General features: G+C 39.5%; 1 protein-coding gene and 1 non-coding gene across 3 annotated transcripts; one reads left to right on the top strand and one right to left on the bottom strand.

The window, feature by feature from the left end:
* The first annotated feature begins 4,435 nt into the window (after positions 1-4,435).
* Positions 4,436-4,509, top strand: TRNAN-GUU (transfer RNA asparagine (anticodon GUU)). The gene has a single exon. It is a non-coding gene; the product is annotated as a tRNA-Asn (tRNA).
* Positions 4,510-9,975: 5,466 nt separating this feature from the next.
* Positions 9,976-48,038, bottom strand: COL1A2 (collagen type I alpha 2 chain). 2 transcript variants are annotated; one of them, XM_057370650.1, is made up of 52 exons: positions 47,821-48,038; positions 45,691-45,701; positions 45,050-45,067; positions 44,331-44,366; positions 42,589-42,672; positions 41,232-41,288; positions 39,299-39,343; positions 39,151-39,204; positions 38,800-38,853; positions 38,385-38,438; positions 37,797-37,850; positions 37,484-37,537; positions 36,202-36,246; positions 35,962-36,015; positions 35,812-35,856; positions 33,739-33,792; positions 32,226-32,324; positions 32,097-32,141; positions 31,892-31,990; positions 31,254-31,307; positions 31,048-31,155; positions 30,116-30,169; positions 29,915-30,013; positions 29,012-29,065; positions 28,536-28,634; positions 27,751-27,804; positions 27,058-27,111; positions 26,882-26,935; positions 26,729-26,782; positions 25,901-25,945; positions 23,673-23,771; positions 22,918-23,025; positions 22,051-22,104; positions 21,446-21,499; positions 20,855-20,908; positions 20,703-20,756; positions 20,482-20,589; positions 19,474-19,527; positions 19,327-19,380; positions 18,296-18,457; positions 17,474-17,581; positions 16,940-17,047; positions 15,965-16,018; positions 15,750-15,857; positions 15,567-15,620; positions 15,127-15,234; positions 14,441-14,494; positions 14,204-14,311; positions 13,540-13,786; positions 12,924-13,117; positions 11,008-11,250; positions 9,976-10,411 (listed from the first exon to the last, which is right to left on the bottom strand). In XM_057370650.1, exons 1-52 carry the CDS (start codon positions 47,888-47,890, stop codon positions 10,265-10,267), a joined length of 4,095 nt encoding a protein of 1,364 aa, XP_057226633.1. In that variant the 5' UTR covers positions 47,891-48,038; the 3' UTR covers positions 9,976-10,264. The 2 variants fall into 2 exon arrangements, with proteins under 2 accessions (XP_057226633.1, XP_057226632.1); XM_057370649.1 differs by lacking the exons at positions 45,691-45,701; positions 47,821-48,038 and having other exon boundaries at positions 45,050-45,172.
* Between the last annotated feature and the right edge of the window lie 22,489 nt (positions 48,039-70,527).

Genomic DNA, 70,527 nt, shown 5'->3' with positions numbered 1-70,527 from the left:
GTTTTATTTTGAAGTATTATCTGTAAAATAGATGAACTTAAGGCATCATGCAAACATAATGTGATATACATATTAAATTTGAGTTCTAAGTATTTTTCTGATGTGCGCTGTTACTACATATTCAATGTATGTCCCATTTCCATCCAACCAATRTCTTTACTAGCTGCCAGCATAAAATCTATACTTCTTTTCTATTCAAGTCTGTCTGCTGATTCATTCACTTTCTCCATATTCTTTTTAAATAATAAAACCACTATTTTGAAGTGCTCAGGTTTRTTCTCTCAAGGAGAGAGATAGAAAAGGTGCCAAGTATACAGATGGGTAGTTATTATGTTTTTCCAGAAAAACCCCAACAAAAACAAACTAAAACAATGACAACAACAAAAATCCAAACAAACTAACCCCTCCAATTCTAGTTGTAGTAGGTATTCTTTTTTYACTCTATAAATCAAAAATTCCCATTGATGTGTTATTTTTTGCTCATRCCTCATTCAAAAAGTCAAGAACTTTCAAAGCCTTCTTACTGTGAACAAACCTTATTGTTTGTAAAGTGTTCCTGTTAGGGCTTCAGTTTCTTTGTCTTCATTTCATATGTATTTTGCACTTCAAGAAGCAACTTAAACACTTTTTAATGTCTTCTCTAACTGAAAGCATTCACTAGAATATTTCTGTAGCTTTTTACATTGTTGCTCATTAATAATTTTTAACAGTCTTATGATATATGTCTTTCCTGCAGTCATTGAGGACCACAGATGCTCTTCATCTGTTTTTATAACATTTGTTCATGAACAAGTGAGATCTTTCATCCAAGCAAAACGCATTTGCTTCAGCCTGTCTCATTCTGCATTATAYGTTAAGTTTGAGGGCTATGTGGCAAGTCTGCGAGGTGCATTTATGATATAAGTGTGGCTTCTCAAAACTTACCCAAATTGCTGCTGGTACTAGAAGCAGTGTAGATGCAGAAAACACRGAGTTCTGTCAGAGCTCCTGGGGTGTTGACTCAGCTTCTCAGTCAGGGCAGCTGCAGTGCTTAATCAGGAAAATTTAACTTTATTCTCAGGATCCAAAAATGAATTCAACTTTCCACAGAAAGGTAGTCTCTCTGGAGAATTTCAGAGATCTTAAAAAAAATCAGCCTGTTTGAAAGAGCAGCRGGAACTAAACTGCTATCAAAACAACTACTGCTTATAGATATTCAGAAAATTACAACCCTTAGGAACAGTAATTCTATGCTGCAGCCTTTGGAGGGCTCTCTTGGATCTGCTGCCTGCTGCTGGAAGTCCCTGGACATTCCTTGCTTTCTGTAAAGAACTAACACTGACTTTCAGTAACACCTGAAAACCCCATGTGTGGATTTCAGCTGTGTTGTTTTAGGACTGTACAAATACATACTGATACTGTTGCAGGTCGAGTATCTTAATTAAGGTAATTGCCCTGTGAATATTAAATATTTATATACATGTGAGCAAGACATCTGCTTTTGCTTCCTTTCTTTGGGGAAGTTTCTTGGGTGTTCCAGTGTTCGATAATCAAGATATTCTTCATTCAGTCAGAAGCTTTTGGCTGAAGCGCCATGAGTTAGGAAGTGGTTTGCATGTGTGCGGTCTCGCTTCTCACAGGTTCCTCCTTGTTTTTCACAAGCTAATTGAATTTGGCATCATGACATATACCTAAGAAATTCACACCAAAACCACTCTATATAAAAGGCCTGATACAAAAGGCTAATTAGGGATAAAAGGCTAATTAATTAGGGATTGCTAAGTATCCTATAAAAACAACTCCAGACATGAACTATTAATAGCTAGAAGCAGCTTTGTAAATTGCGTACCTACTTTATTTTCCTGTCTGCTGATCAACTTAGTCTGCTGGAAGTAAACCAGAAGTCTGCTAGCTCTTCTGATCACTCAAACCTCAGCTTTTGGTTTGCAAATTCTACAGCTTCCTGTTGGCTTTCTGCTTGTTCTGCTGGAAGCATCAAGGATCATTAGTGGGCAGGGAGCAGCTAGAGCAGCCACAGAGAGAACTAGAGAAAAGTATTTCCTTTGAGAGGCAGAGGTGTGACATTGCTGTATGCGTGGGATAAGTCCATAAATATTAAGAGTAAAATGCCTSTGGAAGAATTTCACATTTCTTTTTTCTACAGGTGTAGCCTTGTCTTAACTGAATTAATTATTTTCATAAGAGACTGTGGTGTTTTATATGGTCATTAATAACTGATACTGTCATTGCTGTGGTTTTTGGCTGCTTTATTTCCTCTGTGAGTCTAATAACAGTCAGGAATGAAGGGGTTCATCCCACATAATTCCACTCACTCCAACAAATTTTAACCAATAAATTTTAACCAATAAATTTTAACCAATAAATTTTAAACTGATCATCACCTCCCGTCTATAGGAGTGGAGCAAGTAAGGTGGTAATTTACTTGTAAGTTAGAATAAGGTGAATGCCTTACCATGAAGAATAGTGACTTCCTTTTTGGTTTAGAAAATAAATTTAAATTGGACAGATGCCATTTATATAGGTACAATTTAGATGGGGTCATTCTTTTAATGCTTCCAGACTTTGCCTGTCAGGCTCAGCATGAATGGAAGGAGACCTTTGTGCCACGGGCCAAACCTGGCATGCACAAACAAGTTTGCTGATAAACTGATTTCACAGGAGCTGTCCTTTCTCTTGTTTTCAGCATTACAACCATGTRTAGCTTCTGGAGTTGGAGCTACTGTCCTCAGGCAAAGGCACAATGTAATCACAAGGACTGGGTGCATGTAAGAAGATAAASTGACTACTGTAGTATAAAGTCAGCTATAACAGAGAGCTGATATTCAAATATTCTCAGTCAGAGGAATAGTAGGGCATTCTCATGTGATATTTTCTCTTTTGAGTTTTTGTATGTTTGTAAGAGTGTAATGAATTTTTCACATGTAGCAAGGATTATAAGCACCAGAGCTGGAAGAAAAGCTATCACTTACCTCTAATCTCTAAATTTCATAAGAAAAATGATCATATGTTCATAAGGAACATACTKTTACTTGTATACTGAGTGGAACATTCCCTACATTAATTAGTATTAAATTAATTAGTAGGATCTGCCATACCACAAAACATATTATTTCTTAATTTAAAGGGTGCAGCATTGCTGGATTGCTSCAGTCATATTGTAATTCCAGAAATAAAGCTGTGTTTCCAACAGATTCCTGGGCAGTGTAGTATTTTCAGTAGCACAGCTTTTGCCTGGGCAGCTTTTGTGTTCCTGCCAAATGATGSCATCGGACATTTTAATTGCTGGCTCTTCAGCCTCATAATGGCAATCAGTTTTTCCCAAAGGATCAAGTTTCCATGTGGCATGTGTGTGCATGGTAGGMACCTATTGTAAATATTTGATTGCATTAATGAAGAGGGAGTACTAAGTATAAGACATTTTTTTCTCAGTGGACTTGTTCAATCAAGCTTTGTAGCCTGAATACTGTCACAGCCAAATGGTGAAACAAACATGCCCCCAAACCTGAAAGATATTGGAAATTGTATCACAAATTACTGCTTTTACAAATTTCTAATTGGTAACAGTTATAAAAATGATTTTGCAATAGTCTGTACTAAAATCAGATTGATATTAAATGAAGTAATTATGAAATCACATGTTCAAARGCCATATTTAGCTTTATCACTAAGAGATAAATACATCTGCTGTTCTATAACATGAGTCTTAATAGTGTTTTCATTTCAGCCTTCTGTGGGCCTGAAACAGAGATGAAGAGAGGGAAGGGAAATGAGCAGATAGCAAATATTTAAGTAATCTGTCCGCTTTCATTAAAGACAGTCAAGGGATCCCACCTTTCTGCATTGTGGGGTGTGTCATTGCTGTGCTGAGAAAGGGGCTGGGACCCAGCTCAGCTCACTMATACAAATTATTTTTCTTTCAGCTGCTTACATTCTTATCCTCCAAGTTTTGAATCAAAGTCGTGGGTTAAGAATGTTTGATTTAGATGAGATTTTTGTATGCAGGTTTTTTCTATTCCTCCCCCCCCACACTCTTTTCTTGACTCCTGGTTGAGGGAAMATGGAAGTCACTGTTAGTTGTTTGTCATATTGAGTTATTCTTTTTTTTTTCATAAACACTTTGTTTCCTATTGGTCCTCTTCCTGGTTTTCCTTTGTTCTCCCTGTCATACCTTCTTAAAATTCAGAATTTCAGAATTCTTTATATTGACAGGGCAACCTTTAGAAGCCTACACAGCCACAGTCCAAGCTTTGCTGTGTTGTGCAGCATTATAAGCCTTTCTTTCTKCTGCCAGCAATACTGATGCCATATGATGTCCATGTTCTCTTTTAGCATTTTTGCATTAAATTCCGCTACTTGAAATCAATGCTTTTAGGTACATAACTGTATTTTTGGTAGGAAAATTATTTTTTCTTATGAAGATCCCATTGCCAAGGGAGTCTCTGTGGCGCAATCGGTAAGCGCGTTCGGCTGTTAACCGAAAGGTTGGTGGTTCGAGCCCACCCAGGGACGTGTTTTCCCCTTTCCTCTGCCATGGGGGTTTGGAACCCAATGACCTTAAGGTGCTTTCCAAACCTAGCCATTCTATGAGATTTTAGAAATTTGGAATTCTCTGTTTAGCCTTAGGGTCACTGTAAGCCTAGTTTGCTRAAGTATCAGCAATGGATTAACAGACTAAAATATTTCCATGAATCATTATTTAAAAATTAAATTGCATAGACATAGTTTCATTTTGGCAGAATATTGCAGTGCTCCCTATACTGTCCTACTTTTTACCTGTTTTGTTGCTTGTGAGTTCTAAAGGATGTGTTATTTTATGATGTTGAAATGTAAACATTTATATACAAAGTATCAACATGGGCCATTGTGCACCTCAGGCTTCTCAAAAATTTGTGGTTTAGGAATTAATAGGTAACTGAGTAGTTGTCACACGTGGAATGGATACCCAAATCTTATTACAACATAGAGATCAATAAGACACTGATGTACAGACAACAGTAAAAGCTATGGAGATGGTAATATATCATTGTATACCTGGTGAGAGAAACACTGCCTTAAACATGAGCAAGGTTTTAGAAACAGTATTGTTTACACTTGGATGTGCTTGGCAAAATACATGTTAACCTGGGGGAGGTTACCTTAACTAAATTTAGTCTTTTTAAAGACTAAATTTAGTTAAGGTAAATTTAGTCTTTTTAAATTCTCTAAATTTAAGTCTCTACCCTTACCTGGTGGGTAAGGGATAGGAGTAAAGTTTCTGAGCCTCCAGGAGAGTCAAAGTGCTCATACTCCCAGGACAGCTGAGGGCATCCCAGCACAGGAGAAGGGAGATGAAATACTGGTTCCTCTTACCTGGAGCCAGACAAGGACATTGTCATCTGTAGGCTCAAACCACCAGCTTGTCTTGCCCAGGGAAGGAATTCTTAACCTAAACTCTTAATCTTTCCAGAAAATTGGAGACTACTAACTAAAACAGTAGTTTCAGAAGTTCCAGAACTATATGAAATAAAGTATTTGAAACTGTACTTCAGAACAACATATGGAATTGAAAAAGTTCAACGGACCTCTTGTACCTGTTTGTATCTATTGTACCTATCYTGTATTTCTTGTATCTATATGCAAATTAAAGTAGATGAGAGAAAGGAAGTAACACTGTAATTCTACTCTTTGTGTACTGTGAGGCAAATGTTCTGTATGGGTGTGGTTTGCCCTCTTTGCTYTTCCTGAGAAGAATAAGCAGATGTCCTTTGGATCTCATTGTAGAATCTTGGGAACCGATAATTTTGGCCCTGTGCAGCTTCTGTAGAAATTGAAATTTTAGATGACTGTGGCAAAGCAAATGTGATATAGACGCAGGTACCGATAGCCATAATAGCTATGAATGTTCTTTCAATCTGAGGAATTAGTCTTATTCCCTGTAAAATGCTGAAAGGTAAAAATAAATGAGAAGGTAACGCATTAATAACTAGAAATAGTAGTGAAAAGCATTTTTCCCAAATTAAGTCAGGCTCTGGGTGACTCCTCTTGTCACACATCATAGGTACTGTTGTAGAGAATAAACTGGGAACTGGGAGCAGAGATTTATACCCTGAGATGTTAAGTACCTTAACCAAAAAGTAGTGGTAAACCCATTTGGATAAAATTGCCCAGAAAAGCTTAYAGTCGTTATGGAGGAAGGATTTCATGAAGACAAAATCGCTGTCCTTTAGATGACTATGTAGAGATGATAATTTCAGATTCATAGAACTTGACAACTAAAAGACTAAATTTAATTAATGTATTTTTATCTACCCTGAGTGAGCCTGCAGTTCTGCCAAGAGGTTTCCTGTTTGGATTGGCATTCTTCTCATATGTTTGTGCATATTTGGGGTGAGTTCTGATGCTGATGTTTTGAACAAATAGGCTKGAGGATATTCTTGGCACAGCTAGATAGGAAGATTTGGACAGTAACAACTGTGAGATTAGCTCAGTTGCTTAGAGCATGGTGCTAATAATACCATGGCTGTGGGTTTGATACCTGTATGGGTCATTCATGTAAGAGTTGAACTAGATGATCCTTGTAGATCCCTTCCAACTCATAATATTTTGTGATTGTGTGAGTGACAGTGAATTCAGGAATAAAAGCCCTAAAATAACAGTCTTCAAGGGCTGGTAATTAGTGGTGTGAGTCAGCAGGTGGTGCACAAGGCCTGTGGAAATGCTGGAGAGCTGCTCTGCTGTTTTAACGTGTCTTCAGAATTGGCATTTGGGAAAAGTTTCATTTCACCCGAAGATCCGATTTCTGTATCTTGAATACTGTAAGAAATTGATAATAATTATTGGAGTTTATTATATCTATTTCAAATGCTTGTGTTCAAAATAATATTCAAATATTGTATCTGTTTGTTTTGATAGTTATATTTGCCTTAATGGGAGCCATAATTTCCTGAGTAGTTGGAGTGTGTATACATAAGCATGGAATCATGTGTAAGAAATTTTGCTCATATAGTATTCAACCACCTGTTTTCCAGGAAAGGAAAAATGTATTCCAGCCTTACAATATAGAGTCACAGTCATTTCTTTGTTTATGCCCTGTAGATTACATTCATTATGCGTCTGAGATTCATGGGGGAGGCCTATAGAAAATTAGTGGATTTCTAATAAGCTCAGAATGAGGCATGAGTAAAGCTAAATGAATTGGGGGGCTAMTTCTGTTTGCATGTCTAAGAATAGCTTTATTTAAGCTTGCTAAAACCTCATTGGAATTGGATACATGATTMTAATACTGCAAAACACTGCATCAAGTGAGTGGTAGATACGCAGATTCTAGGAAATTCTATCTGAAACCACTGCAAGAAAACTAATAAAAAAAATCATGTCAAAACCTGCAACTTAAACCTGAGTGGTGGAGGTGTAGATCTGTTATCTGTTGTTTTGTCACTCACCTGTATTAAAGSATATTTGTCTGTATTCATATTTTATATATGAATATTCTGACATGCATTTTCTGACAAACTCAGATYCTGAAGGTCATTGGCAGTGGCTCATGTTTCTCCCCACAGTGAACTCGGCTGCATGGTTACAACCACAGCTTCTAGGTGCTGATAATTAAATTCTCCAAAGATAATACTTATGGGGAGGCAGACCACTCCCAAAAATAATTAAGAACACTTTACTAGAAGTTTATTCAACATCTTATGTTTCCAAGRCTAGATAATAAGAAGGCTCTCTGCCCTGTCTGCCACTTATCTCTCTTATTTTCAGCTATGATCTTTGAAAGGCAGTTTCTTCAATATTGTACATAACATATACAAAATACTTGAGCATGCAGTAAGTTCAGATGAGCTCAAAACCTGTAAGGCAGACTGAGTATCTTTTCAGTGCTGATGCGGCTGGAATTTGTGAGGTAAACACTATGTATTTTTTCACGTTTAATTTCCAAATGAGGTTGCTTTTGGGGCAAAGATCTGAAAACACATAATTTGGATGTTATCAGTGAGCTGATAGAAAGAAAGTGTTCTCTGCCTAGGAGGATATGCCATGGAATAGATCACAGGGAGTAAAGGAGAAATCAGAAGATGACAAAAAGAGAGTGKTTTCTATGTGTGTTTCCTTTCTAAACTCAAGTGTTCCTTTAACTGTGTTTTGGGGTTTTTTTTTCTCTCCATACAGCAAAGGTCCACTGCCCTATTCTAGCAATAACCTTTGCATACCTTCTCATGGATTGCACAGACTGAGAGATGAAATTTTAGCTTTTCAGTTGTGGTAGGAAGTTCCTGGGTTGTAGTTAATCTATACAAGGAAAGAAAGTCTTTCCCATTTTAAAATATTGAATTACTGTTTTTACAACAAATTTATTTTGAAATAGTAAAAAATGCTTGAAATACTAATAATTTAAGAATCATTATGGTCCAATAAGCAAATGCAGATATTTACCTGCTGTATGTTTTACTCAATGAAGAAAAAATGGGCTATATTTCAAGAAGGAAATCCCCATTTTACTAATTCAGCACACAGCTGCAGTCACATAGCAGCTACACTTAGATCATGTTTTGATATTTTCCCTATTTTCCTTAATCAATTCATTGCAAGCAAGAACAAAAAAAAAGTCTTTAGAAACAGTTTTTAGTGCTTATTACCCCTTGTACCATTTGGACCTGCCTTCAGACTCCCAGCTGTTAATCTTTGGAGTGGTGCTTTCTTCAGGTTACAGGAACTCTGTTCTGGATATTTTCTTCATGCATCCCTTCGTGGGTTCCAGGTGATTAAACCCATCTCACCTCTTGCCTTACCTGCTTCTTCTGTTGTCTTTATGGTCCTCTGYGGGCTCTGCAAAGCACCTTCCCAAWTACAAAAACATGGCTKTTGGAATCGCAGTTCATTTAGGGTTTTCAGCAGTCTTCTAAAAGGTCTCAGAGAGGAAGAGTCATTGCTTCTCGTGGTGGTTTGTAAATTATTAAGGTCAGCAACAGCAGATAGTTCTGTGTCTCATACAGAACTGAACAAAGGGCCTAACACTGACCTTCCTGACAGAACAACTAAATTTGAGATYATTGGCATAGACTTCTGCATATCCTTGCTAAAGTGCACAGGCACAGTTCTGCTGACTACAGCATAGCAGCAGCCAGCACAGTTCTACCAACAGCCAGGAGCTTTTTGTCCTCAAGTGAAAGACAAAAGMTTAATTTTCCTTCCACCTTAAAGTGAGTCGATGATCCTTCTTTCAGCCATCAGTCCTCTTTAGTGTTTGGAAAAAAGGAAGGAATTATTTCTGCWGCTGAACTTCTCATACTAAGAGGTGCAGAGTTACTGAGAGTTTCTTGAAAACTTTTCAAAAGCCAGTGTTGAAATGAAGAGTCAAGTAWACAATCACACCCTTAAGACAGTTGTAGGCAACCTTCTGAGGCTTTAACAAAATATTTTATAGCAATGTGCAAAGAGAGGATTRTAAAATCTGAGTGTGAGTATCTCCAATGCATCTAAGCAAGTAATTTAACTCATTAAATAGTTTCTTTTCGAACACTGGACATGCTTTATTTCATTTTTTTTTTCACAATTTATTTAAACATCTCACATATACAAAATACATTTTCTTTGTTTTTTTGAGAAATGATGGTTTCTTTTTTTACCCATAGKAGAAGATGGAAATGAAATTTGAAAGCAGGAATGCCTGATTTTGGAGGAAGARGACAAAGAGGAAGAAAAATTATCCACATGCTTAAGCTGTGGGTGAGATAGGACATCCTAAGTTTTAAGACAGACTTCAAAGAAACAGAGAAGCAATACTTTAAATGTTACTAGCACCATCGAAGTTCAAGTATTGGAAAGAGACTCTGTAATTATGTAATTAGCACCACTGTATTTTAAGTGGAACCAAAAGTACCTCAGATCATACGGAGAAGTTCCTACAAAAGACGTGGATCACTCTTGCTTTAGTGTATGAGGTAGTTTAAACCTTTGGAGGTCATGGATTTAAACTTCCTCTGTGGAAGATATTCAAAGGCCACAAGTGGTGCAAACTTTCATGATTTTTTTATTTTGGTTTTTTTTTTTTCTTTACAAAGGTTGACATTTCCCAAAACAAGGTGTTAAATCTTGAAAGACTTCCAAGTCCATTTGGGGCTGTATTAAATTTCATTGCACAATGTCCAATCAATTCTTCTCCTTCTCTTTCGCCCAGAGTTTAAGCAAGTAGATGAACAGAAGAAATGGAAGGAGTCAGCTTTCATTTTAAAAAGAAATGACAAGAGAATAATTTGGGAGAGGCTTTAAGTTAATTTTAGTTCATTCATTTAAAACAGACTGGGCCAATGTCCAAACCGATTTCTTGGTCAGCGCCGCCAATATCCAAAGGTGCAATGTCAAGGATGGGCAAGCGGGATGGCTTATTTGTTCTGTATTCAATGATCGTTTTGCCCCATTCGTTGGTCTTTTTCTGTAAGAGAAGATTCATTGCAATTGTTATTGCATTGTTCACAGTACTAAGAATTGTTTCACCTGAATGGATAATTTCTGAAAGAATTTCATATTAATTTTGCTTCTATTGTTTGGAAATAGAAACTTAGATTTCTTAGAATAGAAACTTAAAAATTTATCCACATCCAACTATTTAGATCTCCAATACAGAGAAAATATTTACTTGAATCTTCTGTAGTTCTCTTTGTGTTGCTGTATGCAAACTACTAYATTTATCTCACTGATATTAAATCCTAAGAGAATCCTGCATGAGTGTTTCAGGACCCTGTGCACTGTTTACTTATCCATCTTCTGCTTACAGAGAATTTAGATTTGGTCCCTCTGAAAACTTTTTTTTTGCCATACTGCACAGTACAAGGTAAGATTTGTTTGTACCCTATTCATTCTCACTTTTTAAGGATCTGGCATGGTTGGGTTTGTAGGCTGTTTATTGTTACTGGGCAAAATTTTTCTGGTCTGACTGATAATGCAATTCTGAATTAAAGCACAACTCTGTCCCTAATCATGTGCTTGGGCCRGGGCAGTCACTGTGCCCATGGTTTCTGCATTACTTACAGAGCAGCCATCCTCAAGAACACTGAAAGTGAATCTGCTGTTGCCTTCAGCTCGTAGTTCAACATCGTTGGATCCCTGCAGCACAACAGCCTTTTTGAGGTTACCAGTTTCTGCATCCATGTAAGCAATGCTGTTCTTGCAGTGGTAGGTGATGTTCTGGGAGGCRTGGTTGGCCAGCAGACGCATGAAGGCAAGTTGGGTGGCCATATCCTTTGAGGTTATTCCTTCACTGTTGTATTCAAACTGAAAAATAGAGAGGAACCCAGTCAGTTGCATTGCTAAGGAAAGGAGGATATTTGATGTAACAGAAATGTGTGTGATAGCTGCTTTAGTGTCCTGGTTGCAGCTAGTGTAGAGTTAATTTCTGTTCAGCTGCTGATACAGTGCTGTGTTTTGAATTTAGAATGAGAATGGTGTAGATAATACACTGATGTTTTGGTTTTTTGCTAAATCATGATTTCTAAGGCAAGGATTTTTTTTTTTTTTTTTTTTTTTTTTTGGCGTCTCATACTGTGCCAGTGAGGAGGTGTGCATAAGAAACTGGGAAGGGGCATAGCTGGGACAGGTGACCCAGGCTGACCAAAGGGATATTCTACACCATAAAACATTATGCTCAGAATATAGACTRGGATGAAATAACCCAAAAGGGCAGCCAATCTGGGTTCAGAAAGGGGGGGGCTCTTGCACCAGTCAGCAGGTTGTGAGCAATGACARTGTGCATCACTTGTTTTTTTCCTTTTTATWAYCATTATTATTTACCAYKGTTACTGTATTTTATTTTATTTTCAATTATTAAACTGTTCTTATCTCAGCATACCATRGTTCTCCTCCCCATTCCACCAGTGCTGGTTGGAGGAAAGAGAGAGGGAGTGGCTCTGTGGTACTTGATTTCCATCTGAGCTTAAACCACGACAGSTAGGAACTTTAAAGAAAGAATCAAGTCTGCAATCACTTTTCTATTTCCACTCCAGAACTAAAGAGCAGCAAATAAAACTAGCAGGAGGCAGAGTGACAACCAGACATGAGTGGATGTAGCTAAACTGCAGAGTTATGTTCCCAGATATGGTGTTTACGTGGTTTATGAGACAAGACCAGGTAAGTTCAAGGAAGACAATCTACTGTTTCCACAGCTACACAGAAACAATGCCTGTCTCAACAAAACCCTGAAAAGTTTTTTTTGATAGAATTTTGAAACTTTGAAGGACAGAATAGTGTCTATAGATAACACAAATATTTATTCATTCTTATATTCTTTTTACAACATCTGCTTTTAGCCACTATAAGAAACAGGACCCTAGACTGTTCTGACCCAATGTGATCAAATTTTATCATGGACATTTCTTCACTTTTACCAACTCAATTTCATTTAAGAATGATGTAATTAAATTCTTAGCTGTACAAAAGTGGGGTTTTTGCAATTTGCTGGGACAGTGTCTAACATGCAAGTAGACATCATTCTTGTTTTTACTTACACCAACAATTCTGAATGTTATGGTGGCATGCACTCAGAATCTGATGTGTAATATAAATATCTTTACAGGAATAGTGTTCTATGTATTGTATGTTAAAAAAAAAATTAAAAATTGAGGTTTTACTTGCTTTTTCAGACAGTTTCTGGGCTGTCTTTATATGTACTATATTCCAGTCCTTCTTAAGGCTTCCCTTAGCAATAATCATTCATCAAAATGAACTGATCATTTTCAGACATTAAGAAAAATTAGAATACTGAGAAGTATGTTTAACAAACTGATCTCAACTAGAACCACAGCATTATGATCTTGAGATAAAAGGTAGTTGGCTTTTTCATATTTCTCCCCTTAGAAYTTCATTTATCTGCTTGCTTGCTGAGAGTCAGTGAATTGGGAACTCTTCAGACAGCACTGTAGGAAGCAATCACCCTGCCAGACATCACTTACCTGGCTGCCACCATTGATAGTTTCACCAAACCATATGTGCTGCTTCTTGCTGTTGGGATTCTTGTTGATATACCAGGTCTTAGCAGGAATATGGCCAGGGTTGGCATAGATACAAGTCTCACCAGTGGCAAAATCGCAGTAWGCTTTAATGGCATCTGCAGTGCAGCCTTGGTTGGGATCAATCCAGTAGAAGCCTGCCATTGAGAGAAGAAATGTGAGCAAATGTTCACTCAGCCTCACCTTTGCATTCGGTTCATTTTCACTTGTCTAATAAAGGAACTGAGATAGGCCATAAATATCACAGCTAGGTACAATATTAAGGTGGTAAGTAGTATACAYAGATATTTTTGATTGTTAATGCATAAGAAACTGTATTTTAAAGCAAGGGTTAAATATTTTTGTATTATTTTTGAAAATTATTGCAATAATGTGCAACAATATCTATGAAGAACTTTCCAGAATGTGCTTGTATGTATTTTCAGTGGAGGCAGAAAGATGTCTTAGTTGGTCATTTAGTATTTTTGTCACGTGGCCAAGGATACCATTCATTAAAGAAAGCTAATGACCTGGAACTGCCCCCTGAGCCAGGAAGGGCAAACATCTGGCACTAACATACCGCTGCTCCATTCTGGGTGGCTAAGTCTGAGGTCACGACAGGTGCGAGCTGGGTTCTTTTTGGAGCCTTCTGGGGTCAGCAGGGTCTCAATTTGGTTGTTCAGTGTTTTMAGAGTGGCATCAACTTCATAATCCTTGGGTCTGAGAGAAGGCTGATCAGCCCGGTAGTATTCTGCATCAAAGCCAACTTCATATCCACCACCATTGGGACCAGGGGGGCCAGGGGGACCAGGAGGACCAGGAGGACCCTGCAATTTTTCAAAAGCAGAAGACAAGAAGTAATCTGTTAGATTTATGGTGCTTTTAATGAAATGTTAKGTGTGATATGTCCACATATGCATAGTCCTGCTTAACTCCTGGCACCCTCAGGTCTAATTGGAAGCAGCACACATGGGCTTGCCCTGTGGTGGCTGCTATGAACTGAAGCAGTGGAAGATGCACAGTGTAGGACCTCCACATCTCCTTTGTGTGTTTGCTGTCTAGCCATAAGGAGTGAACAAAACCTTTTAGTTTAGGTCTATGAAACATTTCCCTAATGCTAAATTTCTTTTTTAAGAAATAAAATCATATGCATTCTTAAACTGCTATTCTGACATAACTGCTGATCTCATAGTGTAACATAAATGTGTTAAATCAACAAAAAAAAAAAAAAAGGTTCTACTCACAGCAGGACCTTGGCTACCGTGAGAGCCACGCACACCAGCAGGGCCAATAGGTCCAGGGAGACCATTGCGACCATCTTTACCAGGAGGACCAGAAGGACCAGGTGGACCCTAAAAGGCAATTTGAACAGTTTAATGACAGTAAWAATGCTAGAAATAGAGATTCATATGAATGGGAGTGTACATATATTTTACACAACCAGAATGGGAGTTACTTGAATATACTCTGAAATCACCTACCCTTGGGCCAGCAGGGCCGTTGTTACCAGGAGGACCTTGATCACCATGTTGGCCCTATTGGGAAAGATACATAGTCATCATCAAAAAACATATTTTTGTTTCCTTGGTTCAAGAGTGTCCTTGGGCTCAGAGAATGGGAATCTGGGGCTAATGACATTTATTAATGGAGTTAGGGTATAAAATGTTTATTTTGGGAAGAGAGGAGAGGAGGTGTAAAGATGTATTTAATGGGATAACCCATAAAATTCTTTACATTGTTTTTTCTGATCTTCAGAGAAGGCTTTAAAACAAAAGTCAGAACTCCTGAATTTGATACCCAAATTAAAAGGGAAGAAAATCCACAAATTACTTTGGCTTTTCTGAGATAAAAGTTTACAACTTCCAGCCAAAATAAGAAATAATACTAAAACAGAAGCAGAGGATTCTTTAGTTCTTTGTTGAGATGATTGAGCTTCAAGGCAACTAATGGTAGTCACAGTTCTAATGCCAATACCAGAATTTTCCATTTTGTACAAAAAACATTAAGTGTTCAAGAGACTATTTATGACTCTTCATTTGAAARATGCTGCAGAGTGGAGTAAGTGGTATTAACATGCTGTATTGTGCATATGTAATTCCTTGCTAGGGTGACACTGCTTTGGGATTTTTGGTCTTTAAATTTAAAACCCTGAAAATAATTTACTTACAGCAAGACCAGGAAGACCCTGCAATCCATTGTGTCCCTTCAAGCCAGGCAGACCTCTAGGCCCCTTATCACCAGGTTGACCTTTCTCACCACGTGGACCTTGTGGGCCCTAGGAAGGGACACAAGTGTCAGAGGAATAAATTAGAAGGCTTCAAGAACATACTACTGTCATAAAAAGGATAAGCATAAGCATTCTACATTAACCCACATACCAGTGTACATAATGGACACCTTCACACATCCAGGAAGAGTGCCAATCCCAAAAGTTTCAGGACTGAGCCCACAAAAGAGAATGCTAATTGAGATTCTAGGACCCTAAATATTTTCAGGTCCTTAAGCAGCCCTTTTTGGGGCCCTTGATCACAGTTACAAATCCTTATYGATAAAGCACATTTTCTCTTCTTGCACTGATGTGGTAATGTATTCAAAAATCAGACTTACAGCAAGACCTCTTGGACCAAAAGCACCAGCAGGACCGACAACACCAGCAGGGCCCTGAAACAAGAATAGAAAATGCATTGTAGAACTGTGATGTATTTTGTATAGATGTATGGTAKACAAGTCTTAGTCCTTGTAGACTTCAATCAAAAAAAATTAAGTTCTATCATTATCTCATCAACTTACGGGATCACCACGGTTTCCAGGCTTTCCAGAAGGACCAACTTGGCCATGAGGACCAGGAGCACCCAGAGCACCACTGGGACCAGGACTGCCAGGAGCACCACGCTCACCCTGGGAACAGAGGAATGCAACAGGACAAACATTGTGTTATTACTGGCTTACACGTATTGGAATATTTCTTTTATGACAATGAAATAAAAGAAGATAAAACAAGTTACCTTGAAACCAGGAGCACCATCACGGCCTGGAGGACCATCATTTCCAGGATTGCCCTAATTAAAATACCATGAAAAAGATTACTAAATTCCATCACCTTTCATCTCACACAGAATTACATGTTAGTCTAAATGATAACAGTGAGAATAAAAAGACATTGACATAGGTTAGTATATAGAGAAGATTATACATGTCATTCTCAAATCCCTTAAATACACTCATTTTCTCAGAAAACTAAAATTGTCTTCAAATATTTTAGGTTTTAAAACTTCCATAAAGAAAAATGTTACTGAGTTTTGCAACATTTCTCTTAATGAAAAGGCTAAGACAATAGCGGTCTTCTTCTAGCTTGAAGTCTTTTAAAACTGAGACTTCCTTTTTAGATGAAAAATTCCAGTGGAGGGAAAAGGACCTAAACAATAGCCACAACTAAATTACTTCGTTGTGGTAATTTACAAGGTTAAATGGTTTCCTTTGTGAATGTTAATTTCACTTCAGCTCTTTCATTGTGTCCAAAAATCTAACTTTTCCTTCAGAAAATTCCAATGAAACAAAGGTCAGGATTTTAAAATTAATATTCTCTGTTCTCTTTGAAATCCTGCAASTCTCTGCAAGACTTATATTAACAATGTATTAACAATGCTTCAGGTTACCAAATAAGCTTACCTGATAAGGCTGGGATTTTAATACTTTCCTGAAAGATATGTATGCTCCTTACTCCATATTTCTTGTCATTTAAGTAAAAACTTAAAAGATTCTGAGAGTGACTTCAGGATGTATTTCAGACACAACTGATGCCTTAAAAATTTGTCACCTAGTTGGGCATGTCTAGAAAAATCCTGGTATTTTCTCTGAAGACATTGGAAGGTACAAGCTTCCTAGCAGAACAGCCTCCTGTTCCATCCACTTTTTCTGAGTATTTGTCTTAGGCTCAGAATAAAAGAAAAGCAACCTGAAGAGCATAAAAGACAGCTTACATCACGTCCAGCTTCACCAGGAGCACCATTGGGACCAGGAGAACCCACAGGGCCAGAGGGACCACGGGCACCAGGAGGACCAGAAACACCCAGGGGACCAGGTTCACCCTAATACAGGAACAGTTGTAACAAAATGTGACATTATAACACAACACAAAACAGTCTTTTAGCCTTTATCTAAGAGAAACATTTCTCTGCAGTCAGTTTGGGAAGGAAAAACGAATCAGGACATGAGAAACATACCTGAYTGTATTAAATACTATCTTAATTCTAAATGTTACTATTAGACATCTCTGGTGAGATTAAGTAACATTCAGAAATATGCTCACTTGCACACAATTCTGGCTTGTCTGCAACAAGCCAGAATTTCTTCCATTGCTCTAAGTCTGGTAGGTCCATATCCTCTGTTTCCAACAGCAATGGAAACAGCTGAATCTGCATCTCCTTGGCTTCCCATAAGAGGGGACCTCAAATGCGCGCAGTTTTTTACTTTTTTTTTTTTTTTTTTTTTTTTTGTTGAAATCATATACTTACTGATGCTCCAGAGATGCCTGGAAGACCACGCTCTCCCCGAGAGCCAGGCAGACCAAGGATACCAGGAGCACCAAGAATACCCTGAGGACCTGGGGTACCAGGAGGACCCTATGACAYAAAGAGAACAGAATTTATATTAATAGACAAAAATAAATGTAACATATACATCTGACAGTGATACTGAAAATTTTATTCTCAGTTGCAATTTCTGCAGGTCACAGAAGAAATAGCTATAATTTTTTGTTGAGAAACAATTGTGGTATTTCACACAAGTTCTTACTTCAGTAAGACAGAAGCACTTTTTTAAAAAGCCAGTAATTCTGGATGTGAAAGCTTAAAGATACTCGAAGTTAATTAATTTATTTGCATAATTCTAAGTCAGCCTGGGTGCAGACAACTTTAGCCTTGTGATCCCCACAAATCAGAGTTTCTGATGCAAATATGAATTGAGATTATTCTAAATGGACATTCCCATGTTTCATCTTTTTCCCTCCACAAGGATGAATTTCAGAGCAGGAGATGTGCTTCCTTTTCTCAGACTAAATATCMATTTCTTCTGTAGTTAGAGAAAGATACAACTCATCATAAGAGAACAAAAAGAAAGAAAACCCTGACCCAGGGACCAGGTACACTTTTTATGGCATGTTTGTCAAATGTCCTATAAACATTTTCTTGTGTCTCAGTGGAACTTCTACTTTAAAGATTTGTCAAATTTGTGGCTAAAGTAGAAAAGCCCTTCACAGACACTAAAAGTATCTCAGAAGCCACAACATTTACACGAAGAGAAACATATTTAATGAGATGTGATACTCAGTAACTTACAGCAGCACCAGCCTCTCCAGATGGACCCTTCTCACCAGCAAAACCAGGTGGGCCAGCAATACCTTGTTCACCAGTGCGGCCAACTGGTCCAACGTCACCACGCAGACCTCGAGGACCATCTTTGCCAGCTGGGCCAGGAGGACCAGGGGGACCACTGATGCCCTAGGATTGAATATGAATATGATACCATTACAATACAGATCTGGGGATAACAGASATAAATTTCATTTTAAGTCCATGTGAAAAAATAGTGCCTTGCAATAAAAAGGTTACCAGCTGCTCTTTTGCTTTGTTAGCAGTGGATAGCTGGAATGACTACAATTGTTGAACTGCCTTTTTTATTATTATTATTTTTTTATTCTGGGCAGGTGAAAGTGGAAAAATTTAGTGGGAAAATAAAGATTTTCTCCCTTTGGAGACATTAACCGCAACTATAAAATCTATGAGAACAAAACCCCAACATCTTATTCAACAGGATTATTTGACTTGGATACTGGCCTTTAAAATTTATTTAAATCTAGGGCATCTAAGAAAAGAAATGGCTTTGGGTAAAGGTTGGAAACACCTTTGAAAAGAAAAACTACAAATGTCAATCTGGAAGAAGAAGTTCTGGCTGAAAAATAAACAAGCAGGGATTCAAATTCTAAAACACAATGAGAGGTTGCCACGCTCAAGACGGGCTGGAACAGAAGATAATTTAGAATGTGTGGACACAAGATAACCTTAATGTTCTTCTGCAGATTGKATTGGTTTTTGATAGGAACGAGAGSAAATAAASACAGATTTTTGGAAATGGTTGGGTGCTTCAAAATGCATAGGGATGCTTGATGGGTTATAAAAAACCTCACCAATTAAATGCATAGGTCCTACTCTGGGAATTTGAGAAGTTAGATTTTTTTCTTATCCAATCCTATAAGGATCTAAGTCCAGTGAAATTATAATTCATGTAAATGAAACAAAAACTAGGATGATCCCTAACCAAAGCAACTTCTGACTTATCTCCCATTAGAACTTCTTCATTAGTTACTTACAGCAGGGCCAGGAGGACCAACTCTTCCAGCAGCACCAGGGAARCCAGTCATGCCCTAAAAACAAAATTGAAAATGAAGATCAGRTTTAAAGGAAACAATAACTTCATGAAAAACAAAAATGTCAGTACTAAAGGCCTGARGACTTACAGGAGGACCAGCATCACCACGAGGGCCAGCGGGACCAGCAGCACCAGCGGGACCCTAGGTAGGAAGGATTGAAAARGAGAGATGGATCAATGTTCCCTATTTAGAATAAGGGCTCAGTCTCACTATTGTGAAAGCTCAGGGTGATTTTTACTCCAGCAGGGGGAGGACTGGGCCCAAAACCATGCTGCCTATCCTAATAATATRATATTAAATTCTCACAGACATTTTAAATTGGTATCATAAGGCCTGAGAAAAGTTGCATAAGCCATTCATGATTCAAATTAATTTCCTTGCAAATGTTCCATGCATCTAAACAAATCTGGAAGTCAAAATGTGAGAGCAGGGCAAAAGCAAGTCTTCTGCACTGAGTGATTAATACAACCACATAGTGCAAGAGCCTGGTATTGATCTATTAAAATCAGACAATAAGTAACCCAAGACATGCTATCCTGYAACACTTTGGGGTATTTGAAGTACRTGGGTCTGACTTTCTGCATCATTTTGACCTGTTCCCCAATAATGGGCTGTGTGCATGTGAAGCAGCTTTGGGCTGTAAAGGTGTCAGCATGTGGAAAGCCTGTGTGCAAATAGGTCCAGGGACAAATTTGCACACATGCTTCTGGATAACKGAGTCTGACAATCAGACTGTGACAACACATCCTGTCTTTGAGAGAAACATGTCAGCATCCTCAGCTCAGAACTTACCCACAATCACCCCCTGAATGGTCCAAGATAGAGTGATTTGGCTGATCTTCAGAGCAAGTTGAAAATTAGTTATTATTTTCTCTTCATTTCAGCTCCAGACTCACGATCTGAGCCCACATAAATAGATTGATAAAATTTACATCATGTGTGAAAATCAGCATGGTAACTTTTCTCACAGCCTAGATTGAAGTTTTGTTTCTTTTTTTCTCATTGCCTTTTGAAAATTCAAGGCATTCAGGCTAGTGTATTGCTTGCATGGCACAGTTAAGAACCACGCATTTCACAAAGACACAATTCACTTACTGGTGGTCCAGAAGCACCGACTGGGCCAATAGCACCTGCTGGGCCAACTTCACCTTTAGGTCCTTTGGGCCCACGCTCGCCTTTAGCACCAGGCTGACCAGCTGCACCCTGTGGGCAGTAAAACAGGCAGAAAAACAAGCAAAATGAGCAATTGAGAATCTTGCAAAGAAAATAGAGGAAGGTTATGGCATCAATATGAGGAAAGAGCAAACAAAACTCACAGGAGGTCCRGCAAATCCACTGGGACCCACGGGACCAGGCTCACCACGTTCACCCTAGGGAGAGGACAAAGAAGAGATGAGTGGTTGGAATGGTCTTTAAATGGGCAGTTTTCTGAACATCAACAGGAATAATTGCAGAAATTGTTACTTACAGGGATACCACGGGCACCAGCAGGACCAGCAGGACCAGCAGGACCGCCTTCTCCCTAAAAGACAGCCAAAACCATTTTGACACTGGGAGAAGGCTTTATAGTAGTCAGAACAAGAATGATCTTGTGGTACAGATGCATGCAGTGAGTCTCACTGGGTCTCCATTGGGGAGGATGTTACTGAAAATGCTTCTGATTTTGATCCCACATATACACCCTGTATTAAAATTTTCTAATGATTCTCAGACAGCATAAAGAATAATTCTRAGCTAATGTGTAGTTATTCATCACTGTGTCAAAACCTCCTCTCACACTATGAGGATTGTGGAGTATAACCTCAACYGGGAAGAATTCAGCCAAAATCTGAATCAGAATGTTCTCCACATATAACCCACTGTAGATGTGCATCCTCTTCCCTGCCCTCTTAGAAGAAGGTCTGAGGGCCTTGGGCAAGCTTCACTGAATAGTCCCAGCTTCCTGGGACTGAAAGAAAAACTTAAAGATGGAATTGGTTTTTATGGATCTCATCTTTAATATTCATGTGTGAGTAAACTGTATCAACAAGGCATTTTTTCATTCAAAGAGMAGACTTACCCGATCACCAGCACCACCAGCAGGGCCAGGAGCACCAATAGCACCAGGGAGACCCTACAGGACAAGAGACAGGACACTGTTTCAAGCAAAGTGTAAGTAGGACCAGCTACTTTGAATATGTTTTCTCTTTCCTCCTGGAGAAAGGTGTGTAACTTTCTCTCAGATGTTCTCAATGTAAAGGACACACGATTTTATAAAACAAAATTTATCCTGTTATCTTCCTTCCCAAAGTGTGAATTTTAAGACAGGCACCTGAAATCTCAAATTAAGGATAGTTTTGTGTAACTTTGCAGGTTGCCTTTAAAATCAGCTCTCTGGACCAAGCCCACGAAATTAAAGAGGATACTGTCACCCTGAACAGCTGTGCAATGTCTGTGCAATGTCTGTGCAATAAATACTCTGCTCATGTAATTTCTCTGCTTGAATGCATGAGCAATAATCACTTTTCTCGCTCTCTCCCCCCTGAATTCAAACATCCTTGGACATGGGGAAACAAAATTACATTGATTTGTATAAAAAATGAGCAGATATAAGCAGTACATTCTTTTCAGTCATTAAAGTTCTGAAGTGTAGCAAGGCAAACTCTRGAACCAGAGGATACTTACACGAGCACCATCTCTTCCTGTTGCACCCGTATCGCCTCTCAGACCTGGAGCACCCTGGAACACACAGTGGGAAAATTTGTATTGGTAATGAAAAATTGTTTGTAAGGAAGAAGTCTGGAGTTGTTTGCTAGTATCTGTGCATTACTTAGACATCATACAAAAAGCTCATCATGCTAGGTTTTCTGGAGAAATGAACTTTTATTGTTATTTCATTCTTATTGCTGAGTAGATACTGACATGCAAAATGAATGTTTGCAAAGAGGACTGACATACTTTTCAGAATAAAACTGCTTCTTTCATGGGAAACCTACTTAGTTTCTCCCAGGTCCCAAGAATTTTGAATGGAATTAGAAATTCAAAACCATGTTGATGTATATACAAGTGATGAATATAAATCCCCCTCAAAATCTCTTTTCTTTTGGTCAAGAAATATCCATCTCTAAAAATCCTTCTGGGTATTCRTGTTATACTTTTTATATGAAACAAGAAAACAGCTATTTAAAAAATGATGTCATATGGGTGGATACATAAAATGTCATATGTTTCATATAGTAAGTTATTTTCAGGTCATCATTAGAGTCAAGAAATCAGAGCAGMACTCTGTTCTCCTTTTTTAATACAGCCTAGTGTTCAGCATTAATCTGCATGTCAATGCATAGTCTTTTTAGAAAGGTATCAGCATAGTACCTTAGAAAAGACTGTCAGTCTGCTAGACCAACAAAAACTCTACTTGCTGACTATTGTAATAGAATACAGTAATACATTAAATAAAAGTTGCATTGGGGTAACCTGCAGGTTTTTCCAAGTTAATGAAATTTGGGCATCTCAAACCTGTGCATGCAGTAACAAGGCAGTTGTCCACCTTACCTTTTCACCCTTGCCTCCTGGAACACCAGCAACACCTCTCTCTCCTGGGATTCCACCAGAGCCAGCAGGACCAGGAGCACCAGCAGCACCAACATTGCCAGGCTCACCCTAGMAGCAACAGCATATCATGTAAGTCAGGGTCAAATAGCTCGCAAAATTTTGAACAAAATCCCATTACCATTCTGCCTGTCATTGTGCTKGGTTGCAAACAGTGTGAGTAGTAACAGTTTGGTCTTGAGCTATTTTATGTTTTACTTTTCCAGCTAGTGAAGACACTACATTTGAACACTGATTCTGTGGGCTCCTGAGGTTTTAGGTTCATGTTTCAAATGAAACTCCTGTAGAAAGACAGGAGTTTTTTCCGGATATAAATCCAGAAAACTAAGACACAGATTCAACTTAGCATCAAGCCAACATCATCATTTATTAGATGACCACTTATTATTGCCCTAATGATTAGGGGAAAATASTGCTTACTAGACACAAGAACTTCCTGTGTACAAGTAGATGTAAGTAAATAGAAGTCAGCATGAATTTTGGTCAGAATCTCAGATCCCATCTCCAAACAGAATAACAGCATACTCTGCTGACAACCTGAATCCAAACTGGCTTCCCCTCCTGTCATACATAAAACATAAACCCATTTAATAGTAGCATGGACTAACTGGGGTGGAACATCACCACTTGGAGAGAGGTTTGGGATGGCATTCATCAGGAATTCRACAGAAAGGCAATGGCAGCTGGAAAAGGCATACCTTGTTACCATCGGGGCCTGGTGGGCCAGAGGGACCACGGCTTCCAATGGGACCAGCAGGACCAACAGCACCACTCTCACCAGGAGGACCACGCTCACCCTGCRGGAGACAGTCTGAGCTCAGTACTTCCTTGAATTGTTCTGTAGCTGAAAACACTGGCTTGGAGCAATCACAGTGTGATGCATGTTTATCTAAACAAACCTTTATTTAGAATTTTGCAGCTATTAACTAAATTGGTCATAAGAATTGGGTCTAGCTTTTGACATAAAAATACCAAAATGAAGTAATAAAGTCTTGCATCATRATAACAGCTGACAGCTAAAGTATGAATACTTTTTGAACATGGATTTTGACTACTGTGCTTGTTCGGTTAACAGTATCTAGCATTTTATTGTCAAATGGAGATTCTATTTTAGGACAAATAACGGATTCTGATGAAATTAAAGGGATAGTAATTGGTAAACAATTATTTTTACAGTGGCAAATTCCTGGTGAATGCTGGAGAATAAAGGTAATACCTAAAGCCTACTAATGTGTTGTGTACATTATAACAGGTATAAGAATAAATTCTGAATCATGGATCATCTGGATACATGGAAGTAGCCAGAAACTCAATTTAAATGCACAGTAGATCTATCAAAGACAGAGATACCAGTTTCACTAAAGATATCTCAAATTATCTCAGTGTGATCAAGCTGGACATTAGTGAATAATCTGATAAAGTATAGGGGCGATTTTTATTTATTCTGGAGAATATGGAATTCTGTATAAGAATTATAATGTGGTCAAAGAACTGACTCAAGGGGAGATAGCACAYTGCTAGAAAGCATGAACAATGAGAAAGATTATATTGTAGAGATGCTCCTCAATTATTTTTTTTCATATATTTTGTTATTTACAGAGGCAGAAAAAGAAGAAATATGCAGATATCACAAAGATAGAAGCTTTTGTCAACAGGAATAAGGACTGGCATACTACACAGGAAGAACTGAATAACCTGCTAGAGGAATGTCACAGCAAAGAGATAAAATTCAAAATTGCAAGTATCAGGCCATTTATTTAGGCACAAAAAGTGAGAATTCTGCTGTAAATTGAGGTTTCAGTGGTGAAAATTACAGAGAGGGAAAGGTAAGAGCCAACAGTATGATGTAGACATGAAAAAGGAAAATGTGATCTGGTACAAGCAGAGGGGTGTTTTTTTAGGTAGTGTTAGTTTTGTGTATAAAGCATCATTAAGACCTAATTTAGACTACTGGATGAAATACACCCTGGGCTGGGCATGAGATGCTTAGGACAAGCTAGAAGATATGCAAATAACTGCTACTGCTATGACAAAGGGAGCTTGGCTTGGATACATTGGCAAAATGAGAGTTTAGAGCAGATATGGTTATTGATACAGACTCAGGGCACTAAAACATAGGGAAGAAATGTGCTGCTTAAACTGATTTACATAACTTGTAAGAGCAAATGAGAATATTTGTCATTGGACATATTTAGTCTGGAAGTCAGAAGAAAAGAAGAAGCGACTGAAGTAGGTTAAATATCAACTTCTTTACAAGTAAAGCAAAGAATTAATCGAGCATTTCATAAACTACTCCTTGCTGCACATAAATGGGATCTTCCAGCCATGCAGGAAGGCCTCCACACAAAGCTTTTTTGAAGGTTTTTATTGCTATTCAGRATAAAAGGAAGTGGAAGGCAATACCTTCTAATGACTATTCCMGATTCTGCATTCAGCCCACTATTTATTCAAAGACAGTACTGGGGAAGTAGGAGCTGCCCAGCAAGGGATAATAAAACTGAAATGSTCAGGCTAAAAGATCTGCACAAGCACTGCAGATCAGGCCTCGGACTAACACTGTAGGATCAGTCCTTCATCCTCCATGTCCTTTACCATCCTTTACAATCTTCACTGTATAGTTAATACAGGATATCATTATTTGGGTAATATTCATACTGCTTATACAGAAATCTACTAACACTGGCAACTGTGTTAACCCTTACTCAAATACCCTGACATCTGCAAGGTACAGAGAATATTATCCTTCATGCCTGAGACAGATCATACTATCCTTCATTCCTTGGAGTCTGCTGTATTTTGTACCTGTATTATACCCTGTACAGGGAAGAGATTTTTGCCTTTAGGAACTTGGAAATTTATATAGCTACAATTGTTATTGGACACACTATTAAGACAGTCTGTACCAGATTTYAAATGAGTTACTCACTCTTGGACCAGCAGGACCAGGGACACCAAATTCACCATGAAGACCCTAGAAGAGAATATATATATTGGTAAAGTTTATTTCTAAAGCWAACTTAAATTGTACTTTGTTGCTTAGCAGTAAATGGAAATTCTTCTCAAATTGCAGCAATGTATTGAAATTTCTGACAAATTTTCAGACAGTCTTACAAACATGGACATAAGCTCTTTTCATTCAGCTGCACTGTATCTCAAGGTACACATGGGATAATAATTTTTCATCTGAAGAGTTATTTATTAAATGACAAGCTCTTTTTTCAGGTATATGCAATGTAAAGTCTTTTACAGATTTAACTATAAATGTTAAAGGTGATTATGACACACAGGATGCACAATCTGCAGACTACATCACGCACTAACTGCAGCAGCTASAGCATGAATTATGACTGAGCTACCTCAGCTGGATGCCATTGTAAATTCACTGAAATCAACTGAGGTTCAAAAACATAATTGCAGAAATGCAGGTTAGACTGAACCTTGAAGATTTCTAAAGAAACACGAAGTAAAATACTCTTCATGTACAGTCTCTTCTGGGGAAAGAAGTATATTTTATTGCTGTTTAAGGCCCAAAAATCAAAGAACTGTCTTTGCCCAATTTCATACCAAAACTTTGAAAAAAGCAGCACGATACAAGTTCCAATGCAAGAGGGACTGTTAAAGTTTGCATGTTACCCTGATTGCTTTGTCTTGGCAAATAGATTCAACAGGCTCTTGCTTCACCACGTGTGCAATTGCAAACACAGCCCTCATGCAATGCCTGCCCCATCCATGGAATGCTGTTCCTGTCACTCACCCTCTCTCCTGGTTTGCCAGCCTCACCAGCGGGACCCGAGGGACCTGGCAGACCCTAAGTGYAAGGAAACAAGAATACAAATAGAGTTAAGGCAGAAGCTCTTCATGGTTTGGGAATCATAGATACGATTGAACAGACCACATAGTTACCCACCTGGAAGCCAGGAGGGCCAGCAGGACCTGTTTCACCCTTTCCACCTTGGTTGCCCTGGATGGAATGAAAAATAAGTGATTAACTTRGAAGAAGAAATACAGGAAAGTGGATTTAAAAATGGGAAGTCCCATTAAAAGTAAATTATAAATCAGRTTTGTGGGAAGGCTGTTACTTACAGTGACTCCAGGAGGACCTTGAGCACCGTTGTTTCCCTCTGGACCAGGAGCACCCTATATATGTTCAAGTAGAAAGCTGTTATCAAAGTTTTGATTTAATATGAATAATATAGCTAAAAGATTATGTGCCAAAACCAAAGATCTCTGACTGTGCATTTTGAACTTAATAATTTACTTACATCAACTTCACAGACAGAGGTGCCAAATATGCTTAAAATTTTAAATTCTCATTATTGGTTTAGTTATTGCAGCACAGCCATCCCTAAGAAAATCTCTTTTGGAATTACAAAATATGGAAACCTTGCTGATAGCATTTTTCCCGCAACAGGCTGGTTTTTGGGTCCCTAAAATGGAAAAATTACTAAGTTCCAACTATCAGTAAAAAGCTGAAAATTTACAGGATGAATGAGAAGCCATACACTGTACTCTAAAAATTAAGGACAGGGAGTGTTATTTTTTTCCTCTTCATAAGAAAAAAATGCATAATTAATACATAGAAAAGGGGATTTACATTTATCCATTCAGTAATAGCCCCCACAGAGATGAGGTTTATATTAATGCATTCCCAAGGGCTTTTTTAATTTCGTCATCTGTTCATGCTTGCACAAGCCAATGCTATCTTATTGCAGAGGTTTGGAAAATCTATTTTTTTTTTCTTCTCTGAAAGTTGACAAACAAAACATATCCACATACCCGTGGGCCAGCAAGACCAACATTGCCTTTTTCACCAGGTTTGCCAGGATCACCCTGAAGTTGAAAGAAAAAGATAYAAAAGTTAACCAAGACTTCATATTAAATTAAGTTTAAACTACTAGGCAGAGACTTACACTCTCATTGYYAGAAGATTTACTGTAATATTTCTTYAACCCCACAACAYACAASCTCCRTCTSTCTTTTTGGATCACTTAGAATAGCTCAAAAATAAATGCATTTTCTTTTCAAAACTCATGCCTTTTTGTTTTGAGCCTATAATTCATTCACTCTCTATAGGTTTTCATGTGTGTTTATGTACAGCAACACCCAAATTCAGGAGATGATTTCTATCTGTGGCCTCTGTGTGACATGTGAAGAACCCCATTGAAGCCCCTGGTAGCTTTCCTTCTAAGTTGAGTGARCTTTGGATAGTGATCCATAAATAACTACTCTGGAACTGGCTTAATGGCCAAACTTGACAGAGCTTTTATAGATGTGAATATACAGAAATTATAAATTGAGCATGCTGAAATCATAAAGTACACATATTATTTTAATCACTTCAGTGTGAAAATATCCTAAGCTAATTAAATTGCTTTATCATTTCTTTAATCATATTTTAGATAATTGGAAAATAATTTAAAACAGARCTCTTAACTGCAAGCAGATGCCATCTAATGAGCAGCACAGGAGGATACAGGGTTGGATTAATGACAGAGTTGGGAACCTACAGATTAGTCTGGGAATACYTTCAGAGTAATAGAAAGTTTCTGTACTGTACTTACAGTGGGACCTTTTGGTCCAGGGAATCCAATGTTTCCAGGCTCACCTCTGTTACCAGCTGGACCAATTGGCCCAACTCTACCATCAGCTCCAGGGAAACCCTAGGAAAAGAAATCATACTATTAAATGGCTGGGGCAATTTAATTAGAGTTCAGCTTTAGAACAAATGTGTACTGACAGGAAGCAAATGCCATTTAATTTTTCACCATTGTTGATACATCACATGCTTATGCAGCCCTCCCTTTTTCTCCTTTTTGTAAAACTGTATTTCTTCTTCCCCTTCCAAGACACAGGCCTGATCTGAGACCCACAGAAATGAATGGAAAGTTTCACACTGATCTTTTGAGTAATAAAGCAGAAAATATGGCTGGTTTTACACAGTTGAGTTGGAGCTCAGTGCTGAGTTGTCTGCTTTATAAAATCAGGCTTTATTCTTTCACATGCAATGGGGRAACAGAATAAAAAGCAAAGTACTTACAACAGGACCTTCCTTGCCAGCAGGACCTGGGCTTCCAGGCTGACCTGGGAGACCCTGAGAAAGCAAAGTTTCATGTTTTTAGAAGGAAACCAAACACACCCAGCACTTACCCATCATTTTTTCTACATGCATTCATACACACAYACAGAGGTGCCAAGTTATCAATGTACACTTTTTAAACACAACTGCAGGTCCTATCACATTTGCACCTGAAGCACACTGACTCCTATTTTGGTGGTGTGTGCTCCCATGCCAGTTGAAAATCAGTATAGGGAAGTACCTGTTTTACTCAGTGAAAATAATTTAGACTCTGCTTTGGAGCATAGTATGTTCCACTGTTTGCAGATGCCTAATATTCACAAGTGCACTGTAAACTTCCACTTCATGGGGTAGGGTAGGAAGAGAAAGAATAAGGAGTATAGAAGACAATGACATGAACATAATCTGGCTGCAGCAACACCACTAAAAGTGAATGGCTTCAGTGAAAYCATTTGCAAAATAAGACAGAAATTACTGAGATCATCCATCTCACATCATTTTAGTAGGGTTTGCTTTCCTCTGAGCTCGTTAAAGAGGAGACACACACCTCAGTTATGACAATAAATAATCACAAGTGGAAACCCCTTAMAGAAGTCAATGCAGTGTCCAGTACAAGAGGACAGTGCTCCATCACAAGGCAATCAAATGCTAYCACAATGGAAGGAACTAATTTCAATAAACATTTTGATGCTTCTTAATCATTCCTAATGTTTTGTTTTTTTTTAATCGAATGGCACAGGTACCCTAATTGTGGTTAACACATGCTGAATTTTTGCAGTTGGATTTCTGAATAATTTAGTCCATTAATTGTAAATAATTTTCCTTTTGTGTAGTTCAAACTTACTCCACAGAGTTCAAACTTACTCTTGGACCCATAAGACCAGGCTCACCAGGACGGCCAGCATCACCATTAGGACCCTTGGCACCAACAGGACCACTAGCACCACGGTTACCAGCAGGTCCCTACCAAAAGAAAGAAATAAAATTAGGCAGAGGTAGCAAAAARCATCACACATCTGTTTATAAAATGTGGTTCAGAAATAGTGACCCAGACAAAAGTCTTACCATGACACCAGCTCTGCCATCAGCTCCAGGCAGACCACGAGATCCAGGTACACCCTGCAAGCCAACACAAAACAAATCAAGAAAGGAAAAAGAAACAAATCTCTTCCTGTGAGGTGGATAGTGCTTGCTAGATTTTAGCCTTCCAAGCAGGTCTGCTGAATTTGAGGYAGAGCGCAGCTTTAAGCATAGACACCTCACTGTAAATGTGTATTGTGAAAGAAATCTCTCTCACTTCCTGCAGATTTCTCTAAATTCTAATCTGTTTGTATGATTTTCAGTATTCATTGTTATTAACAGTGTCTCTAGACAGCCTAGATCAGCCACTAGGATCCCAAAACCTGGCTCACACAGTTCCACATTCCCTGTAGACTATTGACTCTGACTCTCTACACCCTACCCAAGGTGAAAGCTGAATCTTTATCTCTGCCAAAAAATATCTGGGGGAAGTATTGCCATTTTTCATACTGTTTTCCAGTGATTATTTTCCTTAATTATTTTCAGGAAGCTCCATGCTTCCTGAAGTTCATGGACTGGCCTTCTCACCCAGTGAAAAGTTTACCAAGCATTCTTGAAGACACTGAATAGAAAGCTTTTGCCTCCCATTATGTGTGAACCCACTATCTRTTTTAAGTAGTTAAACCCCATCACAAACTTCTAAGAGTAATCAAAAGGTAATTCATTGAATATTACAMAGTGGATAAATCAAAGCAATCTCTAAATGCTTCTGGGATAAGATAGTAAATAAGCATTAATGCAAAGCAAAAATGGATTTGGTGCCAACTAACTGAAAGGCCAAAATTTGAAAATTATCACTCCTTAGCAGCATTAATGTAAATTTAATGACTCATAATTATTTAATTTGCCTTTRTTACTCTAGATTGATTTCACTTTCCTTTTTGCTTCTACTTCTGAAACATAAAAAGAAAACCTACTCTCAGACCAGCAGGGCCTGGGGGACCAGCAGAGCCAGGTTCACCAGGGCTGCCTCTCTTGCCTTCCTCACCACTAGGGCCRGGAGGGCCAGCAGGTCCAGCAGCACCCTATTTCAGACAAACAGAGAAAAAGAAGAAATAAGATCCTGTGTTGCAGATTTATCAGGCTTTTTATTGRAAAAACCCTCACATTTTGCCATACTTACAGGCTCACCCTTCATACCACTTTCTCCCTTGGCACCAGCAGGGCCTGGTTCACCCTAGAGTCCGAAACAAAAAAACATCACACAGTTAGTCATCATTCCAAAAATCTCTCTTCTACCTGGAGAGCTTMCTCATGAACCAAAAAATTCTTTTATCATCCAATGCCATGCCTCCGTCTATTGTGAAAATCRCCAATGAGCACAACAGTATTTTTGGCTTAAAAGGCACAAAAACRAACATGTTAAAGATGCTTAGAAATKACATTAATTGAACTATTACACATTTAGGTTTGGTTCATCTACTGAGGATACCCACTGAGGGCCTGGTTGTGAGATGGCTGCCACATCTCTCTCGATACTATCAACATGGGCAGAGCTTAACAGCCACATAATATTCTGAGCTGGAAGGGACTCACAAGGATCATGAGTCCAGCTACTCCTTCTACTCAAAGGGAGTGCAAAGTGAACCTCTTCAGTCTCAGCTTCTAAAGCAAGTAATGAGACACAGAAACTAACTACAATGGCTAATTAAGAAAAAATGTCTGCATTATAACTAAAATGTATCCAGAGGATATATTTTACTAGTGTGGACACTGTGTCCAGTTTTCAAATGAAGACATGCAAYATAGAAGGTCACTTACAACAAGTCCTCTAGCACCACTAGGACCAGCAGGGCCAGGAGGACCAAGAATACCACGGGGACCAGGCAGACCAGGAGCACCAGCAACACCGGGAAGACCCTGTCCAACAGAGGGGGAGAAAGGTATTATGAATCCATTGTCCTTTTTTCTGCATTAGCTGAATTGGGTTTTTTTTAGAGCGAAGTGTGAGTGTAGTTGTACTTACAGCTGCACCTTTAGCTCCTGGAAGGCCATTAGCACCAGGGTTGCCCTGTTAAAAAGGTAATATTAGTGGTTAATTCAGAATCAAAAGTGCACATATCTGAAAAGAGATAAAGTCTTGCAAGTTACTCACTGGAGGGCCAACAGGACCACTAGAACCAGGAAGCCCAATCTCTCCTCTTGGACCAGCAGGACCAGTAGGACCAACATTACCAGCAGGTCCGATTTCACCCTGTTGGAGAGAAGGAGAGAGCCCTCTGTTAGTGTTATGGCAATAGTGAAGMAATCCTGTATCAGCCTGGCATTAAGAAATTAATCATATTTGTATATTCCCACTTCAGACGCCAGGAAACTAAGCAGCTGAGAACTTTTAATGGATTTTAAAGGGACTCAAGTTGGGATGTCTAGTTAGGCTCCATCTTAGCTAATGGCTAACACAGAAAAAACAGATGCTTACCCAGAAGGCTGACCAAAAAAAATCAGAATTACAATTCCAGTTTTATTTGCATCCATACATCTCCAGAACTGGCCTGAGGTACCATAGTGCATGAGACCTAATTGGCCATTATCTTGCACTTTTAGACGCCATTTGCACAGATGCAAAATGCAAAATGCAAAATGATGCCTGATCAGAGTGCTGTTTGATAGTGTTCATAGAGGAGTAAATGACAGAAAAAAGGTTCTTGCTTTTATCTTCAGAAGGTTGTATTCACTAAGTCCACTACAAGAACTGGTGAATATAATGGCTAGTTCTCTTCACAAATTCAGTCAGACTTCACCGTGGATATGCAGACTGTCCGCTCTTGAAATTACATTAAACTACTTGAAACTATAACCATGCTCACATCTGCATCAGAGAAGACTTCATGGTTTTCAGAAGTCTTGCCTTTTGACAAGAACAATCAGAATGGGACCTGCATTTTTTTTCTCATCTTCCCTGCAGTTAAAATTAAAGGGTCTATAAAACAATATTTTTTTCAAAAGGGGATTAATTTTCGTCTGTAACACAGAGTTACAYGGATTTTGTGCAAGGGCCAGCAAAATTTGTAAATATAGTTTATGCAACAATCATGCCTCAAATTGTCTGTCCTTCCCCAGACACTCAAAATATTGAGGCTCTTTCCTAGGAAAAAAATGGTAAGTCCTGAGTAATAGAGTCAATAATTTAAATTATAGTCTGCAAAAGCAAAATGGTAGTGCCCTGAACCTGAAAAATTTTAATGCAATTTCTGCATTTCAATTTCAAGGCCTTAGACTGGAAGCAGCCCAATACTCAAATGCAGCTTCTTGGTCCTCCACTATTTCTGTAAAGTGATGTTARCTGCTGCTTTGCTTATTTATCATAATTCATGTCACCCTTGGAAGGTGTATATAAGTGCACCACATAGGCAGCAGTTAAAGGGTTGTGTGTCTTCCTGAACCTGCCCAGCATCAATCTTCAGCTGTGAACTAACTGCTGTATTTTAAATTRGAATTCATATGTGATGTTCTCCAAGCACAGATGAGGATGAGGATGAATCCCTAGAGTATCTGTTAAGAAAGCACTCCTATTTCATAGAGGGTGGGGTTTTTTTCCTGCCTAGAACCTCTGGTTAGTACATTTCATCTTCACTATCAAATGTAGCAGTACGAGCAGATGTTCATACCTTAGCACCAGGAGCACCTGGGAATCCTGGAGGACCAGCAGCACCAATGGGGCCCTGGGAAATAAGAGGGCAGCAGTTGTGTAAAAGTATTCAGTGACAACAGAAACATCCTGCTTGTTGAAGTAAACAGACGAAAAAAATTCACATTTCCTTATTCCACACATCACCACCTCAGAACAGCAGTTGCCTTTTGWAGTTTGAAACTGACAGATTTGGTTCACTACAAACAGTCAAGAGCCAGGTCAATGATTAAACAGTATTTGCAGTGCAAATTAAGCAAGAATTGGTAAAGCCTTGCCTKGAGGCCAAACACCTGAGAAAGAACAAACAGGATGAGCAGAGGCAGGCATTTGCAAGGCAAGATGACTGATTCTACTACATCTACCTATTGCTGTGAGATTTACAATTACATTGGGACAAAGTTCCAATGAACAAGATATCACAAGAGAAAATACACTGATGGATAAATAGTCTCTGTTTTTTAATGCCAAATAAAAAGGGGTAGTTTTTCTTCAATTATTGAGTAAATATCCAGATCATTAATTGATACTAGGAATTGGTGTCCACTTTTTTGTGAGCTAAAATCTTTCAATTACAAATATTTATAATAAATCTACCTCACAAATCCAAGATAATAAAAGGGCTAAGCTGATATGAAAAAAGGGTAATTGGCTTCCAATTTTCTATAACCTACTGCGTTACGGATTGGGTACCAGGAATTGTCACTGGTTTTGCATAAGCAAAGAAAAAGACCAAATKCCCTTTAGGATGTATTTGAAAGTTTAAACTTACAGAGCCATCATTGGAATGACTTTTTTACATTTTAAGTTCCAAGTGGAAAGGAAGCTAAAACAGTATTTTASTTTTAAAAAATGAGTGTTAGTAACTGCTATGCAGAATATTTATGATACCATCACCTAAGTATGTGTAAAATAACTTCAGCCTAGACAGACACTGGGACATAAAGCAATGCTGTGCCCATTCTGAACAACACCTCTGCAATCAGCAGCTTCAGAACATTTTTCTTATAGCAACTCAATTGCTTTCAAAGACATTCAAATGTCTTCAGCTAAAATGTTTTGGTTCTATTACATCAGATATTAGCCGTAAGATCTCTATTTGCCTGCAATTTAAATGCCCAATTATTTTTTAAATGCTCCACATGAGAGRACTGAAGAGAAATTCTAAGCCATGCTCACATTCTATTCTGTTAAAGCACTACAGGTGTTTGAAGTGACAAGGAGTACTAAAATCAATTTTGGCAAAGCAGAACCAAGTACAGCTCCATCATAGACTCAATTTTTGMAGGTAGGAAGAAAAAACCTATTAAYTGTTATTACTATTGTTCTGGTGTATTCCTGATTTGTTTTACAGTTTTGAAACTATATCMTTGTATTCATATTTATGTGGCTGAGATAAATGTGGTTTACTGAAGGGTRTGTTATGGCAACACTAACTCCTCTTAAATGGACAAATTTACATTGGATTAGCTCTTATTGGAATAGTTACTGTTTACTGGTCAGATCAGGAGAGTTGGATCTTGCTGGCCTTTCACATGAGCTCACAATTCAGGTATCAGTGGTGAATGAAAAAGGTTARTGACTGTTAGTCTGACAGGACAATGCTGCAGGTGCAAAGCTATGTCCTGGTGTGCATATATAATTTACAGTATGTATATAATTATATCCATCTGTAACCTGTGTATGGTATATATCTCTTTAAAAGTATTAGGTCTATTTAGTTTTGGGATGAGAACTATTCTGTTAGACTGTKGGAAATGAGAATTCTGTGCACTGGATGTTTCCCAATGAAATGTGCTGGGAAGCCTCATGAAATCACCAGTGCAAACAAKAGAGTATATGGTTCCTTTGATATGGATGTGTTTAATATAAATCCTGAGGATCTCATTATATTGTCTGCAAAGGATTTGTGATGGTCTGATAAGCAACAAAGAATCGTGTTAAAAACATCAACACAATCAACTTCTTACAAGCCCAAKAAATCCTCTAAAAGCAAAAAGGGAAGCACAAGACCTAATGGAACCAGACTGTCAAAAAGCAAGATGAAACTTACAGCAGGTCCAGTGGGGCCAGCACTGCCATCACTTCCACGAGCACCCTGTGAGGAAAGAACATGATAAATAGCTTGAAAAGAGAACTGAGTGTCAGAGAAAGCCACAGAAAGTGGCTGGTTATGATGATAGACAGATAGAAAGCCACTTACAGCTGGTCCAGGGGCACCTACTCTTCCTCTCTCACCAGGGAGACCACGGGCACCCTGAAAGAAAAATTAAATTACCTCATTTATGTCTTCACTGAACAGAGACTTTATTTTTCCCTCTGTAAGTCACATTACTATTCCTTTAGAGTATCTGGAGTGTCAGTAATGACAAATATTGAAGAAAGTGCTCACTGAACTAAATATTTAAGAATATAATTTCCCACAGCAGCAGTTAATACTTACAGGTTGTCCTGGGGTACCATTTTCACCAGGRGCACCAGGTTCTCCCTATGAAGAAGAAAGTTTGGAGGCTTGAGTTACTAAAAGGATACTTTGGACAGATAGCATAACACTATCAGAGAGATTTTCAGCTACTGGATCCCACTGTCTGTGTTTTCTGCAGCATTTTATAACATAGCACTGTATATTTTTGCATCTCAGAATACAGTAACAGCACATCAAGTCCCGAGGGTGCAGAGACTGCACTTGCCCTTGCATACACTGGAACACAGCCAGRTGGAATCCTTTTAGAAGGGAAGGCCAGAGAAAGTTGTTTCACTTGCTCAGCTTTCTTTACCCCCTTTCTTCATCCTGACATTTACTCTGTAGCACACACTTAAGAGATTTGACCTGGATAGTCAACTACCWATTCAGATAATTCAGCAGCTGTTTTTTAGCTAGAGCAGAGGCAGAATGATGYTTTCTTTTGCCTTGGATTAAGGTGACAAATTCCTTTCAAATGGCTTAAAATAAGCATCTACCTCAGGTATTTTTCACTTAAGACCAATAATACTGAGGATTTGAGTAACAGCCCTTATTACATGGCTCCTCTCCCTTTAGTTTTATATTCTCTACAACAGCTCTAGGTTTGTTTACAGCTCTAGTGACTAGATTTGTCCTAGAGCACTTGTATCCTGAATATACCTGAATGCACCTGGTCTTAACTGTTGCAAAGTGTTGAAAGTTTTTGCCTTCATCACTGCTTTCAGCACAGTTATATCATGACCAAACTTGATTTAATATGCTGCTGTTTTCCAGCACACTTACTAGTAACTACTTTATCTTTTACTTAATTGTTTTAATCTGCTTTAAATCACCAACGACTGGACAGAACAAAGACTGTGAGGATCAAATAGCCTCAACTCAGAAAAGCGATGATGTTTTTATTTTAAAATGCTTAAAAAAAMCCCACCCAAATGCAGAATACAATCCAGAAAAGAACAGAGAGCAAAATCAGTTGGAAGTGCTGCTGAATTGTCAAACATTAAGAGCCCAATTCTGCAGCTATTATTCACTGAAAGCACTAACTTGCTTACAACTTGACTGAGGSCTCAAGAATAAGGCCTCAGGAATGTTCTCATGACAAGGTTGCATGATTTTTTTCTACATGGATCCACTGACTTTTAGATKATTGCAGCTGGGCAATGTTCAATGGCAACATTGAAGACTCATTGGATGGGACTTCACACGTCTTTTGCTAGAAAGAGATACAAATGCATCCTACGGTATCAGATTTCATTTTTACCTTGGTGCCAGGAGTACCAGGTTGTCCCTTTTGACCATCCAGACCATTGTGTCCCTATATTGAGTAGAAAAATAAATATTGATACATATTTTCTCTCAAATGGCTACATGCAAATTCTAAGTCTTGTAACATAAATCCTTTCTCACAYACAAAATTATTTCCTAATACAATCTTCTGAGTTTTCAGAAATAATTAGTCTTTCTCATCAGGCAATATTAAAAAATTCAAAGAGGTTCATTCACTCTCCACTTTCAGAGGATTTCTGCAGTGTTGTTAGTCTTAAATATTCAGGGAAAAGTATGTATATACTCACCCTAATTCCCTTAAAGCCAGGCAGACCAGGAGTTCCAGGGAAACCACGAGCACCCTAAAAACAAATGGTGCATGAATTATTGTCTGTCATGCAGAGAGACATATAGAAAACACACAGTGCAGTCAAGAGAAACGATAATGAACAAGCCAATGAAATGAACAAGCAGATTTGGGTCATTATATTCAAGTAAGGATTAGAATCCAGATCCTAACCTTTCAGGACCAGACTTGTTTCAAGATTAACAGTAATCACCCTCATTTTTCCAGTTATGAGCCTCAGAAATTTCATGTATTACCACGTGATAGCACAGCTTTTTTAGCTTTCTATGYCAAGGTGCCTGCTTACCTGTCTCTTTGTAGCCCCTCACTATGCTCTTTTTCCTACTCATTTCATTAGCTTTAGTGAGAATAGGGAAGGGGAACAAAACAAAAACATAACTAAATGATATCCCTGCAGGTAAGGACTGAAAGCGGATTAATTAATCTAAGGAATATTACTGGACTATTAATGGGGCAAAATTCAGACAGACTGTTAGGTTTCATTGATTAGGGAGCTGGTTTGTATTGTACCCAGCAGATCACTACATACCTGAGGGCCAGCAACACCCCTCTCACCAGGTCTTCCAGGTTTGCCAGGGTGACCCTAAAAAATTCAATAAAGATGCACTAAGAAGGAAAGCTTCTTTCATAAAATAAAACAAACCATGGAAAAAAAATACACTGGCAAGTCTTCTCTTTCTCAATAAATATAGGGAGATTGTTAACTTTTATGTTTTCTTCTCCCTGTATTCAGGAAGCTAAATAATATATTTGGAGTACTTTGGAATTTATCCAATTTTCTGTACCTTTCCAGCACATTGCATCTCTTGTACCACAAAATAATTATTTCGGTGACTTACTTTTATAACAATGTCAAAAACATGGCCAATAGAATGCTTAGCTTAACAATAACCTGGTTGTTAGGTGTAGTCACCACCCCCGAAAGAGATTTAAAAACCACTTACATCTTCACCAGCCTTTCCTGGAGGACCAGGGGGACCACGAGGACCCTGGGGACCCTGTTAAAAACAGATTGAGRATTACTTAAAGCATCACTCTTCATATACATCTTCCCACTGTTTTTTGACTAGAGTTGGGGTGTCTTTGGGACCTAACTGACTTTGCACTYTATGATTCCATTTGGAAAGAGCCTGAATCTGAGTGCTCAGCTCTGTTTCTGTTACAGGATCAAGCAAAAGCATCCAAACATTCACAGAAGAGCACATGGATAGGAGAAATGAGCCTAAGCATTACAAGCCTACTTTGATGTGCTATTACTGCTGTTGGCAGTGTCTGTAAGTGAAACCTGTACTTACTGTTTGACCAGGTTCACCRGGCTCACCAGGAAGGCCTTGGAAACCAGGAGGACCCTAGAAAATGAGGGAGATGACATTAGCTTTCAAACAGGACAATTTGTAACTTTAGGTATGGCAATGTCAGTAGGAGAGAKAAGACTGTACTCACAGGGGGTCCAGATGCTCCAGGTGGGCCTCTGGGTCCCATTAAACCCTAGAGAAGAAAAATGGCAAAATCTTTTTAAAAACATCACGATTATATAAACTTGTCTATAACACCTATTCCCAGTATTCCTAAAATATTGGTTAGCACTACAGTTTTCATTGTCAACATTCAAATTAAGTTAGAGGAAGTTAAGAGATCTGCAGGAACTTACACAGGCAGTTCCAATGCAAACATCTTCCAGTGGCAACAAACCAGTGCAGAATCCAGTGGGATGATTAGGAATGCACCATCTCGGCTGTGAACTTTATGATTAGGCTTCTTAATCTATTCTGGCTTGTTGTCAAGTGAACTGATTAATTCTTTTGTGAATTCTTCCTTTTACCCTTCCTGTCCAGAGAATTCCAGACTTTTAAGGTAAGGGACATAACACATTATGAAAGGCTCTTATACATAATRTGTATACATCTATTTCCAATAATGACCTACTTCTATTTAAATATTTCATTGTTTTCTGGTTTTGATTAAATTCTCTTAATTTCACTGGTAAAATAAGTCACTAATATACTATCCTTGATATTATTTAGAATTTACATACATCTGGAAAACATAGGGTGAAAAAATCACTTCTAAAAAGGAAATTTCCATAGATTACTGCTCTCTCTTAACWGCTGTCCTAAGGTTTACTAAGCAAGCAAACAATTGTGAACTGAAATTTAACTTGGACTTCTATAGTCCAAAGAGTGATTTAGGAGTTGTTTCAACAGAAACAGAAATAATTATGTTTTAAATTGGTTTTAAAACTTACTTGGAAACTATTTTAGATTTTCTCATAGCAAGATTAAAATCATATGCCAACTTTTCARTAGCTTATGTAGCTTTCCCATAAGACTGAATACCTTGTATTAAGAGGAATAAATGCATATAAATTACAGGCATTTACTTATGGAAGTTAAAGAAATGYTGTGGATATGAAAATATGCAGTGATTCTAGGAAAAAAGAACTGTTTCTAGACAACCTGAATCATATGTGCTGCATAAACCCTGTGAATTTCTTCACAACTTATATTCCATAGCTATTTTTCCCTTCCCGATCTTTTACATATTCTTTGCAAAACTTCAAACTTACTAACAGGTAGATTCTACTCTGTYACTGTCAAATGAACCTAACTGACTCAAAAATTGGAACTTAGAAATTGTGACACCTCAAATATATCCTCATCTACATTTTCTGATTAATCATCAGACACTGAGAGCAGCACTTGATTAAAGGTACTCCTGTTTTCCTATATTTCGTAACTAAATGGATGGCAGGGTATTTCCCAAAATCTGTTTAATATTAGAGTATTTTTAGAAGTGGAGACAAGAACTCGACCCAGAATAATCCTGGTCAGCCTTCATCCTGCTGCTCACCCACCAGATGCAGTGCCTGTGAAATCAGTGTGTGTGGTGAATTTAACCCATATTCTGCTATCCATGTACACTGAAAATATTTGTTATCATAAGGAAGAGCTAGAAATTCATGTGGAGTGTCAATATACTCCTTAAATTACATTTGCATAGTGAGCTATAAAGAGTCCTCAGAAAAGCCTTACAGTACCTACTACTAACATTCAGTTATCAAGAACCAAACTTGGTGGCCAATTTCCAAAAAAAAACCTGTGCCATCCAAGAATATCAAAAAGAGTTGTACAGCCACGGAGGAAAAAAATCACCAGCTGATAACATACAGACCCAAGMCAGTATTTCAAGTCCTCAGACTATTTAAAACACTTCACATCATCCTAAATTTAAAGACCGGTTTACAGTCTGAGTCAATATATGATCAAACSACTAAATTTAACACCATTTTTTTCATTAATACAGCTGAATTAGRATCAAAGGGAAATCCTAAACACATTATTCATGAGAGCTATCAAGTGCTATGTCATATACCTACCATGGGTCCCGGKCCAAAATCTGCTGCTTTCGATGGATCATATTGAGCAGCGAAGTTCTGTAGGCAATAAAAAAGTTTGAATCAAAACATTAAATTTTTTACCTTAAAAAGTATTTTTAATCAACATTCTACATCTAAATGTCATCTGATTTGTTATATTCGCTATCGGGTTTGTTAAAGCAGCATACATACAACTCAGTAAACATAGCCCTATTATAAGTACATTTCTATTCAATTGTTTCCAAAAAGACTTGATTTTACCAGGAAGGCCCTTTCAAACCTAAATATCTCTGCAGAAGTGATAGAGAGGCATTGCAGTAGTGTGAACTGAAAATTTGGAATGTAAGCTCAGTGCTCGTTTAAAACTGAAAACTTTGTGTAAACCCTCAAATAATTCTGCCTGATTTCCAATGAGGGAAGTTAAGCAAAGCACTGAAAAAATATGCATAAGTAAAATTCATGTACCAGCCCTGACTGACTATTGCATGAGGTGGGCCCTTCAGCTTCAGAAATATCTGAGGAGCATGCAGCCTCAGAAGCATTGCAATGGATTTTTGGTATTTTATCAAAATGGAAAAAGGTTCTTCACATCACAATTAAGTCCCCTTTTCCTTGCTTGTTTGTTTTATTAGCATATTAAAGTAAGAAAAAATAATGAAAGCAGTTTGATATTTGCAAATAGGAAAATAAACTATTATTATCTACATTGAAGGCAAAAGAGTATTCTTCCATGCAGAAGGATTTAGTAAAGTTGATCAATAAAACAGTCTATGTCTTCATGCTCCCTGTGCAAACTGCTTGACTAATGTCAAGCAAAGAGTTAAATCCAGCATTTGSCAGAAAACACATGATGGACACTTGTACCCAAAGCAACAGTCCGTTCACAGTTCTGTAGTGTAAATACAGATAAAAAATTCTAAAGGAAGATACTCTAAAATTCTACAGAACTTTAAAATGATTTTTAGCTTTAGTTTTCTTCAGCTTATTCCAATACAGTTGCTGTCTCTTGAATACAAATGCAAAGGTTTCTTTTCCCCATCTACTTAACAGTACTGTTTCACTTAGTTGATTCCTAACCCATACACATTATTGCTGTGTAAATTTAATGCTAAATAAGAGGGTTTATTTGCTCTTCTTCACAAATCTCTGTTGAATACAGAATCCAAATTTTCCATGGAATATATATACTCCAAGGAGAGTTTCATTGGAACCGGGAGCATTAATTCCTTATGGCTCACAAGAGAACGTTTCTTCCACTCTTCAATTCAACAACAGTRTTTTCCAGCAGATATAAATTCAATCTCAGCCACAAAGCACAGCTTATGAGTTCTGGTAATAGAATGTTTGGATGCCTTACTCCGCCAAGACCTGGAGGACCAGGGGGCCCTGGAGGACCTGGTAGACCATCTTCACCATCTCTGCCTGGTGGACCTGGTGGACCCTAGAGTTAAAACGAGAATTACACAGTGRAAATTAGAAGTGGCTGAAGAAATCTCTGCTGTGGTAACTTCACTAACAACTAGGTGCACACAGGACACCCTAAAGCAGTGTTGTACATGCAATTTCAATAAATATTTAACTGGAGAAAATAAGCATAGTCTGATTTTATGTTACCTTGCTACACCTTAYATCAGATACATACTGGAGCTTCATATTTGAGAAGATTTATGGCAGTAATATTGGATTTATGCTACCAAAACATAATCTCCAAGCTGGGAAGTTTCAACTTAAGTGACAAAGTTTGAACCTATGAACCCCAAGTGACCCATGTGGACCCACACAGCCTGGCAGATCCTGTTAATGAGAGCCTAAAATCTGACAAAATGAGGATTAGAAAACGTCAGCCRTACTGACATGAGTTAACATGGAGCCAGAGTAAGTCCAACACCAATTTTTAATCAGTAAAGACTATTTGCTGGTACAACTGTAAATCAAATTACAATACAGCATTGCTCTTCTACAGATTTTTTTTTATACTGTCTCTCTGCTACCACTGTTAGAACTTCTTTTACAACAGCTTGAAATTACCTGTGTTTAATCCATTTGTCCTTACATTCTTTCATCCTCAGTACACAAAGTTGGCCAAGTTTTGCCATTGTGGCAATGGATGTGAGGCATTTAATTTGTKGAGTGTTTTGGACTCAGTTCAGTACCAAATGAAATCCATAATAAATGGATTTCTAGAGGAGCAAAATTAGGCTTGTTGCCTTCAGAACAAAGAACGTATCTCATTTCATTAAACAAATTTAGTTAGTGTCAGCCTAAAGCATATACACAGCTGACCATATAGATACAGTCTTCCTAATAGTTTCCACTATATTTGTCAGCATACTATGATCTCAGAAATCTTCAAGAACTCCCTCATCAATACTGTGTATATCCAGAAGATACAAAAAAAGACACATAACTGCATACTACCCAGATAAGTACATGAATTTTAGAATACTGTTTTCCAAAAAGCAACAAAGAATACCATTTTYCGAAGCAAACCAGAAAAGCAGATACCAGCAATATGAATGAACCTTTCAATTAAATTATTCAACTGTCATTATTTATGGTTACTTTTACAGTAGAGCCTTTAGCAGTACAACATCCACTTTGACTAACAGAAGGGAGATAACAAATGCCCAGCTGCCAAGAAGGGAGCTTTTCCAAAGCATCTTTGGAGGCACAGATAATGAACGGTTTTCAAAACTGACTTAGTCTATTCAGGTTTTATGTAGAGGGCTTATCCATGTACCACATTGTTCAARGATTACATCTTTATGTGTCAACTTTTCCCTCTGCATTTCTATGCATTATTTCCACCGTTGGCAGCTGGAAAAACATTTTTCAAATCATCTCTTGGAGAGCTGGGCTGCTCTATGATCTCAATCACGTCTGCTTAGGTACAATGACCATAATTAAGGCTGATGAAGTATCAGGGCAGAATTTGGTACATAGGTAACTCGGTTTCTTTTTTTAATGAAATTTTACATGCAAGCCTCTACAGGTCCCTTCATTTAATCTCATAGCAATGCTTAAACTTAGCTTTTCCCTACTAATCTTGCAACCACTACTGTTCAAATATCACAAAGAAACATCAATGTAATTCCTTACCCTTTCTCCCTGTGGCCCTTTGTCTCCTCTAGGGCCCTGCGGAAGAAAATAAAACTTAATGAGTTACCATGGAAGTTTTCCAGGACAACACAGGAAAACAGATACATTAAGAATAATTAGTGTACATTAAAAAGGAAAAGAAGGCTGCACATACAGCTCCAATAGCTATTTTCCACAGAGAGCATATTTTTTTCCATAATAATCTACTGGAAATAGATTAGCCACTGCCACTACTATGTGAATTAAAAGTGCCACTGCACAAACTCCAGAAGTACTTGCAAAATTGATTTTTGTTTCTACTGAATAACTAGTTCTAATTAAACAGTAGTGTCTTTTRGAAATAATACAGAATCTGTTTAGCCATTTAGACGTGTACGGATATTGCTGTATTATTCAATCCACATAAATATTTCCAAAGGAACTCTGTTTGAATACAAATAGTACTTTGATGCCCTTTAGTTCTTGATAGCCTTAGTTCTGCTCATACGTAAAGTACCTCTAATTCAGTATTTCAATTTACCCTGATGTTAGGATRCTGCACTGGTTGTTCCTTCCTTTTTACTACTTATTCAGCTCAGCACTACTGCTATTTTCAGAGAACACTGAAAATAATCAATGTAGTCAGTTTACCTTTCATYCAATATTCAACAGAATATTAATCTGCTGAAGACTACATGATATCTTCTTCATTTCCACAAAAGAAAAATAAAAATGCTTACCTTCCGCCCTGCAGGTGCCTGAAAAAAATAAAGAAGATAATTTTTTAAAAAATGGTTAAAATTTCTTCCAGTATTTGAAACTAAAATAATGCATAAACTTAGACTCATCTTCTTACATAACTATACTTTTTCTCAGTACATTATATTTAAGTATGCCCTATGATTTCAAATTACTTTGAAGGCTAGGAATTTATATATAGCAAAGATGCATGTAACTCTATTAAAATATTCTGTTGAAAACTGACAATTTAATAGCTATTACAGTCTAAAATATTGGAATTAAAAAAAAAAAAATCACACCTGAGCTCTTTCATAATCCTACTGCGCAATGAAATGTAGACTGTAAAACTGGCATTAAAGTAGAGTCATCTGTATTCCAAGCTGCCAGGTRCAACACCCAAACCCCACTGTTCCGTTACTTTCTCTTCATGGTCTCTACACCTATGAAGGCAGTCTCTTAAAAAGGCCGTCCCACTTGTGAAATTGGGGTGGGTACCTTTCCAGGAAGTGCCTTCAGGATTCAATCACCACTTTTCCATGACCATCTTGGGAATGAATGTTAGAAAATAATACTGCCTCGAGAAGAGAAACCTAGTCTGTTAATTGGAGTTTTAATATTAGATTAAAAAAAATATACTGACCTCACTCACATCTGCAAAAAGGAAAAGAAAAAAAAAAAAGAGACAATTAGAGAGGGATTCAGATATTTTAAGAATTTTGCATTTTAAACTTGCTCTTAATTAAAAACTAATTTTGCTGATTTAAATAGCAAAAAGCTATTTTAAAAAATTTCTTAATGCAATATACATTTTCTTAATGGAATGTCCTACTTTTAAGATAATTATCTTAGACTGGAAAGACTCATGGGTGAAATTGCCATGTATTTTAAATTCAAAACAGACTTGCTAATGAAATTAAAACAAATAACATGGCTAATACAGTGAAAAGGCAGATATCTATAAGCCTGCTCTAAATATTTTTAAACATACGTCCATAGAAAAAAACCCACAGCGATGTATTTTCATGTATGTGTTCATACAAGATATTGATAAATCCAGACAGACTGACACATGTGAAGATATTAAATTCTAGGAGTAACCTGAAATTTTGTGATAAATGGTCCAACCCCACTTTTTATGGGAAATGTGGTTGTAGCCAAACATCCCTATTTCCACAATTTCCTCTAAGACTGTGTAGCAGGGAACAGTTTGAAGCTATTAAACACCAGATTGCAAATAACTATCTCTGCATGTTATGTACTGTTAAGTGTAAACCCTTTTTTTTCATTAGATGGAGATACAAGTTTTCTGAGTTTCTTAATTTAAAGGAATTAAAAATCTATTTTGGCTTAAACTCACCATAGTAAAAAAGTCTCACATTTCACTTGAATGCCAGCAATTTAACATTACCACTAACTAACAGRCTGTTGGATGTTTTTCCACAACGTTTCATTTTGGCAGTGTATGATCATTCTAAATTCGGGTGATTCGTGCACTCCAGTAAAAGGTAACAGCTCTGAAKTGCTGAAAGCACTGGAATATCTCGTAGACACCGATTGCCTGTGCTAACCCAACATAAAACTGAAGCAAATCCTGCCCCCAGGTGACGGTGATAACGGCGACGCCTTTGCGAAGGCGCTGGTGCCGCGTGTCACCGGGCTTGGGGGCATGTCCCCAGAATGTCCCTCCGGAACGGCCCCTCCGCGGGCCCCCGGACCACGGCCACCGCGGGGACCCCGCCCCGGCGAGTGSGACCCGGGGGCACCTTCCCGGGGCACCCAGCGCCAGGAGCGGGTAGCGCACAGCTGCTCCCCTCACCTCCCGCCCTAGAACGCGGACAAACCCTTGGTTAAAACCACAGGGGGCTCGGGGGGTCTCCAGAGGGCGCTGCCCTGCAGAAGGGCTCCGCTTGGTCCCAGCCGAGTGGAGAGGCGCGTTTCCTTCCCTTCCCATCGCAGTGTGTGGGGGTGTTGGTGGGTGTGTGTTTGCGCGCTTCGCTCACTGCGATGAGGGGGCACTAAATCCTCATCCAGCGAGAGGCCGAGAGCTGCACTGCAGCCTCGGGGACCCGCGTTCCCTTTTCGCAGCGGAGCGGAGCACTGTTCCTGCCCTGCCTCCCTCCTGTCCCGCACGGTCCTCCCCTCCCCGGTGTCCCCGGGCGGGCTCAGCGTTTGGGAGCGCCCCGGGGCCGCGGCAGCTCCGCCCGCAGCGCTGGCTCGGAGCTCCGAGCCGCCCGCAGGGGGCGCGCCCGCGCGCGGAGCGGGGAGCGGGTCCCGCTCGGAGCCCCTCGGAGGGAGGAAAGGGATGAGCCGCTGCCCTCCCGCTCCTCCGAGCTCCCTGATTCGGAAAGCGAGCCTCAAGTCCCACAATAGTGCAGCCTGGGTTCTTCCACTCGCCGCAAGCACTCTCTTCCCAGCCTGTATCTGTATCTCCTCTCAGCATCTGCGCTGGAGATGGGGTTTGAGTCCTCCTCCAGGTACAAGCCCTTCTGGAGGGAAGTTGTCCCTTTTTTTTCCTCTTTTTTATTTTTTTTCCCTTTTACGTAGAGAGGGATCTCGTTGGCCATTTGCCATCTTTTTTTCTCAGGGAAAGAATCTAGATTCTGATCTGGGACAGAGGTGGCAGTTTATGAGCTGGTTTTTATCGCTTTGGAAGCGGCAACTCCCCGCAGACTGCCGTGCGTGGGGCGGGCGTCGGGACAGAGCACAGAGCGCAGAGCCGGACAGACACCCCTGCCACCACCCCTGCCACAAACAAGCGGAAAGCACTTACGTTGGCCTGTTGCTAGGTATGAAGTTACTGCGAGCAGCAACCAAATCCGTGTATCCACAAAGCTGAGCATGTCTAGTTGCAAGACATGCAGACTCCTTGTGGTGCCGAGTCGGTTGGTTAGCTATCGCCTGTGGGACGCAGGCATACAGTCTCGAGGAGTAACTCCAACCKTAGCAGAAACCTGCTGCCCGGGATGCTAAATTAACCCAGCCCCGGTCCGCCCTACTTATACCGCAGGAGGGTCCCGGCGCCGCCCAGGCYGTCACGTGCCCCGCGTCCCCAGCCCTCCGCAGCAGCCTTGGCAGCGGGAGAGGCGGGGGGGCGGCGACGCTAAATTGGTTCCATGCTTTGAGGACGTGGACACTGAGGCTTTCGGAAGGAAAATCTGACTCGTCGTCTCTTTTTTTTTCTTTTTCTTTTTTTTTTTTTTTTTTTTTTCCTCAGCCGTCCCACGCCCCTCTCGCCCCGTTTTTCTGGGAGGGCGGCCGGGAGCCTCGCCGGGCAGCCGGCTGGCAGCGCCTCGACGGCGTTCAAAGCGGGAGCTGTCCAGGACCTGCGGCGCCTCCCGCCCCGCGGGGAAGTGGCCGGGGGAGCTGGCAGGAGGCTGGATCCCAGCTCAACCTCTCTCCGCAGTCCCACAGCAACCCACGGCAAAAGGCGACACGCTGTCCCCATCCCCGGACCCTCTAGCACGACCCCCCTAGCACGACCCCTCCAGCACGGTCATTCCGGTCCCGCGCCCCTGGCGTTTCCCCGGGACAGCGAGTGCCGGGGACACCGACAGCCCCTCAGCCCGCTTGCAGCGGAGCCCGTTCGTATCCCGGCGGTTCTCTGTTCCCGGGGAAGCACCTCCGGCCAGGGCGCGGGCAGAGCCCTGCCARTCTCCTGTCCCGGCTTCGCGGCCGCTCGGGCAGTGTGTGTGTGCGAAGGCAGCCCGGGATGCCCCGCWCCCGCCGCCCCGAGCGCTCCCCGCCTCCCGGCCCGCTGAACGGGACWCTCCGGGCGCCGGGAGGAGGATGGGCACTCCCGGCAGCTCCCCTTCGCGACGGCCACCCGCCCACCCAGCTGAGGGAAAGCTGGCGGGGTAGTTTGCCACGTCTGCCCGTCAGACGGCTTCTCCCTTGGCGGGGGAGGGGGCCCGGGTGGGTGTGAGAGGATCTGCCCGCGCTGCGCCCCTGAGGGCTGGGAGCGCCGGGCCGTCCCTCGCGGCGGGCAGCGCCGCCCCATCGYTCCTCTGTCTCGGGGCCCGGGTCGGGGCTGCAGTCACTTGGGGTCGCCCATCGCGGTCCCCGCGGCTGCGRGGAGCTGACGTGGTGCCTCCGGCCAGGCCAAGCGGCAGCCGCGGCCAGCCCGCCTCCCCGCCCAGGGGTTCCTCCAAGGCCGCCCCCTCCCAGGCCCCCTCCGCCCGCCGAAGGGAGTCCCGAAAGCAAATGGAARCCCCGCCTCAGGGTGGGGGGACCTCTCCGGGGCGGAAAAGGCAAGGAGGGCGCCCGTCCTCGTTCCCCTTGGCTCCTCCAGCCGCGGGTCGCCAAGCAGGCGGATCCTGCCCAGGCACACCAGCGAGCAGCCTCAGCCTCCGGGAGAGCCGCGGCGGAGGGCGCGGGAGGGCTCCGCACCGTCCCCTGACCATCCCGCACACAAAAGGGTCATCCCGCCCTCAGCCTGTCTTAGAGAGGTGCCTGGGGTGAATCCAGCCTCTCGTTATCAGCTGTCCTCGGGGGGACGTGTACAGAAAGCACGGGAAAGATTGGTCATGGATGTGCACCTGAGGAGGGACTCCACAGCGGTTGTGTCTCGGGGCACTCCCAGGATCGAAAGCAGCATCCCTGTGCCACACACCCACGAATGTCCGGGCGGGCAAGCCGTTCCCATCTGGACAGCATGTCTGAAGCCGCCTCCGTGGACGGGACAGTTCCTCGCTATCAAGAGTGCCGACGAAATGGAAAAGCATGCAGTTTGGATAGGAAAATCCACAGCATTAGGAAACGGTGATCCAACGAACTGTGTCTGACCACAAAATGGTAGCACAACAAATGATGTGATTGAAACATTGGAATAAAAGTATATRGTATAWACAGCACATGAGTATTCTCTCAGATTATCTTTCATGCAAATGGTATCAATTTAGACCAAGTAGGATTTTAAATTAACCTGGGCAATCAAGTTAACTACTTGAAAGTTTATACCAGCATAAACCTAAAGTAACTCAGTGAGCTTCAACAAGTGAAAATAGCAAGTCAATTAGACCCAAAACACTTTGGCTCAAGTCCAGCTGTTTCCTGATACTTTCAGTGAACAGTTCTGATTATTTCAAACTTGTTCCTTGAAATCAATTACTGAACTTTATACTCAGTTTTTCTTYGTTTTGACTCTGCTGCATCAGCAGAACTATTATTGACTGATTATAACARTAATTAGACACTTTTGAGGCAAATCTATTCTAATCACATGTGTATAAACCAATTTTATGCACATTTTCAATAAATGATGGCCCTTTTCTAATAATGAAATACTTGGAAGTTGCAAGGGTGCATGTATCCTGACCAAATCAAACTAAGCCACTCTTCCCATTCATYCTACCCATTAAGTTTCACACAGGAAGGACAAGCCCCCAGCCCAAAGAACCCTGCAAAGATGTGAATTTTCAATTACCATGTCTATCATAAAGCAGGTGACTGAGGAAGACATGGAGCCAACAGCTGAGCAACACACAAAAGCTGTTGGGATGAGACTCCTCAGGTGTCCAAACAGRTGAATTCTTGGTGCTCCAGCCATTTCAGGATTGGTGCATATRGATAGAAAAAGATGCAGAAGAATAATTCATCTCTTCCCATGTCAGTCCCTTTTCAGCAATCCAGCATGMTGAAAAATCCATAACTGAAGTTCTCCAGGACCAACAACTTTGACAGAACAATCTCAGATACATACCTGAGACTCCATGGGAACCTATGGAATCCTTGGCCGTTTTCTTCACTTTCAGTCATCTGTTGTGTYCATATTTTGAGGAAGGATGAGGAAGGAAAGATATGAATCTCTTTTCCCTCTACTATCTGCAGTAATTCAAGACACACCAAATGATTTTTGGGTAAGTTAAGTTGATCTTCCTGCAAAGTGTCTCGATCATACAGACACTGTCACAGTTTCTGTTGTGAAGTCAGGTTAYAGTGCTTATCTTATCTACCTAAACATGTAAAAATAATCTTAAAAACTTGGGGGAAAGAAAAAAGTAATTCCTCAAAAAGACAATGCCTAGAGACTTCTATAAAGTGAAGTCAGAAATACTTTTTCCATAAAATACAATTATTGCAAATGGTTGCTAATATGCAAATATCAATACTAGTACAGGGAGTTCTGAAGAAACWGAAGTAACATGAAAGCTTTTGGAGCCATCAGCATACCAGAATTGATTTGATCATCCAGTTTAAACGAATAAACATCTAAGAACTCTTTTTCCCTTTGGATTGCACCTGTTTAAAGAAACTATTTCACACTAAAGCCAGTAGTGCCTATGGCACAATGTAAATTGGAACTGATGATAATAAAAAATATCCCCTGTGAAATTTTCTCTTAGGCGAGGYTTTAAAAGAGAGTAGTTTCCAACTGATGTCAACCCAGATTTATTTATCATTATTTTGAAAAGTCATTAGAATACAGACCAAAAATTATGAAAACTGTAACTTTTTAATCCATTGAGAAGCATTTTTCCTGAATGTTKTTTCAAAGCTTACCTGCCAAGCACTGGGCCCTTGTCATAGAATCAGAGAATTATTTGAATTGGAAGCAACCTTACAGATCATCCAGTTCCAATTTCCTCGCTCTGGGCAGGGACACTTTCACTAGACCAGATTGGATGCCCAGCCTGATCTTGAACACTTCCAGCGATGGGGCATCCACGAYTTCTCCAGATTGTCATCTGTTCCAGTGCCACACCAACCTCACAGTAAAGAATATTTTCTCAGCATTAAATCTACACTTACTCTCCTTCAGTTTGAAGCCATTCCCTCTTTGTCCTGTTGTTACAAGACTATGTAAATGCTCTCTCCATCTTCTTGTGGGCTCCCTTCAGGTACTGGAAGGCCACATTCAGGTCACCCCAAAGTCTTCTCTTTTACAGGTTGAACAATCCTGAAACCCTTAGCCTTTCCTTATAGGAAAGGTGCTCCATTCCTCTAATCAGCTTGGTGGCCSTGCTCTGGGCTCACTCCAGTCAGTCCATGTCCTTCCTGTGCTGGGAATCCCAGAGCTGGATGCAGATGCTTGCACATCAAGGTGAGTGTAAGAGACTGTACGGAAGTCCCTCATCTGTCTCACGATCATCAAGATGGACCGAGACTGAACACCCAAAAACCCCAAGGGGGAAGGGGGATTTTTGCTCAAAGAAGTCCAGGCCAGATCACGGTGGGATGTCTGCCAAGTGCCGGTGCTCAGGCTGCTGAACAAGGTGTAAGCTATGGATGACTGCACTGTTCTTACTGCGATGGTGGAGGAGAACTGTGTGATTTGTGCCGTACACTTGACAAAACAATGGGCATTCCTTCCCCACCTCTTGGCCAATTTTCCCCTGCTTTGGAAACCCTTGGCTAGCTGCCRTAAGCTTTTGAATACCCATAGAAGATGAGATCACCCCAACGGACTTAGATGAATCCATGGAATCCGGACCTYSAGGACTTCRTCTGAGCTGTTGGTAGCTATAACCCCTCTTTCTCTCTCACTTTCCCTCTTTTMCTCCCTCTCACCCTCTTCTATCACATAAATCCAATAAAATTGCTCATGATTTTGAATACATACTTGSCCCCCGTTTCTTTTGCACTCTGAGATTCGGTTAACAAACCCTCACGACTTCTGCTTGGGTTGAGAGGATTGTAACAGTGGGATCTCATTAGAGTGCAGTATAGGGGCCAAACAATTATCCAGGCAAACAATTTAATATTGTCTGGCCAGCATCMTCCTACAAGGAAACACAGACAATGCTAGAATCTGAAGAAAGATCTGCACGTTTTTAGGCTGTCCCCAAACCTCACACACCAGGGTGGATAACTGGGTTTGGTGTGCTCTCAGATCCAAGTTCTCCTCCAGCTGATATGAATGGAAGAGYGACAGTGCTTGCTGTTGGTACAAATAGCTATTAATCTCTTTTCATCTGTTCCAACACAAACTTTCACACATTTTGTCAGAAAATGGATGCATGCCCAACCACACAGCAGTAATAGGTGAGCAACAAGGGTGCCTAAGGGAAGTAGTTTCCCAGTGGGGCTACTTTGAGTTCTGGGGCTGGTTCAGTGACATGGTTTGGCTTCAGTCTTCCTTTTGTAGTGTGCATAGATAGTCTGAGGGTCTCTATGTTTAAATGCAGCATTAAGCTGAACTTTGGATAGTTTTTGCTTGAAGTCTGCTATGTAGACATATCAGCTTCCTTAGAGCTATCTTTCATAGAAGGCTCAGATGGTTTTTTCTGGAGCCAAATCAATTTATCATGTTTAAATAAATTCAGGACACATAGACCTCTTTTCATGTTATTATCAACTCAATCTATTGCTCTGTGACGCTGAAAGTCATCCAATAAAATAATGAAATGCTAATTTACTTTATATCTGAAAGCTAATTTTAAAACTATTTTTAAGATCATTTGGACTTCACTTCTAATTCATTTCATAAAGCTATAAGCCTGCATGTCTGTTATAAACATCCTTCCACACTGTCTCTAATTCTGTTCTCACTCAGATAATGCAATGGAAACTCACACTGATCTCAGTAATAGCRGACCCAGGCTATTCACTATAGTTTTATATCTCACAAATATTTAAGCTGAGGAAGAAGATTTTTTTACCTTTAAAAAAAAATTAATTTCAGCTTTAACTATCTAATTGTTTTTTTTTCCCTGTTCTACTTGCCAGCCTTAGAATTTTGACTTAAGGAAATCAAACTTCTCAATTAAAACAGAAAGTGAGATAAAAGGTAAGTAATCCTTTAAGCTGATCATCAATCTCAGTAAATTCTAGCAAAACAAATTAACGTGGTGCTGATGAATTTCTCTAAATGATCACACACAGTGATGGATGTGTGTAGACAGATTGTGAGTAGTTGGTGATGTGGCAAGGAGTTCTGGTATACCAAGCTTGTACCACTGTTAATCAGAATATTGCTGAAATGGGGATCAAATCACAGCATTAAAAGATTCCATTGCATCTTTATAGTACAGCACTGTAAATTGATATCTACAGAATGTCAGATCCTGGGGACTTCCAGAATTTTCTTTATGAGAGGAGAGAAAACAAAAATACAATGAATATCACCTGTAGAGGACCAGTATGGATCCATTCCTTTACATTCTCAACAGGCTTTGGAATGATAGAACTCAGAAGTGCATGAATGAAGAATGCACTGGAAAATGTAAGAGATAGAGATTAGTGCAGTAATTGAAAGCAAGCAAACAAGATCCCGGGTTGTATTTGGTCTGTATTTGCATGGAATGTTGTGGATGGTGTCATATAAAGCTCTATATATTGCTTGATGCAATTACAATGGCAATCAAAATCACGCAGTCAATATTAGAGGAAACTGCCAAATTATTGGTGCCTTGCCTTAAAATTAACCACTGAAAAAKTTTGCGGCACAATTAGAATAAAAAAACCCAAAYRAAAACCATCAAAAGAACCCTCAACTATAGTAGTTTATAGTAGATGGGAAAAGAATCAAATCTTTATGTTATCTTCAGGGCCTGAGTCTCAATTAGCATAATAATAAATGGTAGTTTTCCATCTCAAGTGATAATTTTCAGCTAAAACAAAGAGCACATAACCCATAATTTAATGGAAAGAAATCTCAGTAAAGGAAGCACCTCCAACCTGATCCTTCATTACGTGGATTCCATTTGGTATGCACACTGACAGTCAAAAATAAGCAGAAGTGCAAGTAAAGGCTTGTTTCAGATAGTGTACATCACTGAAGTCAGCTTCTGAAGGAACTAAATTCCCACAGGCAATTTTAAAATGCATTTAAGTCATACTTTGAAAAATGAGGCAGCATGCAGATATAAGTTGTATTCAGCAACAGCATTGCCCTGTCAGTTCAGGCTTTTCCATGACTAGAACTTTTCACCCCTTGTCATCCTGAAATTCTTTCATCTCCTACAGCAGCTATGGACAGATCTCTGTTCTGCTTCCCATGGAGTTAGAATCCCTCATTCTGGAAGGAGAATGCACAGGAAATCTTACGTGTTGATTACTTTTGGATGTCCTTCTCACAGCTTTCTTTTTCCTATTCACTGAAAAMCAAACAAATCTGCTGCAAACTGGGAAAAATGTTACAGCATCTGAGTACAGGGACTTAAGGCATATGTTCATGTTACACAGAGGTAAATGTGAAATCTCTGCCGCTGAAATCACGCATATAAGGTTTGGCTGAGTACAATATGTTGCATGCCTCAAAGCTGTACACCACAACATTCCTATTTCCAAGCAGTAGAATCAATGAATAGCATCAGTAAGGTGTTGTTTCTCCCTACAAACACTTTTAAAGCTGATTATGCTTTGTTAAAAGCACTTAATACAGCTGAATGTGTCGTTGTTCATCGTAACAGCATGTGGTTTTTTAAAAAGCCCAGGGTGATTGCAGGAGGGGTGGAACTCACAGGACTTGCAACAAATGGGTCAGAGCACACTGCTCAAAACCAAGGCAAGGTCAGAGGTTCTTCACTTAGGAGCTGGTCTATAAAGGTCCTTGTGGTCCCTTCCAGCTCAGAATATTCTCTGTGTGATTCTGTGTGATACTCTCACTTCAGAGGAATAGATGTGGCATACATCCTAAAAACCTCATCTTCTTTCTTCACCTAGATTACCCTCTCACATCCTTACCTACTCCTCTCGCTAGGCTCAGCTTCCTCTTCTGCAGCTATCAGGTGGGCAAAAAGCAGCCCATGACACTGCAGACCCCAAGCAGGCCAGCATATTTGTGCTGATTAGACAGGTGGTAAACTAAAACAGACAACTTTGGACTCACACTGAAGCTTTTTCTTCTTGGAGTTGCTGATTTTAGTCCTTTCCTTCCAGCTGTCTGGCAGTTTCATGAAACTTGCAGAACCTTTGCATCTTTGTGGGTTCTTCCCTCAGTTCTGCTGAAGTGAGCTGTAAAGCTGTGGGGGGACTCAGTGGGCAGCCAAGTTAGAGAGCATGCAAGTGTCTCCTTACTGAAGTCTGTTGTGCCTTCAGACATAAATATTTTTAGTTGAATGTTTTTGGCATTTTTCMGCATAAAATACCTTCTTAGTATTAACTTTTCTTGTTAGTAAATACCATTAATAGATAGAGTAGTAGCTCGCCTTTCTCTCTTTTACAATGTTTTCCACCCTTCAAAAAAGGTTGCTCACTTGCCTTGGTGTACTCCTACACAGTCTTGTGAGATGATTTGCAGCCTTGTTGTAATATTTTACTCCACTTTTTTCACAGCATGACATTTTCATGTATCTGACTTTAATAATATATTTGAAATACAATAAATCAGTGGATTTCTTGAAACTCTGCAAAATGCARATTTGCAGGTGAGAGTTGAGACTTGTAGTTCCTGCACCACAGGAAACTAAAGGCAGTGAAAATATTTTAACAAAATATCACCTTTCATGTTTATTTTTTTTAAAATGCCTTCTGTTGTTCACTATCAGAGACAAGATACTGCATTAGATACACTTTGTTCTGACCCAATAGTTTCYAAAGTAATTRTGAATGAAAATAAAACCTCARTATGGAAAGAAAACTGGGTTMTTTAAACACAGMRTCATAGAATCATGGAATATCCTGAATGGGAAGGACTCCACAAGGGTCATCAAAGYCCAGCTCCTGGCCCTGCACAGTACTACCCCAAGAATCTTAAAATCATAGATTAAAACCAGAAAAATGARTAGAATCAGTTAATTTTTTTAAACTTCTGGCAGTAATGAGCCTGTGCATGTAAACTCACTTTTGTTTCCTGTATAGTTTGCAGATTTGAAAATTATAATTTTTTCTGCTGGAGTTTTCTTAGGAAAAATAGATTATGCCTTCGACTGCCTTTGAAAAATTGAATGGAAAAGTAATGTACTTGACAAGTATATCCATGGGACTTTGAGAAAGGTCAGATCATGTCTACAGAACCTATACTACTGAACAGGCTGTGCATGAGAATAGTTAAACTGTGCTTAATCTGATTATGTAAACAGATATGGGGGAGAATATTTTAATTTGTGAATTTCTTTTTATTTGTGACACAAAGCCAGATGCTCAGTAGTGCGTATGGGTAAGATATGGACAGAAGAGCTCCAGATGCAAAGTGYRTGYACAAATGTCTGCTCTCTTACAAACKRTACTATACTTTCACAATTGCTCCATTTCTTATCATTATACAAATTACATAAAGAGTGATTAAGAACAAGGAAGTCTTGGTGAAATTTCTGTGTGCATGAATGCCCCARTCCTGAAACAGTGGGGTGTAACCCAATCTCAGCGGATTCACCACAGGAAGGCAACAGGTTTTGTCTCAGGAACAGTGTTGGTAATTTAGCATGGTCCTTAGTGGAGCTGAGGCACTATTTCCCTAGAGGAAAGGCAGTGGTGGAGAGTGGGGTTACATTGTGAGGGAGAGGCTGCTCTGCTCTGAGCTGACCACAGCTGGTGTCCATTAAAAGGGAATGCTCTGCTGTGCAGCTCAAGGGCATGAGCTGTGTTGGTCCAGAGTGTAATGCCCTTTCAGGATAATTTAAGGCTGCAGCCTGAGTAGCCTGGATAGCCTCAGGAGGTTTGATTCAGCAGCTGCTTAGCCTCCCCTGCAGTGGTCACAGAACTGGGACTACAGCCTACCATCACCTCACAGATTACCCAAATTGAAAACAAAATTTTTTGCCATAGACATCTCATAGAAAGGAAAAAGACCAAATCAACAGAGTTAAAGTGCTTTGTAAACACTTACACTGGCTAATTAAGTGAACACTATTTTAAAGGTCTTTGGCTTTTGGAAAGTTTCTGTGAAAGGTTTCAAACCTCAGAGGATGGTGCCTCTTTGTTATAAAATTGCTATAGGCAACAAGTAGGAGGCCATGCCTCCTACACTCCCCTCAAATGCATGGGTGTGTTTGCCTTTCATTTGGCTGAAMTGTAAATGAGAGGATCACCCTTTATGAGAGCACATCACTATGTCCATYCTTGTCATATGACCTTAGGAGACTTAGACTGTGGATTATGAAGCCACCTGAAGCCAAACTCTTAGCCATCAAATAACCCTATTTTCATAAAATGAAGTAAATATTTTTTATTGTAAGTGAAATGTGCCTCCCTCTGTATTCCTGTCATGAAACTGAAAGGCATTCAAATGAGGCAGCTTTCAGCTTTCCTGAAAGCTTCTGTGTATTCCTGGCATTAAAAACTGTGTTTGTGTCTTCTAGAACTGGTCTATAAACTCCACCTCAGTTTAAATGTGTTTAGGAATTATTGCTTGAAGCCATTTGCATTCAAACAGATAATGTGAAAGAGTTACATGAGCCTTAGTTTATTATTTTCTATAGCAAATACTAGTGGTTTTCTCTCTTAAATGCTAAGACACTTTTTGMTCTCATCAGTGCCCAAACTCTTGCTCTGCATTAGCAGCATCAGCTGTGTCCAAACTCCAAAGACATTTGCAATCTTTGTGCATACACAGTCAGTTTACTCATGACAGTTTACTCAGCCTTGCCAATTCTAATATTCTAAACCCTAATACTTGAAAAGATGGGTGCATTTAACTAAGGTAGGTGCGTGGTTCAGAATTCAAGCCTCTTGTATGTTCTGCATCACCCGCTCAGGACAAGATTGGTCCATCCTGTGCAAACTATAACTTCATTATACAGATAATCAGAGGAGTCTGAGTGGTAACAAAAGGAAAAGAAAACTGCAGCAGAGAAGGTGTATCTGAACTTGTACAGGAGTTCTCTTTTTTCTTTGCTCTGAGCTAATTTAATTTTCCTTAGCTACTTCCAAATCCATAACTTACCCAGTGTGGCCACATTCCGGATGGTTTCTGACTGGGGTTGCCCAGCTGAACTCCTTTTGCTTTGTTTCCAGACTCTCAWGTTTCTCAACTCATTCCAAATTGCTGGAACTGCTGCCCCTATTGCAGGGAAGAGCTCAGCTGAAGGGAAACACACAAGCTTGCTGTCCCCTTTTCAGGCACAAACATGTTTGGGACAAGAGGAGTGGCATTATTGATATTTMTGCAGAATTAACCCAGAAGACTGCTTGAACAGTGAGTTTTGTCACGAAACTCATAGTACCTTAGGATTTCCTCAAACAACTATAGGGAAGCAATTGCTTGCCGGAAAATGGAATRATTCAGCCTGATGAGCAAGGGTTAATTTTCTCATGGGTTAACTTGGGTTATGAGAAATTCTCTGGGTTCACAATTTTGACTTAAAATAGTTGGGTAACCTAAAGAATAGTCTAGACTTTCCTTTCATCCTCATGTGAGGAAGTGCAGAAGAAGAGAGTTCAACAGAAACAGAAGACAATTCACAACTAGAAAACACCTTCAATTTACTTAGCTGGAAAAGAGTATGATTATTTTATTCTAGGAGGTAGGTTTTGTTTAGCACTTGCTGATCATGTATAGAACAACAATATTTCTCCTCTAYTACAAGGGATGTGCCAAATTACAGAAAGAATTTATATAATACATAGGTAACAAAACCATCACAGATCAAGTGTGGGATCTGCTGGTGGAATTGAATCAGGGCTACAAAAGGTAAGTTTGAGTATTATTTTTCCTTGTAGGCCTCTGTCTCTGCAGTTTTGGTGCAYTGGATTGACTTCTTCCAACAACAGCTCTCAGACTGGTTTGGGGCAATGCCTCAGGGTTCTACAAGCAAATTGCTGAGTAATTAGCACAGAAGAGCTGATGATTATTGAAGCAGCTAGATTTTTCCATTCTAATTCAAAACACAGGGGGAATGCCTAGGAAGTATTAAGATTAGAGAGTTACATTTGTTAAAGAAGAAACCGGTTGCAAATTCACTCCTACACTGTTACATTTCAGTCTTTAAAATGTAAGTTTTCTCTCTGTTCTTTCAACCTTARGTTGGAACAGCATCTCAAAAATTGGAGAAAATATATACTTTGATGTCAAGCATTTCAGGCTCTGAGGAGTTCTGTATCAAAGACTTCAAAGGAAATTTCTTATCATTGATTAATTGAATTCTAGCATCCAGGTMATTTGTTTGTATACAGAGATACATTTCACACTTGCAAGGGTTATCATTAAAAATAAAAATTTCCCAATTTTTACATAGAGTTCAGGTTCTCAGTTCTTACTTCCTCAAAGTAACAATTGCTCCTAAGATCAGAGCAGGAGCAGGGGCTTGCTTATTAGATCAGGACTAAAGAATGATCACCTTCACACCTGGTGGAATCCATTGCACCACACCRGAAAATTTCACTGGTGCAAGAATCACACTACTCAAAATGACAGCASTTTGGCTCACATTCCCCACATCCTTGCCAAAATTAGGCAGATAAAAGTGAAGAACATCTTTCTATTCACTTCCTGCAGTATAAGTTTCATAGTTTACTTCTCTGGGTTTTTAATTGTTTTGCTGTTTTACTTACTATGCTCCAAATGATTGATTAAATAAAATTTCATTTAGAAATCTGTCTATTGAGTTACATGATAAGCATGTTTCATAGACCAATATTCAGTTTTCAGGCAGTTAAGATAGCCAACAGACTTAAGCAGGTCAGTTAGAGACACTATTTGCCAGTTTAATAGATCTTAAAATCTTGTTATTCCAAGGGGTCGTTAAGCTTCCAGATACTTTCTTTATTTCCTTAAGCAAATTGCATGTTTGCATACAAGTTATATGAAATGGCAATATGATAGCATTTGCCATAAGACAGGCATTTGTCATCACCTGAAGCCACTGACTGAGCAGCTAACCTCTCACAATTTACCTCCTGGCCCATTGTTTTTCCCTTCCTATTGTGCATGCAAGAGCCTTAATTTGCATGATTTACAGAGGTGTGATGCATGACAACAGTTTCATGCTGGCACAGACCTTTGAAGATATGCAATTCAAGAATGGTGCTACATATTCTTCTTTTCCTCAGCCCACCCCTAATTTCAAGTGACACAGAAATGTCAATGTTTTGACACAAGCAGACCTGGTGGCTGAGCCCTAATGCCAGTCAGAATCCTTGGAGTTGTGTCTGTTTACTCAACCCAGGCATTACATCTTTCCAAGTAATTCATACTTCAAGAGCTGTCTTTCAGTCATCACCTGTACACTCCTGTTAGACTGCTCACCACAGTTGTGTGGGATCCTTGAATATTTAGGCTTCCACCAAGAAAAATGTCAGGCCTTATTTATGACTGAATTGGTATAATAAAAAGGTTGGAATTTGCTCTTTGAATTCAATAGTGGACATAATTCAGCTTTTCAGCCATCTTCCCACTACAAATGTATCTGCAGAAGTTGTCTGGCCATTAAATTGCTACTTRTCTTAATGACTGCTCTTCATTAGTAAGTTTTAAAGAAATTTTGGCTGTTGATGGTTCTGAAGGCTTRAGTGACCAGATTTGACACAGCAAGGTAGTTGAGGTCTAGCTATTTTTTGTATTTCTTACATATACTTCTGAATGAGTTTGCCAGGAATGGATTATATTGCCACTTGCAGAGGCTTTCCTCATCAAGTAAGGCTGTAAAAGAACCAGARCAAACAGGAAGCCCCTGTCTTCAAGCCCTAAACTGAACAACATGTGTTTACAGAGAACCACCAACTCACAATTATTTTGCTGTATGATCATGCTGATCAGAGATTTGCAGAAATCTCTTGGCTAGGCAGATGTGTAAACACATCTTGTATTTCAGTGCAACCAAGTGAAGGAAAAAGATGCAGAGAGGGACCTGGAGGGGTTGTGGCCAAGGTTAGGAGATGGCTTAGGGCAGCTCTTCTGCCTTCTGAGTACGTATGTATGCAYATATGATATAATCTGTTTTTGAGGTCCAGTCACGCTCACATTACCAGCTTTTTAAGAAAGCAGCACTTTAGAAGTGCCCATAACTTCTGGATTTGCCCCATCAGAAATAAATAAATGTTCCCGGATTGTCCTGTAGTTAACTGACCTGGGTTCTTGTATACTTCCTGCACTGTGCAAGGGTGTGTAATAAACTGGTGCTGTGTGGTGGGAAAACAGCTAGGCTCACTCAGATAGCATGGGAAAGAGATGGAGGGAAAGTGAGGAGCTTTGGGATATGGCTGCTGTTCATCTGGCACCAAATATCTGCTTCTTTTCTGAYGGGCTGGGAGTTGCAGCTGGGAGAGAAATAGGAGAAATTTGCCGTGTGGGAAAGCCTGCAGTGGGTCAGGAGCAGAGCTGCAGTATCCGGCAGGGATGGGGAGTGGGTGCAAACACTGCATTGAAATGGGACTCTCCATTTCTGGGTTGTTCTCTATGAGATGCTTAACGCAACTAATAATGCACAGCTAATAATAGACAGCTGCAGGTCCTGGATTTGAAGTGGATTGGCTTGCTCCAGCTCATATAGAACGTTCTTAATTTTTTTTTTCTATAAGCTCTTATGTTTCACTGTTATGAGATAYTAAAATTTCTTTATCATACTGTGTGACCTTTGATGGCAGATGAAACATATATTCTCCTTGGAATAAAATATTCTGTAGTCACAGTAAATGGCAAAAGAAACAGAGTCCTACTTGTCTTGACAAGACTTWATACACAATATAAGCACTGAGATGYGAACTGCTSCCTGCAGGTGGTCTAACAAATGATCTGTCACCAGCTGAGCTGTGATCAGTGTCTTTGAACATGGGAAAATGAGATTACTTTATCTCTATTCCTTTAAGGGATAAGGTAAATTGTATTAGTTTGCAGTTTACATTATCTGAGTGCATGCACATAGACAATGATATGAACAGTTGATTGGTAAACATAACTAATTTGACTGTTTGTCTGGATCCATACCTGTGTCCATCTAAAACTACGTAACTGTGGAAGTTAGTTCTCTTCATGAGAGGGAGGACCTGGATCTGTACTGCATGTAATAATTTGGTAAGTAGACAAAAAAAAAATAAAAAAGAAACTATGTTTTTCTTTTGGTTTCAATATCAAGAAAACTCTTCCTGCTCTCCCAAAAGTTTTCTGTTGCTGTCTGTATGGAGTGGTCAGCCTTCCTTTCACAACTGGTTGAAAGCTACTTTTTGATGGATTGGTTTCAAAATCTGTTGAAAAAAAAAAAGGCTAGAAAGCAAGAGTTCTTCATAGCCAGCCATGAATCATTTCATGTCCGTCTGAGAGTGGAATTAGGAAATCTAGGAAAGAGCCCATGTTTCCTCCTCACGTGTCATGCAGCAGCCAGCACCCATGAGGTGACTTATTTTGGACGGGGCTCCCTGTGCTCAAGGAACTGAGGAGCTGCCTTTTTTTTTTTTTTTTTTTTTTTTTTTTTTTTTTTTCCCAGCAGATTAGGCAGAGTGAAACTTTTCCCTGGCATTTAAAGGTTCTAAAGCAGCAGAGAAATTGTGAGTCAGAAGAGACACAAGGAATGTTTTCCAGCCCAAATAGTTTATTTAAGTAAAGCGCAGCCTGAAGAATGGGGGCAGGGAGGGAGACGGGACTTCAGCTCAGACATTCTTCTGATTTCAGCTGAAGTTTTTCATGTCCTGGGAGGAGCTAGTTTTYTTAACCCTCTCATTAGAAGTGTCTGAATAGCTACAGGCAATGCCACAGACAATCAATGCATATTTTTTTTACTGCAACAGAGTCTGTACTTTTGTGGAGAGTGAGAGGAGGAGAATAAAGACACAACCARTATATCTGACATTTATCTTCAGTTTTAATCTGGAGTAATTAGTAATATAAATGTAATTTCTTCAAAGTGTCACTAGTTTGAGAATCGAAATTATCTATATCCTTAGATAYTGCTCTATGTCTGGTGCTGTCTCTATTATTAGGTTAATAGTGCAATTGACTACCCCATGAATTTTACCTTAAAAACTCAGCATCTAAATCACAGCAAATGGGTTACATATGACGATGAGCACTACTGTCAGCTACCTGTATATTTACAGATGCATAAACAAAGTGTTGTATTGGCACTGGGTATGTTTGTTTTTTTTTTTAATGTCCCCTTCTTCCTTCTGACCTCTACCATTAAAAAAATCCAACACCCAAACCAGCCTTGTCTGACTTTTGTTTCCACTGYGCTCTAGGGAGCTGCTGCAAAACTATTTTGTGGTTTGCCTTGATGCAGTGCAGCTGTTGGGAAGTACAGTWTCATTCCAGTCCTCCAAATGCTCTTTATAGCTTCAGCCATTTCCCCCTCCTTTGCCTGGATACTGAAACTGCTTGCAACTCCCTGATTTCAGTATCCAGGCAAAGTTCATGCCGAATATTGTCCCTATTATGAAATGCAGTAAGAGAGGAGGGAGAATGAAGCCACTACAAACCTGTTSGTGTTCTGAAAAATTAAGAGACAGTCATCAAGGACTGCAAATAATTGTATTTAAACTGTACTTTTCTTTCATGCAGCCCTTCAGAAGGAAAGGAATATTAGAAGAAGTCTGAGCAGAGATGGTCAGCAGTAAAACTGGGCTTGCCTGAAAAGAAGGGGGCTTATAACAACATGGAGATGTTACCTGCTTTGTTAGAACCCACTTTTGATGATAAAGCCTTCTGTTTTTTCTGCTCCTCTAACTCTCATCAGGGCTATGAAGCATTTCACAGGTAGTGAATCTTGTGTTAACTTGCATCATATGAACATGGACTCTGAGGCTGAAAACTTAGAGAAGGGCACACCCGTTGGTCAGCATAATAACYGTTTATCTTTCAGCAAAATCCACATGCCTCATAATTTTTTAAACACACACATTAAAGAACTAAATATATTTCTGCCTTTGACATATATATGAAAAGCAGCAGGGAAGGACTGGTTCAACCCCAGTCACTGGCTGTGGCATCTAGCAGCTCTCTCTTATTTAAACATGATATTCAATGAAACTCTCATTTTAGCCTTCAGTGGCAGTTGATTCAGAGTAATTCCTTTATGTGAACCTGAACAAATCCTGAATGAAGAGGTGAATTGCTGGAAATTACTTTGGAAAAATGTGTGAATGGGCCTACCCTTTTAATTGCATTGTATATCGGATAATGCTGTTTCCTTTTGCTCTTTTRTTAGTCTGGAGTAAATACATTGTAACTACAATGAAAAACGAAGAGTACTTCAATTTCTAAAGAAAGGCACGGTCAGAAGCACCTGTCTGGCCTATGAAGCTAGTGGTGCAAATGCTAAAGAGAAACAAGCCTAGAAAAGATTGTTCTGATTCGTATCAGCATAATCTCTGAGTACCTTGGCAGGCAGTCACTCAGAAAGGAGCTTGGAAGAATGAAGGAGGAGAATAAGGGGGAGGAAGAGGGAGAGGAAATACTTTCATAAGAGAGCCTACCAATCCTAGGCAGTTTCCTTGAAATGCCTTCATCTGAGAGCTGGAGCCCCGGTTTGGAGAGCTTACTGCTGAGCCACGTTTACTTGTGCCTTAAGGAGGGGCCTGGAGAGCCATGGCAGGATTTGCTCCAGCGAGTTATCCATGTGGCAGTGCTGCTCTGGCAGCAATAGGATTCCTTCACCATTACGTTTCTTCTCTTGGGCTCCACAGGCAGACCAGCTCTCAGGATCTACGCTTAAAATTGTGAGATTTCGAAAAAAGGTGAAAAGCCGCATCTGCCCTCCCCCTCCGTAGCTTGAACATGAAATATTTTCAGTAGCCACTCAGCTCCCATTGGGCAGGCATGGACTGTTGCATGAAATTAGGCACAAAGCAGTCTCTTTCCTCCCCAGGATGGGCTGCAGCGCTCTGATGCTGTTCCTGCAGTACCTAGAAAGCACATGGCAAGCTCTGYGTGCTTGACCTGGGGAGCCAAGTTCCCTCAGAGCCTGGGGAGAGYTGGGTTCTAGGGAAGACTCACAACACGATGAGTGGGGGTTTCCTGCTCTGGCTAATAAGGGAAAAGTTGAAAAAAAATTGGCATGTTTCTTTTTCTTTCCCATGAGGTAGTAGGATTAATGCACTGAAATCACATCCTGGATTTAACCTCCTATGGCTGTCTCCTTGGGACTGAGTAGTTGACTTGTGTTTTTTGTTTCTGACATGGGAGTTGCTGATGGATTTGCAGATTGACCCTTCCCATCCCTGCATATTCCTGGGTAGTGGTAATGCCTGAGAAGGACCAGCCTATATTTTACCATGTGCCTTACATACATTGAAGCAAAGCAACATTTTAATCCATGAAAGATAAACTAAGCACAAACAATTAATATGTCAGATATTGTATCTCTACACTCTGTAGTTTGGTAAAAGCTTTAAAATTAACTCATGTAGGACTAGATGTGTCATAAATGTGCAGAAACTGATTTTTCATAAAACAGTAAACTATTTGTGGAACAATGATACTTTCCTAATTTTTTTTTTCAAAAGAGAGGATGAATTGTTTTTTTTCTCTGCAAATCCTTTTGACTGGCAGGTCTGAATTAAAAAAACCGAAAACCCCAGTCAATCATTTTTCTGATTCTAGTGAATATTTAAAATTTAGGTCATTAATGATCCATATTTGTGTGTTTGCTCTGTACTTAGCTGCTTCCACACATCTCTAAGATTCTGAGAAAACATGAAAATACACTGGAGAAAGGGGGTGCATTTACAGATTGAAAAATTAAAAATCTAGAGTTATAAAACCAATATATATCTAAAATTTATTCACTTMATTAAGGAAAGAAAAGAGAAAARGGGGATTTTTTTGTGATTATTTTTACCCCCAAAGTGCTGTTTGATTTACAGATGATACCAGGAGCACTTGATGCAACATGTTGCTACTTTCATCTGTAGGTGCCTTCCCCTTTCAAGCTGTCAGTTCTCAGCTTCAATCAGTTCAGCATTTAAATGTTCATCTTTTTCACAGTGCTTAATTTGCGTTTACAAAAATCAGACTAAAAAAATTATTACATCGTTTTCCAGAATTTCACACTGGATCCCTACTTATGAACTTTCCACCTTCATTTTACATGTCCAGACTCTTCAATGTGTCACTTTCCTATCCTTTTGCTGCTTTTTTATGTTAAAATTAATCAAAGCTAACCTGTATTAAGGTCTTCTCTTTTAAGAAAAAATACATTATTGAGAACTTTTCCCTTTTTCCAAACATATCACCACTCTATCATTCTTTCTGGGACATGAAAATTTCTCTTGTTCAATGTTTTCTAGTTTTCAGTCCTTTTGGATTATTTCTAGAAATATARAAAGYYRCTTGAAAACAAAGGAACAAAAACCWAAACAAAGACCCCTAATGAAACACAATTGAAATACAATGAAGCGCATTAAGCTGTGTTGGATTGTAAATGAAATTTACTGGAGAAGTCCCTAAACAGGTTGCCATATCTAATTTTTACTGTCTGCTTAGTTGATGGCAAATGTAAAAATGGAAGCACTATTTTTCTAAATAACTCCCAATCTTTGACCAGTCATTTAGGTGACAAGAAGAAGAAGAAGAAGAAGAAGAAGAAGAAGAAGAAGAAGAAGAAGAAGAAGAAGAAGAAGAAGAAGAAGAAGAAGAAGAAGAAGAAGAAGAAGGATTGTCCCATAATTAGAGCCCAGTGAGATGTGGGTCATATTCCAGGATGACCAAGGATTTTGTGCAGCTTCTGTGACCTACAGTTTTTTCATTTGTGTTCCCAGCTGTAGCTCCTCCCCAAAACTAGACCTCTGCTTTGTAAGAGCCAGCTGCTGCTGGGCTGAGTTGCAGGGTCTTTTTACTTCACCCAGTCAGAAAGTCTTATAGGAAGGGCTTGGTTTCAGTTTGGGTTCAAGAGAGTTTGCCCACGTGGATATGAGATCTGTTGTGCCTSTTGCTCACAGGCCCAATCAATAGACTCTGCTCATTGTACCTGCCAGCATAGGTGCTACTGCAGGCAATCAGTAGGAAACACAGGACATTGGAATATGACCCAAATTTTGCCTCTCTTCTAGAAGTTAAGAATATCCCATTGTATTTGTTTAGGACCCTGTGTGAAACTGGGATTTCCAGGACAAAACTTCTCCCTATATCACAACACCTTAGGGCATCCTTTGCATCATTTCATCATTCTTACATGCATGAAGAATTGTTGAAGCAGATGACAGAACCCAGGATGTGGCTGATGATCCCATAACAATCTGAGTTTTGTGCTCCTGCATTTTTATATGAAGACTGATTGCTGTGTCTTGAAATGAGCCAATATTTGTAATGGAGACAAGGGGGTTTTACTGAAAACTCTTCATTTTGGGCCCATCTAGAACTTTAGCACAGCTGTGTATGTGTGTGAAGCCCTACAACAATGTGGGTACTGAGCCTTTTATATCAGCTGAGTGTGTGAGAGGTCCACTAGCTATTCTTCTGTCTCCTGAATTACTTTTCTTTGGAGAAAATTTGGAAACATAAGGATACTCATGGGCATATTCAGCCCATGGGTGAACTGGGAAAATTACATCTGAGTTTACTTTGAGCTTTAAAAATTTTAGTGGATCTCTCATTTAATTTCTCACGGTCTCAGTTTCTCAAGGACCAAAAAGCAATAGGTCCTTGTCCCGTAATCATACTGCAAGAATGAATTCAATGGAGCTGTTGTGAAGCATTGAGAGGCTTTGAAAACTTGAGGATGTTTTTGTTACTAGAAATTACTTCATGAAAGATAAGTATAAGATTACGTTTTGCATATAAAACACATAAATATGCAGAAGTTAGGCTCTATATTTAGTCCATAAAAGAATATTTGGTCCTCTTTCCATAAATTATTACTCTTTGAAAAATCCTTCTCACAGAAAATCCTAGGTCCTTCAATGAAAATTTTGAAATTAAACTAATTAGAGTTTAATTCTGGATAAAATTATGTGAAATGGAGGCAAGTCCCTATTAAAATCCAAGGAATGGCATTAAGAAWCTACTGAAAGTCTTGTGAGATAGAAGGTTGAAGCAACCTAAGACATTTTCTCCATTTTTCAATTTATTCATGCTGCATGAGAAATTACCTACTTAAATAGAGAAATGTAGCTTGTTCTGGTGCAAGAAATTATTTACTAAGGAATTTTCTGCTTAGTGAGTTATTTTTGTATGAAATGCTTTTCACACATACTAACATAAGATAAACATATATGTATGCGTGCGCACACACACATCACAAGGTATTCCCATCTTCTGCACTTATAAATATATATAAACAATCCTCTTAAATGCAAAAGTTACCAATCTGATAGGAACACAAACTGTTTTCAGAATAGAATACAGTTCTACACAGCTGTAGAACTGAATCTTATGGCTAAGCTGGGGACTCTTTTTTCCTGTGAAGAGTTGATTGGACACAAAGGAAGTGAAAGGGAAGAAAACTGTAGAAATACAGGTCTCTAGAAATGTAGAACCACATTATTAGTGGATTTAGCTGCACTTCTCTCAATGGAGGTGCATCCATTTCCCCAGCAAAGTCCCAGACCCAGACTCACTTCCACTGCTGCTCTTTGAATCCATGCCAGAGTGAGGTATGACTCAAACCAGAAACAGATGTGGGTTACTGGAGCTGWGCTGCAGAATATATAAAGGCTCCACACGTGTTAATTTTCCAGGCATTTGTAACAGGATTGCTGAAATAACTTTAAAATCTTGTACCTAATGGACCCTGAATGGTGAGAAAATTTCATTTGCTGCAAATTATCTTTCATTTCTGCTTTCCCTGTTTAGATCGCACTACATTTATTTTGAATTGTTTTCAGCCTTTTCTGCTAAGGATCATGGGAGACCAAACTTAAGTGATTGCAAATGTTTCTGCGGTAATCATTTCCACTGGAGAAGCCAGCTGGATCGTCCCCCAGTGGCTGGCTGAAACTTCTGTCCTTTGCTTTTCAAAAAAAGAAAACCTYGGTGGGATAAATATTTTTAATTTGTATAAATATGGTCCTGAAAATGCAGGGTMCAGGTATATGGGAATCTAAAAAGTGAGCATTCCTTGAAGCAGAGAAGCACCAGAGCAAGAATTCTTTTTCAGTTCACTGTGGTTTTGGAAGGCAGACCAAAAGAAAAATGAGAGGTTTCCAGAAAAAACAGAGTTATGGGCCAAACTAAGCAAAATACTTAAAGTGAGCAAAGCAAAGCTCTGTCTGTTAACAGTTTGTAGCAAGGGACTGTATTTTCTTTACCAGCCTCYTACCCCAGGAACTTTGTCTTAACATTAAACAAAAAACACAAAGAGAATAAACACATTGCTGGTGATGCACTGGTTTGAAAGACCAGGCTATTCTGAAGCTAAAATAATGACTGTTTTCAGATGTGATTTAACTTTTTAATGGAAGGTTTGCTTCTGTTTTTCACTTATAAATCAAGACTAGATCACTACATTGTCTTGTCCTAATTCTGTGACCATACTATCAGATTTCCTGTAATATTATCAGAAGAAAGAACATTAATAAGAATGGGTGTCGTGGCATTTCCTTCTTGAACTTTAAGAGTAAGAAGAATATTTAGGAAGATTCACAAGTCCTCATAATTGTTTTTCCCTGTGATATTTGTTCAGTCTGAAAGGAAGGTGAAGAGAGAGTCTGGTTTCCACACTGCAAGAATTTCCATGGCTGCATTTCCTGCTGAGTCCTCACAGTCCACAGTGGTTTCTGCAGCTTTAATGCTAAA

Source organism: Malurus melanocephalus, unplaced genomic scaffold, assembly GCF_030028575.1.
Source record: "Malurus melanocephalus ecotype Western Australia unplaced genomic scaffold, MMel_1.1 scaffold_130, whole genome shotgun sequence".
Taxonomy (NCBI): Eukaryota; Metazoa; Chordata; class Aves; order Passeriformes; family Maluridae; genus Malurus; species Malurus melanocephalus.
The sequence above is the reverse complement of the archived record's forward strand: the minus strand, read 5'-3'. Positions and strand labels throughout refer to the sequence as shown.